The 70050-nt window shown below is 52.0% G+C and overlaps 2 protein-coding genes across 5 annotated transcripts; one reads left to right on the forward strand and one right to left on the reverse strand.

Moving 5' to 3' along the window:
* Positions 1-200: 200 nt before the first annotated feature.
* Positions 201-29838, reverse strand: Pdxkl1 (pyridoxal kinase like 1). 4 transcript variants are annotated; one of them, NM_001402486.1, is made up of 11 exons: positions 29661-29838; positions 21911-21965; positions 19902-20006; positions 17529-17612; positions 15834-15880; positions 13155-13240; positions 11476-11521; positions 9893-10004; positions 8960-9096; positions 6159-6225; positions 201-5933 (listed from the first exon to the last, which is right to left on the reverse strand). In NM_001402486.1, exons 1-11 carry the CDS (start codon positions 29745-29747, stop codon positions 5821-5823), a joined length of 939 nt encoding a protein of 312 aa, NP_001389415.1. In that variant the 5' UTR covers positions 29748-29838; the 3' UTR covers positions 201-5820. The 4 variants fall into 4 exon arrangements, with proteins under 4 accessions (NP_001389415.1, XP_063135302.1, XP_038955102.1 ...); XM_063279232.1 differs by lacking the exon at positions 29661-29838 and adding an exon at positions 29006-29635; XM_039099174.2 differs by lacking the exon at positions 21911-21965 and having other exon boundaries at positions 29661-29810.
* A 17703-nt stretch (positions 29839-47541) lies between these two features.
* On the forward strand, positions 47542-69579 carry Pdxk (pyridoxal kinase). The gene is made up of 11 exons (NM_031769.2): positions 47542-47745; positions 59287-59341; positions 61199-61303; positions 62248-62331; positions 63861-63907; positions 65421-65506; positions 66387-66432; positions 67018-67129; positions 67926-68062; positions 68805-68871; positions 69090-69579. The coding sequence occupies exons 1-11, from the start codon at positions 47659-47661 to the stop codon at positions 69200-69202; spliced, it is 939 nt and encodes a 312-aa protein (NP_113957.2). The 5' UTR covers positions 47542-47658; the 3' UTR covers positions 69203-69579.
* Positions 69580-70050: the final 471 nt, after the last annotated feature.

Raw genomic sequence — 70050 nt, forward strand, 5'->3', positions numbered from 1 at the left:
CACCCCAAGAGAACCATATTAGAAGGCTCAGGGCTGGTCCTAACGTACCAGACAGTCCCCAGAGAATGAGAAGACTGAAAGAGTGAAGGGTGACCTGCGGTCCACCTCAGTTGAGACCAAATACACACTTTCCTTGTCGCCCTTTCAGAGAAGTAGCCACAAGGAGCACGCTGGGGAGAAATTACCACACTTAACAGAACTGCAGTGAAAATATTTATTTGTGGGTAGTCATAGAAGTCAACAGACCAGCACAGAACAGACACAGCTACACAGTGCTCATGTCCACAAACACTGACAGGGGACAGCACACAGGGCTGGGGGAGGGGAGGTTGGTCTGGAGACCACCTGAGTCCAGAGCACACCCCTTCTGCACAGCAGGGATTGTGGGGTCAACTGTGCTTTGCTCTAAAGACCAGGGGCCTCCGGAGAGGTGAGGTCTCTGGGAAGGACTAGCAGGATCGGGCCAGCCCCACAGTGCAGCCCATTTGACAATTGGTCCAGGTTTGAAACATATGGTGAAATTGTGACATAGTGTCAAGAGTGGGCAGCTATGAACTAGAGCATTCGTGATGTCGCCCATGCCACATTTTTCAAGAGCTTTATTCATGAAGAATTCACCATTCACACCATTCACACACCCATCATCCAAAAAGAAAAAAAAAAAAAAGGTCTTGGGTGTTTTGTGGGAATCACTTGGGCCTGAGCTTTGAGGGAACGTTGCTTTTGCCTTCCTGCTCCTTGAGTTATGAGGGGGAAGGACGTGCTAAGCCTCTGCATCCTCTACTGTCTCCTGTCACCCCCAGGACACACCCTCCTGTCAAGCATGAACCACTTCCTCTGTGACAGTGTAGCTCTGAGGCTTCCAGAACACCAGCCCAGTTCACACTAAGGTTGAACGCACCTCCACCTGCCTGCATGTGGGAATGTGCATAGCCCTGCAAGGCAGTGAGGTGCAGACATGGTTTTATCCAACATCTCAGCCTGCCTTTTTGGGCCTCCTGGCTCTATAGGATGGGCAGTGAGGTATGGCCATGGTTATACCCCAAAGCCTTCTGGGAGCCTCCAAACATGGAAGTCTGAGTGGCAAGCTCTCTCCTGTTTCCACACATCTGTAGCTTCAGGGCAGAGGCAGCCCTAGCTGGCTATTCAAGAGATGACCAGGGCAGGGTGGAGTTCCCATGGCCTCAGGGAGACCTTTTCCACCTGGAATGTGTATCTTATTGCACAAAGACCAGAAACTGCTGGGCAGGGGGTCAGGGAAGGAATGAGGAGATGCTGGCACAGGGGAGCTGACACAGGCAGGGAAGGGAATACAAGGGAGATGCAGACTCCGGCTCTGAGGACATTCTCTGCCTGGCTCAATAGTGGGTAATCTTTAAATTGTGTTTATTCCACCGGAAATTAAAAAAGAAAACAACTTAGGGATAACCTTGTATGTGCTTAAAGACAGAGTCTTCCTACATAGCATAGTGTGACTTTAAAGTCACTAGCCTCCTGCCTCAGCCTCTATGGTACCAGACTGTAGGTATGTGCCACCATATCAGGCAAAAAAAAAAAAAAGTCCAAGTACAAAAGTTTTATATACTGTTAAATTTAAATATTAAAATTACTCATTCAATTCTGGTTTTAAGCAACTAAACCCACTAGAGTGCAGGGATGTGAAACTATGACATATAAGACATTAGTCTAAATTAATCATTGTCTTTTCTGCAACAAGAAAAAACCAGACTCAACAAAGAAACACACATCCCAAAATGCACTGATATTCATAAACTGTCATTTCTGGCCATGCTGACCAAGTAATGGCTTCCTGGGATGTCAGGCAGGACTGGGGACACACTGAGCTCCCACTTGCTGTGAGGTGTTACACAATGCCAAATTTGAGTCCTAACATGAAGTTTTACACAGTAAAAACCAGCCAAATCTAGCAGGATGATTCCTGTTGAATCTGCTGGTACCAGCATCTGCCTGGGCCTGACAGTGCTCCAGCTCCACTGCGCCACCTACTGGTCGATGCTGAGAACACAACTGGAAGAGAGGAGAAACCTCTCTTCTCTGCTTCCACAGGACTGGAACCTGCCAGCCATCTACAGCTGTCACAGAAAGTGTGGAAAAGCAACGGGACTGGCATATGCATGTCCAGCTGCACCTCCATTCCAGGACGCCTCTCCAACATGCAGGGGACCGGGGAGTGACATTCAGTCAGACCTGCTAGGCCCAAATTCAAGCCTTTACTAACTCTGCTTTCCCTACAGAATCCACAATTCCATTCTACCCTTACACTGCACCTGACCTCCCAGAACTGCCCCTTGTGGGTGGGGACGCCCTTTCTTAGCATCCACTGGTGGCTCCTGTGGTCAGCACCCTCCCTCACATGGGCAGACCGAATTTCCAAAGGCTCTCAGTGCAGGTAGCTGCGTGGATGCCTGGAAGGGAGGTGCTCCAGTTGGCAGCGATAAAAGGGGGCACTGGGCTGTGGCACCCACTAGAGGGCACATCCACAAAGCCTGGGTCTGTACCTGTCCACTCAAACTCCAGTGCCCTCTGGTCCAGGTGTATACCCTGCCCCAGAAGAAAGGCTCATGGAGGGGCAGTGCCAGCCGTGGTTAGTTCAGCCTGTGGTCACTGGACACCTGAGAACTACGTAAATATGGACTGATACCACAAGTGAGTAATCCCCCAAAGGGCCGCAAAGAAACAGAGATCAAAGACAAAATACATTCACTTCTCTTCTCCTTCACTCTACAGTGTAAGGTCTGAAGCAATGGGAGCTGGGAACGGTGTCCTGGAGCTGCCCTGGAACACAGCGAGGGCCTCAGCAATGCTGTGGCCAACCCCCCTCCTTCCAGGGGCCCTGCATCCTCAACAAGGACATGAGACAGCCTGACCTCTAACAGCCTGTGGGGCACACAGTCCCCTCCTTTCAAATTCCCACTACAGCACAGCAAAGCCCAGACCTCTCCCACTGCAAAATCAATCAAAGTGGGCTCTCGCAAGTTAAAGAAAAGGACAGTGTCATTTTTACAATCACGAATATACTGTGAAAGTAAGAGGCCCAGGAATACCTACCAGGAGCAGGCAGTGATGTAAATAGAATCATATGTGGGAATCCCTGTCCAGCAGGTTGAAGGAGATGTTTTGACACAAAATCAAAGTCCCCCAACAGGGAGCGGGCAACACGTTATTTCATTACTAAGCTCTGGAAAGGGAAAGTCAAAGCCAGTTGTGATTTGGATACGAGGGAGCCAGACCCTGTGCCTGTTTGCTGGCACAGCAATGGACAGTACATTGGAGCCTTACTTCTGCCCAGGGCCTGTGCTCAGGTTCAAAGCATGAGTATCTTCCTTTTGTCACATGCCTTTGCCACTCAAAGCCTGTATCTGTCCTGTTATCTCCAAAGCAGATAGGAAAAGTGAGACTTAACCAAAGTCCAGGGTTTTAGAGGAAATTCTCATAGGGGGTGGGTGCATAGAACTCACCGGGCTATGTTAGCAAGAAAGGGTCCTCCCCACCCACATCGGCTGGGCTACAGCAAAAGGGCTAAGCTTTTCCTGGTGTGGTTGCACATTTAGACCGGTACACATAAAACTGCCACACAGAGTTCCATTGTCCCAGAGGAACAATTGTTCCAATGGAGCAGTTGTTCCACTGTGTCTCACACAGGCTATCCCCAGCCCCATGCCTGCCCTTAACCTGTGTGATGCCTTATTTTTCAAATTGCTCTCCTCTTATTGTCTTGAGACTAGGTCTCTCCTCATCGAAACTCAGATCACCAATACGAATGCACTCGCTGGCAGGTGACTCCTGTTTCCTCCTCCCTACTGCCCCGCACAGCCACACCTGGTGGGGTTTGAACTCAGGTCCTTGTGTTTGGGTAGCAACCACTTTGCCAGCTGAGCCACCTCCAGTCCCATCTCAACATTTGCGAAGAAAAGGGAAGTTTCCTGACATGCTGGCAAGGTGGTGCTCTCTGCTCTCTGTGAGGCAGTGATGGGCTTTTTCTGTTAAGCCTTGAGGCAATGAGGCTGGTCCTCACGTTTAAGATACTGCCTCTGGTTTCCTTTCTCTTGGGGATCAGAGGAGTCACCTTGGAACCAGCCTTGGACACATGGCAGTACTGGGGTACTATTGCTCAAGGTCATTTTTTCAATCACATTTGAATTAAATTGATTAATTGAATAAAATTACATTTAAAATACGTGTGTGTCAGAGAGAGAGAGAGAGAGAGAGAGAGAGAGAGAGAGAGAAATTTATAGAAACCAGTTCCCTGCTACCTTCAAAGTTGTAAGGCTTATTGTATCCACAGGCACCTTCACCTGCTGATCCGTCTCACAGCCTGGGACTAGAAACATGGGGAGCTCACATTATGGAGCTGGTTCAGGTCCACCTGGACCAGCATCTCCTCTACCTGGGGCACTTTAATAGGGGAAGGGGTGTGGCAGCCTGACACTCAGAGGTCCATGAGACCCTATGCTTCTAGGGGAGGGCACAATGTCCTCTCCACCTCCTCCTGCCGCCCAGTTCTCCTTAGGCTGTGGCTTCCCAGAAGATACATGTCTCAAGGGCTGAGGTGCAGGGATGTGGGTGTGGACCGAAAGATCATGAAAGTCATGGATGGAATGCTCAAAGTCACAGCCATGACTAGGGACCCTATACTCCAGGGAATAGAGCCAGGAAATTCACCCTTGAGCACGAGGAAACAGAAAATGTCACAGTCTACGTCTGGGAACCAAGAGCTGCCTCTGCACGCACAATACCCTATGCTCTGAACAGGAGCAGAACCTCCAAGGAGGCAGGGAGCCAGCTGGCTTCACATAAGGCCCTCTTGGCCCTCAGCATAAGCGGGGCACAGAAATGGGAGTGAGGGGGAGGGAGGGAGATCAGATTTTAACTATGCCACCAGGGGCAGGGGCCATCTCTGCCTCTCCTTCCCTGTCTGTGCAAACCCCTGTGCAACAATGCACTGTCCCCAGCAGCATGTGGCAGGGACACTGCCAGCTGACAGTCCTGCAGGGCTGGGTGAGTGCCCACAAGAGCCCAGTGTGGCAAACTTCCCTCAACCTCCAAGCCGCCCGGGGCTCAGCGGCTCAACCCCATGTTGGTCCGTTTCCTAGAGTTTGCTCCCGAGTTCCAGGAGGCCCTGCAGATACCTGGGAAGCTCGCAGATCCCCGGGAATGTTCTGCTACATTAAAAGGTCCCTGTCACAGTCACCACGTGCCTGTGAGCCTACGTAGCCACACATGGGGCCATGAAAGCTTCCCACACAGTCCCACAGCTGCATAAGTGACATTCGGGGACACCCGAAGGGCAGCAGAGACACAGAGAAACTAATGCAGGAACAAGGGAAAGACCAGAATGGCGATGAAGATATTTGGCCTAATTCTCCCGATGCCAACGGTGAAGACCTAACCCAATTTTAGAGTCAGTGCCCACACAGGCAGAGTCTTTGCACAATCAGGGATTGTGTATCCACAAGGGCAATGGCAGTCAGTAGCCTACAGAAGGGTCCAGAGGCAGCAGGCTCCCCTCCTCCACCTACCTTCCACATACCCATGAGTCAACATGAGGCAGTCAGAGGCCCAGAGCCTTTAGGGAAGGGGCCATGGGTCTGAATCACACATTTCGATGACACCTTTGTCATTTTTTAAAAAAATAGCGCGTTGGCACATTTTCAGGACAGAGACGGTCTGAGACCCGACTCTCAGGGAGGAACACAATGTCAAGTTTCATCATGGCTCTAAGGCAGACTTTACAGCTTTTCACAGGGATGGAGACGGACACCTCAGCTCGGTGTGTGTCAGGGTGAGTGTGCACGGCCCTCACAGCACCGTGGCCTGCACGACGATCTCGGGGTCCTCGATGTCCTTCCTGCTCTGCACCATTCTCAGCTCCAGCTGAGCCGGGCTAGGCTTCTGTCCTTCTCCTGCTTCGGCTGCAGAACACAGGGAAGATCAGAGCAGGTGCGGTGGAACCTGAGACACCCTTCCTCTTCCCACAGTTCTGAGGTCCTGCTTCAGGAGGGGCTCCACACTGCCCCCTGCTGCCTCACCTCTAACAGGCAGCAGGAGGCAGAGGCTGGGAGGCAGAGCTTCCCCCTCCCTCTTACCCACCTCCAGACAGAGGCCACCTCCAAGGAAGGCAGAGCACTGACGGGTACCTTTTGCACACCGGATGGTCCTCTGCAGGACATGCTGCATGGCAGACACCGTTTTCTCACAGGCCACCTGTGGAGAGGACAGAGACACAGGTGACCCACCTGCTTAGCATCTCTATATGGAACACATCCTCAAGTACCAGCTCTCTCAGTCACCAGGGAGCTGGCCTCACTGTCCCTCACACCCACATGGACATGGCTGGGCCCCTACTGGGCTGACTGCAGGCAGCCCTCCACAGAGAAGATTCTGCATTAGTCTGTATCTGGAGGGTCCCCCATAGCACATGCTAGAGGCTAGGCCCTCTGCCTGGGGTGCTGTTGGAGGGATGACAGCTTCCCGAGGAGGGGCCTGTTGCAAGGTCTTTCCTTCTTGGATCCCAACAAGATGCACAGCCACAGGTCTCAAAGCAACAAGGCCAGCTCACCACGGACAGATACCTCTAAAACCATGAGTCGAAACAAACCTTTCTTCTTTATAAAGGGTCTCGGGTATTTTGTTACAGCAGTGAAGAGCCAAGCGGATGCCCCATGTTAATTGATCGCCTCCCTGTAGACTGAGAGGCATCCTCGGATGGGGTGTCATTGACCTTGAGACTTGTCAATATTGGGCACACCTGGCCCACAGCAGGTGCTGAACTACAATTCCTGGGATTAATTAGTTTTAAAGACTCTAAAAAGGAAAGAGCTCTGGCCCACCTAGAGTTCAAGGCCAGAGGCCTGGGGGACTCCACCAGAAGCCGTACACGCACCAATTCCTTGACATGGATTGGAAGAACCCTGGCTTGTCTTGGGAGCCCCACAGTGAGGCTCACAGGGTGAGCGGGAGCTGCCAAAACTCTGCTGCTCTGTACAAAGGAATCCCCACTGCTGCCAGTTAGACAGGGTGAGCCTGGTTTGGCCTACATCTGAGGGAGGAAGGAGGTAGAGAGCCAGCACAGGGAAAAAGGAGGGAGCATTCTAGACTTTGAGTTTTCAAGGGACTTGACTTGTCTGCCTCTCCATCATAAAGGCAAGGAGTCAGAGGTGTGGTCAGAGCAGGGTAGGAAGGGTGGTAGGACAGACCAGGGGACCCACTTCCAGGTCCCCACATCTAACTGCCTCCTCTAGGCAACAGGTGATCCTCTCCCCTCCCTCTATGCTAAAGGAAGGCAGGCATCAGCCAGCTATGCAACCATGTCCCCCACAGTGAGGGACACAAGGCTGTGGGTAGCCATTTGCAGGGCTGGGACAGTCTACACTGGGGATAGGGCCTGTTCCAACTTTGCATTCTTTTTCGTTTTGTATTTGCTGGGCCAGGAACGGAACCCAGGCCTTGTGTGTACAAGGCGAGGGCTCTGCTGAGCCATGAGCCCAGCCCTCGAGACTCTGCCTTGAACAGCACTGGAGGATGTGGTGGCTGCGAGCTCTTGTGGAGCAGGGGACAGGTCCTGCAGCTTGGTCAGTGGGTAGCTTTTCTGCTCACAAGCCATGAGATACCAGATGCAAGGGCACAGCCTTAGGAAAACTCCTCTGCCCCTGCTAAGTCACACACTGAACTGCACTCTGCACAAGGAAGCCCCACCATGATCCCCCAGGAAACAGCTCCGTCCCTCCCGAGCTCCAGATGTGGCTGGGCTGCACCCCTAGTACCAATGTGGCTCTATTTACACACAAGGTATGTCCACACAAGGGATGGACATACAGACAACCATAGAAAGACCCATCTCCATGATAGGACTGAGGGGGAAGGGACTAGGCCAGTGTGCAGCCTCACCTCACTGCCTTTCTCCACGAGGTCACTGTTTATTAGGTCTGCAATTGCAAAATAGCAGGAAACTATCTAGACTGGGCTAATGTGTGATTAGAGTGGAATTTTGGTTTCTCAAACGTGCTCACATACACACACAGAGAGACACACACAGAGAGGGGGTGAGGGGAGAGAGAGAGAGAGAGAGAGAGAGAGAGAGAGAGAGAGAGATCATAAGTATATTTTCATTTTAATTCAAGGTATGGGACATGGACTGCTTCAGACTGCCTGCAGTGGGTGACTATGATTTGCCTCGTGCTCTAGTAGAGGCATGGCTTTGCCAGCTGCAGATAGTTTTCTGTGATTATGTGACATTCAGAATTCTGGTAAGTATACAGAGGGTATAAAAATGCTAGAGCCCCAAGAGGCAGGTTTGTGGTTAGTAGTTGATCTCAGGGTTCTTTGTGGTTTTATTGTTTGTTTGTTTGTTTGTTTGTTTTAGTGGTCATGCTCAAAGATAAAACAAGAAAGAAATTAGATTTACCCTCTCTCTCCATCCTCAATCCTTCATTCTCTCCTCTCCAGTGTTAGGGGGTAAAACCAGAGTCTTAAAGGGTACAAAAAAAGAAGAACCCACAAACTAGCAAAGACCAGTTACAGAAGTGGCTCCTGGGTCACCAAGGAGGCACCCAAAAGACTTCCTGAGTCCAGGATTGTTGGTTGACTCCTGTGTAAATTGTAATTTTTATCATTTAATTTTTTTTTTTTTTACAGCCTGAGAGTCGAAACCCAGGTCTCATGTATCCAGAGCTACACCCTGATCTCCCTGGGTTGTAACTTTGAAATCCAAGTCCTGGAGGCTGTTTCAATGTCACCACTTCCCAAACACGGGAGGCATGGTAACAGACTTGACAGAGCGGCTTCTGAGCCCAGGGCCATCTTTACCCTCCCAGAGACCCTTGGCTCAGGCCCATGCCCAGTAACCTGCACCTCTCTCTCACAGTGAGAACCACAGTGCACTCTCTCCCCACCGGGAGTGCAGAGGGAATTGTGGGGAGGAGCAACAAGTACAACTGACCTTGAGGTTGTCTGGGTGTTTGTGTGTCCACGCCAGAAGCATGGCAGCGAAGAGGTCCCCGGTGCCCACGAAGACGGCGTCCAACTTGCGCATCTCCATCCGGATGCGCTGGGTCACTGTGGAGCCGTCAGGCTTCCCTGGGGGAGGACATAAGCAAGGTCACTGGGTCTGGGACTTCTCAGATGGACAAGGGTCAGAACCTGTCAACCCAACGTGTCCCCGCTTCTCTGAAGTGACAGGAAGGTCAGCAATGCCTTTCCTTCAGATGTCACACAGACAGGGTGTGGCATCCTTCGGTAGCTCTGGGACTCATGTGGACCATCACGACCACCCCCCATTGCCCCCACTATCCCAAGGGAGATTGAAACACTGGTCCCTTAGAAGATAAAGCCAGCATGGTGTTACACACTCAGTGTGCCAGGAACCGCCTGGATGCACCGTTTGTGTGCGTCTACGTGCATGTGTGCGGCACACAAGCATTCAGATACACATCCCTACACCCTTCTGCATCCAGAATGCTCACTGGAGCCAATGGGTGTGAACTTGGGGTTCCTGTCAGCCTGTGGCCCAGCTCCGTGCACTGTAACACTGTTTGTCCGACTAATTAAGGTGCTGCATGTATGAACAGTCAGCACAGCACAGCAGATGTGGGAACTTGCCAATCCGGGCACTGCATGGATATCCAGTGAGTGGGGATGGGTGAGTTTGCTCATGTCCCCAGTACCCCACCCAGCCCCAGTTGGCTCCACAAAGGCCCGTCCTGAACCTGCCTTCTGTCTGTCTGACTCTCCTGAGGGGCAAGAGGAACTAGCCCCTGGTTGACCATGCATAATCCTTCTAGTGAGTCCCAAGCATCCTCTGAAACCTGAATGCCATGGGCTCCGTAAACAAATGGGCCCAGGAGCCTGGGGGAGCAGGTGGGACAGGACTTACTCATCCTCTGGCTTCCCAGCGCCATCAGGTAGTCGCTGCCCTTTGGGGAGGGCAGGTCAGAGCTGGTGATGACCACAGTGTCAGGACCCATGCGGTGCAACACATCCATCACCTGTCAGCAGCAAGGGAGAGAGTGTCAGCACAGCCACACACCGTGGCTCTTCCTGTCAGTCAAGCTTCCTAAGGGGACAGGGGGACAGGCCCTGGGAGGCCACTGCCCTCTCTGCAATGACAGATCCAGCAGCGAGGCATGACCAGGACCCTTGATGGGCTTCCAGAGAAACATTGCAGACCCATGGCCAAGCCTGTGCTCAGCCACTTTCAACCAGACCATTGAGAGCGGACAGTGTAGAATATGAGGAAGCTTGGGGCCCCACCCCAACTCCTTAGGACCTGGGAAGGTAATGATATCCACCAATGAGGAGCAAGCTTCTCTCCAAGCTGGATTCTTGGGATTGATTGATTGATTGAGACAGGGTCATACTATATAGTACTGGCTAACCTAACCTGAAATGTTGACCAGGCTGGTCTAGAACTCAAAAAGAGTTCACTGCATCTTTCTATTAAGTGCTGTGAGCCATGACACCTGGCTCAAACTGGTTTAAACCTGACAGATGCCCCAGTCTACATGGCCATCCTCAGAGGGCACCCTTGAGGCTGCTTACCAAGCAGATCAAGATGTGGACTTAGCCACGGTCCCCTCACAGAGGGACGTGACATACATGGACTTATTTATATAAGTACATTATAGCTGTCTTCAGACAAACCCGAAGAGGGCATCGTATCCCATTACAGATGGTTGTGAGCCACCATGTGGTTGCTGGGAATTGAACTCAGGACCTCTGGAAGAGCAGCCAGTGCTCTTAACCACTGAGCCATCTCTCCAGCCCATAAATGAATCTAGAAGATGAACTAGAAGATGGCTCAGAGCCATGGACACAGGTAGCTCCCAGGCCCAATGAGGAGCTGCTACCACATGCTTCTCAGTGGCTGCTTGTTTCTGGGTAGACAGTGTGAACTGAAGATAACCAGAACAGTGTTGGGACATGATGGTGACTGTCCCAGTGCTGCCTGTGGATGAGATCATATCCAGAGTTCACACAGTGCCCAAGCACACAGACACACACTGACTGCTCTGGGCTGATCTGTGAAAAGACACACTGTAAGCTGAGGCCCCAGCTGAGAATCTTAGAAGGATGGCCGCTGTCCTGTCATGGTGACCGCTGTGTCAGGAGGCAGCTGCGGCCATGAGCCAATGCAGCACACTCACAACAGAAGAAGCTGGAGGTGGGAGGAAGGACCTCTCAGGGCCGCAGAGGGAGTGCACCCTGCCCACTCCTGCATTTTGGACTTTCAGGCTCCAGAGCTGTGACAGAACACTTTGCTATGGCAGCCGAGGGTCATAGACAGGGACACATGGTGGACTGAGTACAGAGCTGACAGAGGCATCGGTCAGTGACAAGAGCAGGGAGTTTGTCACACCCGATGTCAGAGCTCAGTGTCCCTCAGGTAATCATCCCTTCCTGAAGATGGGTGGGTGTCTCCTTCCCCGGGCATTAGGACGTGTGTGAAGCTCTCCTTACCGCAAATGCTTCTTCTTGGCTGTGGATTTTTCTGCCACTCAGCAACCTGGAACACAGACAGAAGTGAGCCAGACCATACAATACAGCCATCCTGACCCCTGACCTACATCCTCCGCAGACAGTCATCATGGCATCTACTGGCCGTAAGAACTGGGTGAGGCGGTGACAATCTGGGATAGGTTGGGAAGGTCAAATGTGTTATAAGTAGTGGTTCTCAACCTTCCTAATTGTCACCAACCTTTAGTACGATCCCTTGTGTGATGACCCCTGTCTTAGTCAGGGTTTCTATTCCTGCACAAACATCATGACCAAGAAGCAAGTTGGGGAGGAAAGGGTTTATTCAGCTGACACTCCCAAATGGCTGTTCATCACCAAAGGAAGTCAGGACTGGAACTCAAGCAGGGCAGGAAGCAGGAGCTGATGCAGAGGCCATGGAGGGATGTTGCTTACTGGCTTGCTTCCCCTGGCTTGCTCAGCTTGCTCTCTTATAGAACCCAAGACCACCAGCCCAGGGATGTCACCACCCACAATGGGCTGGGCCCTCCCCTCCCTTGATCCCTAATTGAGGAAATGCCTTACAGCTGGGTCTCATGGAGGCCTATCCTCATGGGAGGCTCCTTTCTCTGTGATGACTCCAGCTTGTGTCGAGTTGACACACAAAACCAGCCAGTACAACCCTCAACCATAAAATTACTTCACGGGGTTGGGGATTTAGCTCAGTGGTAGAGTGCTTGCCTAGCAAGCGCAAGGCCCTGGGTTCGGTCCTCAGTTCCGGGGGGGGAAAAAATTACTTCACTGCCACTTCTGAACTGTAATTTCGATACTGTTATAAACTGCGACATGAATATCTGATATGCGACCCCAAGGCCTCGTGACCCACAGGTTGAGAACCAATAGTTATAAGGGAACTCACATACGTGGTGGGATTCCAAATTGTATTCCTACAGATGACAACTGTGAGAAACAGCCACCAACAACACCCAGAGACCCCCACACGGCATCGATCAGGCAACCAAAGCTCTGGGAACTGTGAGGGTCCCTTCAAGCAACGCTCACAACCCGCCTGTCACAAATGGCTGGCAGCACAGAGCCCTCGAAGAGGTGCCATCCCTCACTTGGGAAGAACTCAGGCCTGGGACCCTCAGCTGCTCAGTCTAACAGCACCCACCCATGGGTGCATACAGGGCTTGCAGGACCCTGCTCACAGGGCAGAGAAGCCTGTATCCTGCCAGTCTGGGTAACTGGCAGTTTTTCTGGAAGCTGGCTCTTTACCTAGGCAGGGTCATGCACTCTGTGCTGTGAGCGCTGAGAGAGATCTGTGCCCTGCAGCTCCACCTGAGCTTCCCAGACACATCAGCCCTCAGCTGGTCATGTCCAACCTCCTCTATCTCTCCTTGGAGCATCTCTCTAGCAGGGAGGTACTGTGGGCCAACAGGGTCATGGACCAAGAGCCAGAGGGATAGAGTGACCGTCATTCCCTAGAGGCAATGGGAACCACAGAAGGTCCAGGTTTACAGGCAGGGGTCACATGATCAGTACAGTGCAGGCCAGGCTTCCTATAGGCCACCCAGGGGCCTGAGGGGGCAGATGGGGGGCTGCCATGGCACGTGTGAGGACAGGCCCTGGGCTCTGCAGGGCTCCCTGGGGCATCTGGTCCTTCTAGCCACATGGTTACTTACTCAGCCTCAAACTGGTTGGGAGTGATGATGTCGGCCATGGGTACCACTTTCTCCCTGTACACGGGAAGCAGGTCCTGGGGAACGTACTGGAGAACACGAGAGACAAAGGAGGAGGCTCACTCACACGGACGGAGCCCAGCGGAGGATCCATCCCAAAGCCCAAAGCCGGAGGGAAGACCTGGCATTGCCACCGTGAGGAATACACAACTGAGGGCTTGCAGATCCGAGTTGGGGGTGACAGGGACAGAGAAGGGTGTCACCAAGCAAGAGAAGGGCCTGGGGCAGGGGGGGAAGGCCTCAGCTCACCAGAACAAAGAAGGGAGGGAAGTAGGGGCTAAGACCCAGCACCGCACAGGATGACTTAGGAAACACCAGGCCCTCAGGCCATGCCAGATGGGATGGGGGTCCACCTGGCTCTGGTGGCCTGAGTCTTGGGGTGTCTCATCTCCATGTATGACATACCTATGAGCCCACCAAGTCCTGGTCATCTCATTGTTGATTTAAGTTATCCATGAAGAAGTCCACAGAACAGTATTTCTCACCCCACACCCCCATATGAGTTCTTACTCCATAGCCCATGCTGGCCTAGAACTCACAGCAATCCCGTTCCCTTCCAAGTCCTGGGCCTACAGGCACGACGCACCAGGCCAGCTCAGAGCTGTCTTTAACTTTTGTTTTTCTTACCACCTCCATGCTGGGAATGGCCCCTGTGCTTGTGCCTGCTGCGCAAGCATGGTCTATACCTCCAAGCTCCTTCATAAAAACTTGGATTCGGGGCTGGAGAGATGGCTCAGTGGTTAAGAGCACCGACTGCTCTTCCTGAGGTCCTGAGTTCAAATCCCAGCAACCACATGGTGGCTCACAACCATCTGTAATGAGATCTGATGCCCTCTTCTGGTGTGTCTGAAGACAGCGACAGTGTACTCATATACAATAAAATAAAATCTTAAAAAAAAAAAAACAAAAAAAAAACTTAGATTCGGGCTGGCCTCAAACTCGCACTCTTCCTGCCTCAGCCCTATGAGTAACTAGAATTACAGATGTCCGCTATCTGGTTCCTGACATCCATGTCCCACACGTCACAGAAAGCATCATACTCCCATGATGCTTTGCAGCACTGGCGTGTGGCCCAGGGTGGCAAGATGCTGTGTTGCTTTCATTTGCTGAGGGATTTCCCTGGAGGTCTAAGGTTCTACCCAGATGGACTCTCACTGTCTGGCACCAACTGGAGAAGAGCGAATGATAAATGGGGCCACCCGCACGGGGCAAGCCCTAGACTCAGGTCCGATCACGGAATCATGAAAGGCTCTCAAAAGGACTGCGTTTGGTGGCTGGCACTCACCTCAGCGACAAGGCATTTACTCGGCTAGCGTGTGAGAAGCAGAAGCCCTGTGGCTCAGATGCTAAGTTTTGTTTGGTTTTGTTCTTGGGGTCTAATCCGGGGCTTCTCACAAAGTAGGAGTATCGTGAATCTAGGTACTCTGGGAAAACGTTATTTAATCAAAACGGGGACACATCACAGTGACACCAAGCCTGAAGGATAGCTCTTTAGGGACCCTACATCACGCAGTCTCGGGTAGAGAAGACAAGTTGGCTTCTGGTGCAGGGAACCTTCCAGGAGATCGGCAGTGAGGAAAACAGATGAAGATGGCCACTGAGCCAAGGGGACACGGAGTCATGCCACTAACAGAGCAGAGCAGAAAGGATATCTGTCCAGGGGCTGGGCAGGGGTATCCTGCATGTTGCCTGTCCTGCTGGGGAAATCAATCAAGTGTTCAGACAGCCATAAGCCAACAAAGGAGGCAATGCCAGGGTAGTCTGCGGGTGAAGACACTGAGTTTGAAGCTTGAGGCTTGAGGCCTCTGCTTCCATCTACAGGGCCGTTTCTATGGAGTCACAGAACTCGGTTTGTTCACTGATTCTGACGCTCCTGATTCCTGGTTTGGAGCAGCTGGTGAGCTCAGAGTGACCATTTTTAAATGGTTAAGGGGAAAGGGACAGAAGAAAAAAAAAAAAAACCGTTGCAGGAGGGGCTGGAGAGATGGCTCAGTGGTTAGAGCACTGACTGCTCTTCCAGAGGTCCTGAGTTCAAATCCCAGCAACCACATGGTGGCTCACAACCATCTGTCATGGGATCTGATGCCCTCTTCTGGTGTGTCTGACGGCTACAAGGTACTCATATAAATAAAATAAGTAAATCTTTTTTTAAAAAAAAAAAAAAAAACTTTGCATGAGAAGGTGACCTGGCTGTGACATCTGTCACCCCATGATCTACCCTGTAGATAGGCTGATATGGCTGACTAGGTGTCATATGCATATACATCCCTCAGAAATTTGAACAGAAGGATGTCTTTCCTGGACAGAGGAGTACGGTCCTGCGGTTAAGGGTAAATGGCTAGCCTTCTCCCCTGCTAGAGTCTGCAATTAAGTTTTCAGGGGAAAACATCTACAATAGGAGAAACTCGTAGGATATTCGCTTCAAGGTCCACACTTGGAGGTTTACTAAACAGCTTGCCCACTGCTGACTGACTGTCCATGGCACATGTGGACAGCTTATGCAGGCATAGACCATACACACCTGCCTGTAGGGTGACCACACTGGTTTACCTGGGAAGGGGACCCTCACTTGGCTCAAAGTAGATGACAGACCACATTAACAGCAGTTTTGCGTCCACTCACCATGGAGCCTTCTCCATTCCTCTTGTCGCCCATCACAGGGTCACACACTGCGGGGGACAGAACATCTGATCAGGAGCTGCTGTGGCTCCCAACGACAGATATATACAGCTTTCTTCATTTTGCTTTTTGAGACAGGGTCTCAGTGCGTAGCCCAGGATAGCCTTAGACCCACAGTCTTCCTGCCTCAGCCTCCCACATAACTGAGAATGCGGGCATGCGCACACCGTGCCCAGCTCCACAACCAACTTTTTCTCCTGACTGACAGGCAGGTTTCCATAGTGACTGGCCTACCTCACATTCGCATCAGCAGTGCAGGGCTTCGAGCTCCCCACATCCTCCCAACACTTGCTGCCTCTATTTTGTTGCTGCTTTTGTGTGTGTTTATTACACTATCCCAGATGGTGCAGCTTATTTGGTGTGTACGTGTGTGTGGCTGCATGTATGTCCATCTGTACAGGCGTGCACGTACACGCAGCCCGTGTGCAGATGCCCAGCAGGTCAGAGAAGAGCATGAGATCACCTGCCACGGGATTTACGGGCAGCTGTGAGCCATCAGCGTAGGTACTTGGAACTGAACTCTGGGCATCTGCAAGAGAAGTGTGTGCTCTGGTCGGATGACACATTCTCATTTTGTCCTGGCTGACTTTGAATTCACTATGTTGCTGGGATGACCCTGAACCTCTGACCCTCTGAGAACTGAGATTACAGGCATAGTCCTCCACATGCAGTGTCTGTGGTCCTGGGGACCGAGCCCGGGGCTTCATGTATGCTGGGCAAACACTTTACCAACCGAGCCCCATCCCTAGTCAATTAAAAAATATTAGTGCACAGGGTTACACAAGAACAATGTCCCCTAGAAACTTGCACTTTCTGCCAAGACAATTAGGTCTTTGGGGGTAATTTCACAGTTAATTCTCCATTGTTCACCCCTCTGTCTCAAGAACACATTACCTCAGGTCACCTGGACTGGCATTGTGCCCTCCCCCTGGCCTGCCTGAGTCTCACAGCATTGTCCCAGGTTCAAGCACAATGCCTTTGGGCCTTGGTCCAACTGCATGGACAGAGCAATGGGCTATTGGCCTTTGGGGGCAGGTCCACTGTGCACATCTGGGAGACTGGTACTCAGGGTCCAGCCTTGGACTATGAGTCTGGTAACACTGTCTCTGCTCCATGTGGCACATAGACCCACTGATGCCTGGTAACCAGAGTAGTGACCCCAGGCTATGCAGACAAACTAGACATGATGTACCCACTTAGTCAGCACCGCCCCCCACATAGTTTACCCTGGCTGGGGTGTCAACCCAACCTATATCCCCTTTAAGATCAGACCTCCCATATCTTGGGTACCCCAGGCCTTCATATATTCATATTCCCCCCTTTTCCCCCTGAGGCAAGGTTTCTCTGTGAAGCCTTGGTTGTCCTAGAAATCACTCTGTAGACCAGGCTAGCCTCGAACTCACAGAGATCGGCCTGCCTCTGTCTCCCAAGTGCTGGGATTAAAGGAGGATGGCACTACCACTGGCTTTAATTCTTCCTTCCTAAGGACCCTAGGGTGACCTAATTCCTCTGCCGGGCCTGTACTCGCTCCTCCTTAGAGGCTATGGCCAAAAGAGAGGAGGTTGAACCATCACTTCCCTGAGGGTAAGAGCAGTCTGGGGCACACTGTGGGGAAGGGCAACATGGCTCAGCTCTCACCGTACATGAGCTTGGAGTTCTGTTGCTTCAGCTCCTTCACGATGTCCACCACCATGGTCAGGAAGGACTTGTCTCTTGTATAACCTCGGGAGGGAAAAAGCCGGGTTTATCCACTCAAAACAGGGCACACTGACTACCAGGCCATCTGCCTTCACAAGCACCAACAAATCAAGCATGTGTCAGTGTGGACACAGGTTAGATGCCGTGGTCTGGGAAAACAGAAATCTCGTAAAGGACAGCAAGACAAGAAGATTCCAGAAGTAGATGAGGAGTTTTGATAGGAGGAGAGATAATTGACAAGGACCTGAATTTTCAAGGCATATCATGCCCCCACTCTAAATAATATTTGTTTTGGGTGTGTTGCTATAAAATTAAAATATGATTTCTTTTATCCCACACTGGATCCAGCAGCGTAGAGCCCCATGACATCTGTTAGATGTCTTCATCTCACTCATTTAAGCCTCTCACCCGCTCCACTCCAACCCATATCACACTGCTGATGGCTACTCTCTGAGCCTGGCAACGATCTCTCTACCCATCTAGTTCCCAAGGCAGGTTGCCACCATGCCAGACATACACATCCCAATTCTGCGGCGGGCCAGTGTCTCCAGCCACCACATACTCTCTTGAACTCAATTAAATTGCCACATATAAGAACACACAACACGATAACCTCTGATCCAATTGATAAGATACAATTGCCCACCTAGACACACAAAGCCCTGTACACATCCATCCCTTAAGAATATTCATCACAACCTGTAGATGTGCAGAGAGGAATCAACATCAGCCTCCATGTTCTCTCTGCGGCTTCTCCCTCTTGCCCCAGTCTCCTCCTCCTCCTCTTTCCCATCCTTCCTTCCCATCCTTCCTTCTCGTCCAATGACAGTCTTCATTCTATCTTGTACCTGCCTTTATCTGCATAACAACACCATCCTACATGGGCGCTTGTACCTGAGTGTATGTCTGTGCACCACGTGTGGGCATGAGCCCTCAGAAGTCAGGAGATGATGTCAGAGCTCCTGGAGCTGGAGTTCAACATGATTTTGAGGTATCCTGTGTGTGCTGTGAACTGACCCTGGGTCCTCTGCAAGAGTGATGAGTACTCTTAACCACTGAGCCATCTCATCAGCTCCTGTGTCTCTAAAACTTTGTTTATGTAGGGGCTGGAGAGATGGCTCAGTGGTTAAGAGCCCTGACTGCTCTTCCAGAGGTCCTGAGTTCAGTTCCCAACAACTACATGGCAGCTCATGACTGTTTATAACTATATTCTCAGGGGATACAATGCCTTCCTTAGGGGTGCATATGTATATGCACACACACACAATATATATATATATATATATATATATATATATATATATATATATATGAATAAACTTTTATTTGATTATTTATTTTTGGATGCAGGGTCTCACCATGAAGCCCTGGCTTGCCTAGAACTCACGATGTAGACTAGGCTAGCCCTCACAGAGCCTCACTTGTCTAAGGGTTGGGACTTTAGGTGTGTACCACCACACCCAACCAAAACATAGTCCTCTTAACCTGACACAGGAAACTAAAGTGCAACAAGTGGAAGAACGATGCTTGCTGAGAAGTTTGAAAATCTAAATGCAATCCCTGGGACACACACAGTTGAAAGAACCAACACCCACATGTTGTATTCTGACCTCCATAACCATGCTGTGGTACTGTGTGTGTGTAGTTGTGTGGACATGGACACCACTGTGGTGGTTTGAATACGCTTGGCCCGGGGAGTGGCACTGTGAGGGGCTGTGGCCTACTTGGAGTAGGTGTGGCCTCGTGGGAGGAAGTGTGTCACTGTGGGTGTGGACCCTCCTCCTAGCCACAAGGAAGCCAGTATTCTGCTAGCAGACTTCAGATGGAGATGCAGAACTCTCAGCTCCTCCTGCACCCTGCCTGCCTGGATGCTGCCAGGCTCCTGCCTTGATGATAATGGACTGAACCTCTGGACCTGTAAGGCAGCCCCAATTAAATGTTGACTTTGGTGTCTGTTTACAGAACTAAAACCCTAAGTAAGACACAACTGCACACATACGTGCTCCTCCACACCCCACCCACCCCCACCCCTGGAATAAATACACAGACTCAATACATAGAAAATGCTACCAGAAACCTGACAGATGAACATGCTCTAGGAAGAAGCACTTCACCATCAATCAATCAACCTGGCAGCACTCCGACTTCCTCCCTCCTCTCTCCCAGGATGCCACTCAGATGTGTTGGTGCCTAAGGCACACTACTACCTTCCAGAAGGAAGGCTGGAACCAGGAAAGAGCCCAGGGAGGTGAATCAGGTCTATCCCTGTCACCGCAGGATGGGGACCCTTCCCTGGGGTCCAGGGACACTCACCAGTGAGCACGTAGTCATACTTGTTGACGTTGTTTGCCTTGAGACCTTCGTACAGCGCATGCAGCTCCTGGGACGTCAGCACCTGGCCCTTCCAGTGGGCATAGCCTGCAGGAAGAAAACGCGATAAGTGTGGATGGGGGAGCCCAGGCTTCCCTGGTGGCCATCTCAGCTGACAACAGCCACCTCCCCTCCTTGAGGAAAGCCAGTGAGCTGGTCTTCTGAGGGCTGGCCTTAGCCCCAGATGGATGCTCTGGGCCCAGTACCTCAGAGGGATCCCAATACCCAAAGCCACCCTGTTCCTATACTGTGAGGGCTGAACACTGGTCTCCCCCTTCCCAAGCCTGGTTTCTATCAACTCAGTCCAGGGCAGGAGAGACTCGGTGTCCCGGACGACGGGACGTGGATAGGAACTCGTGGCCACACAGCTGTTTATTTCTCTATTCATCAGGGCATCTCAGGACAGCCCGCCCAATCCCTACCCCTGAGCCCAGTCTGCCTCCCAGTCTCCTCTATGTGTTTCTCACCACCAAAGCCAACTTGCTGGGTCACTGTCACCTGACATCCCTAGCAGGTAAGGGCCCACCCTGTCCCCTCCCACTCTTTCTGTCTGGCTCTCCCATAAACAAATTAAATCACTACCCAAACAACTCATGGGTCAAATTCTAGCAAGAGACAAGCATGAACAGGTTTGGCCCAGACATAGGACCTGCCCTTCTGCCTGCAGTGGCCAGGACCCCAGGCCTCTGGGACCCTTCTTGAGATGCAGGACACCTGGGCACTCACTATACAGAAATACAGATGCCAGGTGGGGCCAACCACTGAACTCTGAATTTCACCAATGTAGCTTTGTGTCCCTTCAGCATCTCCAGCCTTCCAGGTACACACACAGCCCCTAAGGGACCCAGGTGCTTTCAGTGCCTGTGGAGCACCAGATGGAGCACAGATCACCGTGATCCCCCTCTGCATGGCAGTGATCCCACCCAGAAGGATGGAGATCCCACACAGCACGCTCCTCAGAACTGAACTCAGCCCTACTGTTCACACTCCGAGCCATCTCAATTAAACACACATAACAGTGCCCAAAGCAGCAGTGAGAGTCAAGGGGGGGGGCATGCAGTTCACTGGTGGCCCTGGGCCATCTGGGACTTCAAAGGCATGGGCACTGGTACTGAGCAGCCTCCAACATGGAGGCCCACTGTCAGCTCCTATCTTCCCTCCCCGTTTAAAACCCATCGCACTCAGAAATGTGTAAAAATCCTCTGAGCCTTTACCTCCTGCTGGTGACCAGCTGGGCTGCTCTGGGACACTCTGAGCTCCCAAAGTCCTCTTTGTGTTCAGAACACTCTTAGGACAGGCACTATGAAACACCCGAGTGGCTTTGTTCTCTTGCCAGCACAGAGAACAAGGAGAGCTACAGTCACCATGGACTCCAGAGGCCACAGGTCAGGGCCGTGGGGAGCACACTCTTGCCCCAAACAATTCAAGGGGCTTCCAAGGACAGTTCCCTTTATTAATAAGCAGTGCTGTCTTTGGGTGTCCAGAACAAGACACACACACACACACATACACACACTCTCTCTCTCTCTCTCTCTCTCTCTCTCTCTCTCTCTCTCTCTCTCTCCTCCCCTGGTGATGGTACTGAGCCACATGGGGTCTCCCATGCACAAGGTAGTGCCATAGTGGACACAAGCATGCAGGCCACCAGCAGACCACAGGGGGACACAGGGGCCCTCGCTGGGACCTACCTGTTCAGCTTCCCTACCACAGCAGGTGGCATGAATGCCAGCTTAGCAGAGGGGGGGAAACTGAGGCAGAGAGAGTTTTTTTTCCCCCAACTGGCAGCTCCAGAACAGTGGGCGTGCAAATCAGCAGTGTGAGGGTACGCCCTGTACAGAGTGACCCTTCTGGGATCCATCCCCCTCCCCACCTCAAGGAGTGGCAGTTACTCCCCCAGGGCCAGGTTACAGGCCACCCTCAGGTCCACCATGACGACCATCTTGAAATCCTACCTGCATGGTTTGAAAACTGCACAGAGTTCACGGCATCAACCTCAAATCCCAAAACCTGCAGGACAAGCAGAAGAGTGTGACAGTGCCTGTCTGTGACCCCTAGAACCCAGAGCAGGGGTCCCCTCCACAGCTAGAGTCCCAACTTGAGGAGGGTAACAGAGGAGAGAGACCAGCCAGGTGGCAGGAGGGCCACAGGGTGGGAACAGAAGGCTCTGTCCAAGTCAGCCATATATTTGCACTTCAGGGCCACACATGCTTGACCATGGGTCATTTATTCAGTTACTCAGGGAAATTGCCCAAAAGGCCAGGGTAGAGACACGCCTCCCCCTCGCTTGCATGCACTGAAGGATTCATGGAGCATCCCTGAGGGCTCACTGGTGGTGAGAGCCCCTGCAAGCAGCTGTCTGTCCAGATTAGGGAACAGGGCCATGTTAGTTTCCAAACCACCACCCCTGAGGGTGTAGGACCCAGACCCAGCTGGGCAGGTCAACTCAACCAGCCTCTACCACACCAGCCAGCCAACAAACTCTTCCTCCTTCCCTGACAACCAGAGAAAGAAGGTCTCAGGTCAGGGCTGAGGTCCCCAAGAGCAACCACGTTAGAGCAGCTTGCCTCTCTGAACGGCCTCTCTTAGCTCTTTTGGAGTCCTCCAGATGGGACCAATGAGCCTCCTGAGACACTGGGCAGAGACCGAGGCTCCGTGTGGTGAGGTGTTCATCCCGAGCGCACAGAGCAGCTCGCTAAACCAACCAATTAAAGTTGCGGACCTCAGAGTCTACCTATAGCTATCACTGAGTGTAAAAGCCTTTTATTTTAAAGGAAGGGGCCATGCTGTGGGGGCTCTGCAGTTAGTATAGCGTTCAGATGCTTTCCCACAATTCCAGTGCTGGAGTCCTGGGTTTCAGTGGCCTGTCTATTCTAATTAGTGACCTTTCGTCTAGTTAGAGACTGTGTCTGGGGTTTGCCTCTCAGTTCAGTGTGGCAGCTGAAAGCAGGGCTTCCTGACCTGCCTATGAATGAGACTCGGGTTGGGCAAACTGGACAGCACCATCTGTAGAAAAGCCTCAGGCTGTCTCCTGGGGTAAAGCACCCCACCACTGCCTTAGACTTCCACCCTACCACTGCTGGGACCCTCCAGAGGAGTGCAAGAGGCATCCAGAAAAGTTAAAAGTCGAAAAACAGTACGGGAAGCTTGCCTTTCCTGCTTCCTGCTGTCCAAGGCAGCCAGACCAGGCTCCTCCCCCATCCCTCATAAACGCTCAGATCCCGCCCCCGCCCCGCCCACCGCGCCCCCTCCCCGTTTCCAGCAGTGACGTGTGTTGTGCTGGGGTGGCTCTCGTGGGCAGGTGGCGCACATCGCAGGGGCCCCTTGCTCGCCTCCGTTACTGCATCACCAAGCCTCCAGCAAAGAGGCTCAGACAGCCTGAAGCCTCACAGCCAGACATGGCTCATTTAGCACAATGGCTCAGCTAATCTCTTCCAAGGGAGGCAGAGCTGCTCAACACAGCAGGAGCCCGGTGAGCTCTGGAATATTCCAGTGTGGTTCTTCCACAGGCATCTAGAGACAGGGAGGAGGGGACAGGCCGAGCCTCACAGGTGTTTCTAGCCCCGGACACCCAGTCCCAGGCTGATGTGAGGCTTAAACCTCTTTCACAGACGGGAATCGGCAAGCAGGCTGGGCAAGCATCTTGTGACTGTTGTCACCCTGAGCATTCTAACAGTCAAAGGTCACACATGCCTTCCTGTCTCCCACCACTGGTCTCTGATCAGCCTTCCCATTCAGCCAAACCACACCCGGGACAGGACAGCTTGCATCACACACAGCATCTCCTGTCCTACACCGCTCACACTCCAGCTCCTGCATCCACCCCCAGCCTGGCTCCCAGCACTCGCTGCAAGGATTACAGTGCTAGTCAGGTATAGCCAGGCACCCTGTGTAGCTGCTCAGGTCTGCCTGTGTTGAGCTGCACAGTGAAGCCCTAAGGGCAGGGGGCTGTGCTGAGCTCACTGTGGTATCCTTAAGCCGACCTTGTCAGCATGTGATGCTGTTACTGCTGGAAGGGAACAGGGTGGCTTCTCTGGGAGTTGTCACATCAGAGGCCACCAAAGTTTCATTGCTGGCCCTTTGTCAACACCTCCATTTCCTTTCTCTTGTGGAAACCCCACTCAGTCCTCCTCCAGACCTCTGAGTGGGACTGTCAGGGGCCACCAGCGCCCCCAGAGGAGTGCAAGAGGCACCCAGAAAAGTGAAAGTCAAAACATAACAAGGGAAGCTTGTCTTTCCTGCTTCCTGCTGCCCAGGGCAGCCAGACCAGGCTCCTCCCCCTATCCTTCATGCAACCCTCAGACCCCGCCCCCGGCGTCTACGCCCTTCCTCTCTAGGAGTGATGTGTGCTGTGATGGGGTGGCAGGAACAGAAGTTGTATCAGTGTATATCCAGAGGTGTTATAGCAGCAGGTCCCATGTTACTGAAGCTCAGGGCCCTGTGAACATGTCTTTCCTTTCCAGACACAGCCGCTTTATCCAAATCCAGGGTCTTACACACACGCACGCATGCCCCACAACACACGTCCCCCATACGTGCCCACAACCATACAGGAACACACACACAGGCATGGACCCAGCCGACCGCAGGAGGGGATGAGATCAACAAGTTCATGCCAGTGGGGAGGGATAGCAGAAACCCCTGTGCAGACTCACGGAAGCAAGAACTAAGGCCATTCTCATAGAAATTTCTCATAAACCTTTCTAAAGCATTTCTAGGTTCCACCGGCTTTCTGCAGACCCCAAACAGGGCTGACTCCTTACAGTGCCTTTCAGAGGGTTTTATGGTCTTGCCTTTCTGCCTCAGAGCCTATGTCTGTGATTGGAGTTGAAGTCCCAGATCATTCTTCCGAAGCCGAGTATTTGGTAAGTTAATTTATCGTAAGTACAGCCTTCTGTCCACTTGTACACCGGCATTGCCAGAAGAGGTCACCAGATATCGTTACGGGTGGTTGTGAGCCACCATGTGGTTGCTGGGACTTGAACTCAGGACCTCTGGAAGAGCAGCCGGTGCTCTAACCACTGAGCTGTCATCTCTCCAGCCCCCACGGTAAGTTAACACTTAATGTCCATGCTGCACTGATGGCCCTATGCAAGGTTAGCTACTCCATAGGCTCACCAGTAGATGACACAGGACCGGCAACCACTCCGCCCAACACTGGAAGCCACAGCTTTAGGCAGAGCTCAGGGACCTCAGTCCCTGCTGCTTCCTTCCCTATACAACGGGGCATCTTGACATCACCAAGGTTGCAGCCTTTCACTAGTCCCTAAACTTGGCTCTTTTCAGATTGCTCTGAAGGTAGGGTCCAGCCTTCTCCAAAGGCAGATGGAATAGAAACAGGACCCCCGCCCCTATACAACACGGGCTGGTGACTCATTCTGCCAAGAAAGCTCTGGAGGCACATACATGAGGTTCGGGAAGCCCACAGTACATACTGATGTGTGTGCTCACATGTACACACACACACACACACACACACACACACACACACACACACATACACACACCTTTAGATAGTCACACTTCCCTCTTGCTTCTTGCGGTGGGAAGTGGGTTGGAGGTACAACTTGGCTGTAGAGAAGGGGTTCTCAACCTGTGGGTCGCGACCCCCAAGGGTTTACCCATCGGATATTTTACAGGCCAGGTATTTACATTATAATTCGTAACCACGGCAACATTGCAGTTATGAAGTAGCAACAAAATAAGTTTATGGTTTGGGGTCCCTGCAGCATGAAGAACTGTATTGAAGAGTCGTGGAGTTAGGAAGGTTTGAGTACCACGGCCGTATGGTATTTACTCTGTATGTTTGAGAAAAACCCTAGGGGCCCCAGCACCATTTAAAAAGGGGATTGGGGCCAGGCGTGGTGGCGCAGGCCTTTAATCCCAGCCCGTGGTAGGCAGAGGCAGGTGGATCTCTGTGAGTTTGAAGCCAGTCTGGTCTACAGGACGGGTTCCAAGGTAGTCAGGGCTACACAGAGAAACCCTGTTTCAGACAAACAAAAATTAATGTAATACAAGGAAGCCAAGCATGGTGGTATCTTTAATCCTTTATCCCTTTCAACACTTTAATCCCCACGGAGCACTGGAGGCAGAGGCAAATGATCTTTGAATTTGATGCCAACCAGGCCTACATAATAAGGCCTTGTTTCAATAAATGGAGTATGGGATCTTGGGACATAGCTCTTCAGTGGAAGAGCTACACGGCCTCGGGGTGGTGACACACACCTTTTTGATCCCAGCACTTGGGAGGCAGAGCCAGGCAGGCTTCCGTGAGATCTAGGCCAGCCTGGTCTACAGAGCTAGTTCGGGGGACAGCCAGAGCTACACAGAGAAACCCATCTCTGGGGAAAGAAAAGCAAACAAACAAAACAACAACAAAAACAAACAGACAAAAAGTAAACACACGGGGCTGGGGATTTAGCTCAGTGGTAGAGCGCTTACCTAGGAAGCGCAAGGCCCTGGGTTCGGTCCCCAGCTCCGAAAAAAAAAAAGAACCAAAAAAAAAAAAAAAAAAGTAAACACACACGCACATGGTCCAAGTTCATTCCTCAGAACGACAGGAAACTAGGAAGCAGGATGAGGTGGTGGGAACAGGCAACACGATACACTTGATTTCACCCTCCTTCCCTCCCCTGCCCACCCTACAGGCTAGAACCTAAAGAGCAGGAAGTCCTCTCTTCCCAGGCACTCTCCTGAGGCACAGCTGAGGGAGAAAGAGTTAGGGCAGGAGACCAGGAGCCTGTCCCCACTGTCCCTTTACCCATTTCCTGCTCTGCAAACCATAAACTATTCCATCTGGTAGGTACCTCCTGTGTCTCTGGCCATGTGAAACCCTTGTCCACTATAGGCTGGCCTGGGGCCAGAAGCAGAAGTGAACACAGGGGCAAGGTTCTGCTGCCTCCTTGGAGGGGTTGTTTATCCCCTGCCTGTGGGAGACTGGAAGGGTGAGTCAGGGACACCTTTCAGGGAGCACTGGAGAGGCAGGGCTGAGAGTCTGTGACCCGTGGCAGAAGCTAGAGGGAGCTCCCCAGCCACAAACACAAGTCAGGCCCTGGTGGGGCTGGAGAGATGGCTCAGTGGTTAAAAGCACTGACTGCTCTTCCAGAGGTCCTGAGTTCAATTCCCAGCAACCACATGGTGGCTCACAACCATCTGTAATGGGATCTGACGCCCTCTTCTGGTGTCTGAAGACAGCTAGTGTATTAATATACATAAAATTAAAATAGAGAAGTCTTCATTAACAGCTTGGTGCAGGTCTGCAGGGGAGCCCCAGAAACCTCCCCAGCCATTCCTCTGGTATGAAGGGACAGCCACCTGATGCTGCAACCTGTGGACATCTGGGTCAGTCCCAGGGACGACTCCTCAGCCGAGAGGCCTTCTAGGATTAGCGCTGTGTAATTTCAGCGACAAATTTCAGGGCTCCAGCCCAAGACTACATCCTCTCTTTCTAGCCCTGCTTCCCCATATTCAGGAATATGAATGAGAGCTGCACTCCAGGTTGCACAGTAAGAATCCACACACACCCGATGTCCACCAAGCACAGCTCTGGACCTGGGGATGCTCCTCTTGAAACAGCTGCTCAAAGGCTGGACAGTGCTGGCCCCAGGTCACCACAGACTCTGCCAGCGCCAGCCCCACTGTGCTCACTGAGAGGCTCTCCATGCTGGAGTGTCCCCCTCCTCCATCTCTGCTGCTTCTCCCTACCCAGGGCTGCACAGAAGTGTGGTGAGCAGCAAGGAGTTCACATGGACCACGATGAAGTCCCCAGGTCCTGAAGCACCTCTCAGGACAGAAGCTAAGAGGAGCCCCCTCCCTTGAGCAGTTGGAACCTCATATCTTCAGCCTGAATAAGAAGAACACTGAATCCTTGGTACAGTCTATAGGACAGAGGACCAGGGGACCCAGGGACAGTGCGCTAGGTGAAGGAAAAGCACTAGCAAGTGGAAGAGGCAAACACAGGACATGGGGCCTGAGGGCTCTGAGAGGCCTGCACACCTCTGCCCAAGGTGAGGGGACTTTGTGAAGCTCAGCCTGGCCCCGCCTTCCCTGGATGTCCTGCTTCAGGGACTCTGCCCCTTTGCTCCTTAGTACAGTCTTACCTCAGTGACCTTGCTACCCAACCCTGCCCCCTAAGTTAGTGGTTAAGAACAGAACCACCAGGGGTTGGGGATTTAGCTCAGTGGTAGAGCGCTTGCCTAGGAAGCGCAAAGCCCTGGGTTCGGTCCCCAGCTCCGAAAAAAAGAACCAAAAAAAAAAAAAAAAAAAAAGAACAGAACCACCAGGGGCTGGAGAGATGGCTCAGCGGTTAAGAGCACTGACTACTCTCCCAGAGGTCCTGAGTTCAAATCCCAGCAACCACATGGTGGCTCACAACCATCTGTAATGGGATCCGATGCCCTCTTCTGGTGTGTCTGAAAACAGCTACAGTGTACTTATATATAATAAACCTTAAAAAAAAAAAAAGCCCAGAAGCACCAGACCAGTGCATTCTGAGTAAAACAAGAATGGGTATACTAGACAGTGTGGGTGAAGCATTGCTTATCCACCGATAGGGACTCAAAAACTCAGCGGCTGCCCTTGCCTATGGACTTTGATCTCCTATGCTGTACAGTAACAATCAATTCCTCTATTTTGCCCGGCAAGCATGCCTGATTCAAGACAGCCCTTGATTGTTTTCAGATGCCCTTCTGGTCACCTGTCTTCCTTCCAGGTCCTTCCTGCAGGTCCATGGTAACCAGCTACCCCATCCTAACATCTCCCAGGAGTCAGTATAGTGGCTGGACATGAGCAGAAGGGGAGTGGGGACTTGCCACCTTGTTCAGTGACCCGTCACAAAGGTACATTGCAGGAGGCTACTGCCTGGCTGGCCATGCCAGCCCAATCTTCCTGCTGAACCGGCCAGGCAAGGAAGTGCCACCAGTTAGCCTGACATTACCTCTGGCCCCCATTCCAATGCCCACTGCACCCTGGTTGCCTCCAAGGGCGACCAGTCACAAGCAGGAAGCGCCATCTGACAGAAATGATCAGAGACAGTCCCATTCGTTACACACCTCACAGGAGAAGCTCTGGGAAGATGACAAGGCTACAGTTCTTCTAACAGGTTGCTTCCAAACTCAGCAAACTGTGCGATCTCTTCGGAATAGAAGCAAAGGTGCTGGAGGTGTAGGGCTGGGATTCCAGACCCATCCTAGAGATTATAAGCCACCCCAGGAGTGATCAGACCCGTAGTGTGCCTCAGCCTCCTGGGCACCAACCAGTCTGCGACCTTACTCAGCCTCCCCCTGTCCAGACTCACGGGGTGGGCAGAAACAGAATCTGAATTTCAGCAGGGAGCGAGCAATCACTTGCCAATGTGTCTACCAAGAGGCTGTCCGCGCCCCCGCAGGGAAGGATCCTCCCAGCTCAGCATTTCATCACTTGGGTTGCCCCAGCCCACTGCTAGCCAGGCAGCCGGAAGCAGCAGCCGGGTTGGGGCCATCGGGCCACATGCACTACCCTACTGTAGTAGTAGGCTCTTCAGAGTACTCCACACCCCCAGCCTGCGTGCGCCAGGCTCTGTCCGCAGCACGCCCAGCTCCCGATAGGAACCCCAGGCTGACCTCAGGGGGACCAAGGTCATCGGTCGGGGAGGCCACGCCACGAACCCGCCGCCCTGTACACTAGCAGCCCGCCTGGGTTATATAAGTGGCGGAGCGGAGCATGTACCTGCAGAGGGAACATGGCCACCCGGTTGCCCACGTAGCCACGGACTACATGGCTCTGAATAGAGAGCACCCGGCACTCGCCCTCCATGCCGGGCTGGCCGTGGTTGCTGGGGACACAGTTGGAGTTACGGCTCCGGCTGTCCAGGGCACTGGCTCAGGATCCGCTCGCCGGTTCTTCCGCGCAGGCGTAGTGCCTGGACCTCAGCGAACTAAGAGATTTCAAGTCCGGCTCCGCTAGGGGCGAGCTGGAGGCGGGGCCCCACTCGGGCCACGCCCCTCTGGGAAAAGCGCTTTTCGGTACTGACCCCTACCTGCTCCTCTGTGCTGGTGCAGCACAGGGCGCCCATTCCCTCTGCACACCCGGGGTTAGTACCAAGCCATCTCATCTGGGATACATTCCTCCTTGTGGTTAATTCACTCCATGCTGTTCCAAACCATTAGCCTAGGGCGCTGATCATGGGTGGCACTCCTAAAAGCTGCTGTCTAAGCGCCCCACCTAAATCCTGGGCTATAAGACCCTCAGAGATCCTGTGGAGTCTTCCAGCCTCATGGTCTCCGTGGAATCCCAGATCCGGTGAGCCACGTGCCCGGCTGTCTGAACTCTGAGCCCTGGAGTCGATCTCAATATCCTAGCGATCTCTGGGTCTATGCTCGCCTTCTCAGAGCTACTCATGGGTCCAACAGACTTAATGCTGCTGCTCTGTCTTCCCTCTTTTACGCCCCCCACCCCACACACATCTCGCAATCCTCTCTGTCCTGGGGAAAGTCCACCCCCCTTGTCCCAACTCCAGACCTACACTTTGAGTGCCTGTGGTCACAGACATACCAGCCAGGTTCACAAACTTGTGGCACAGGCCAGCATGTAAAGTTTGCTTTCCCTTGATGAAAGTTGGGGGGGGGGGGCAGAACTGCTCTGAAGAGGAAGGACCCCGTTGCTTAGGGGACAGACCAGAAAGAGGAAGTGGTATTGAGGCTCAGTTGGTGGGATGCATACTAAGCCCCTACCTACCTTTAATCCCAGCTCTAGAAAAAGTGAAAAGAGGAAACACATCATAAGGAATGCTTTTTTTTTTTAAAGATTTATTTATTTATTATATATAAGTACACGCTGTAGCTGTCTTCAGATACACCAGAAGAGGGCATCGGATCTCTTTACAGATGGCTGTGAGCCACCATGTGGTTGCTGGGAATTGAACTCATAACCTCTGGAAGAGCAGTCGGGTGCTCTTAACCGCTGAGCCATCTCTCCAGCCCCAAGGAATGCTTTACTGGAATGAATTCAATGGATGTACACTGCAGGAATAATTAACTGCTTGCTGATAGTAACATTGACTGGATCCTTGGTTTGTGTTAATCGTTTCTTGTACCTGAATCTTGCTTGCCTGGAGCAATGGTGCACATCTATAATCCCGGGATTTGGGAGGTAGAGGCAGGAGGATTAGACGGTCAAGGTCATACTCAGCTACACAGCAAGCCAGAGGACAACCTAGGCTGCAGGAAACATGAGATTTGGAGAATGGGGAGGGCACCAGCTTTTGCGGTACCCCAGTAAAGTCATTTCATGAACATGGGTCAGGAGACACCAAAGATCAGTATCATTTTTAAAATAAGGAGAAGAATGGCTGGAGAGATGGCTCAGCTCTTAAGAGCACTGACTGCTCTTCCAGAGGTCCTGAGTTCAATTCCCAGCAACCACATGGTGGCTCACAACCATCCGTAATGAGATCTGATGCCCTCTTCTGGTGTGTCTGAAGACAGTGATAATGTAGTCACATACATACAGTAAATAGATTAATTAATCTTTGAAAAAAATAAGGAAAAGAGGTCAAAGGTTACAAATCGTAGACAAGCTTTACTGAGCAAAAGAATCCACAGGGCTCAGGGCACCAAGCACTTCCTCAGTCCCCCTTTTTCGTCCGTCCCGTTGGTTCTTAGGGTCTAAGGAATCCTCACAGCAACTGCCCTCATCCCTCCCCACCTCAATCTGCAACTTGTGCCTTTCCTTCTTCCTGGGAAAATTTGAAAAGTAGACTCCTCCATCCTCCTGCACCCTTTTAGTCCAGGCAAATCAAAAGCATATGGAGAACAAAAATCAGTGAGGGCTGAGGAATTGTGACCCAGGCCTGTGGACTTCAGGATGAACCCTAACAGGAGGCTTGGGTTCCCAGAAGCGAAAACTCTATTGTAAAGACTGCTAGACTAAGGGGGACTCTTTGCTCTCAAAGAGATTGGATACCTATTGGATACCAATGTTTAAGGATCTCAGCTGGACCATAGCAGACTCACCTAAGGAGTCTATGGTGTTTTGGACCAGAATAGCTCCCATAGGTGCATGTGTTTGAGTGTTTGGGTCCCAGTTGGTGGAACTGTTTGGGAAGGACTAGGAGGTGTGGCCTTGTTGGAAGAGGTATATATCACTGAGAGTTGAGATTTGAGGTTTCTCAAAAGCCTCCATGAGGGGCTGGAGAGGTGGCTCAGTGGTTAAGAGTACTGGCTGCTCTTCCAGAGGTACTGAGTTTAAGTCCCAGCAACTACGCGGTGGCTCACAACCACTCGTAATGGGATCCAATTCCCTCTTCTGGTGTGTCTGAAGACAGCGACAGTGTAATCACATGCATAAAATAAATAAATCTTAAAAAAAGAAAGCTGGGCTTGAGAGATGGCTCAGCGGTTAAGAGCAGTGGCTGCTCTTCCAAAGGTCCTGAGTTCAAATCCCAGCAACCACATGGGGGCTCACAACCATCTGTGATGGGATCTGATGCCCTCTTCTGGTGTGTCTGAAGACAGCAACCATGTACAGTATATAGTATACATAAGATAAACACGGGGTTGGGGATTTAGCTCAGCGGTAGAGCGCTTGCCTAGCAAGTGCAAGGCCCTGGGTTCGGTCCCCAGCTCCGAAAAAAAGAAAAGGAAAAAAAAAGATAAATAAACAATTCTTTAAAAAGAAAAACATATATGGTTTTCTAGTGTTTTTCTGCCTTCTACCCTTGGACAAGGATGTAAGACTTCATATTACTCCTGCCCGGTTCCTGCCTGCTGCCATTCTCCATGGACCTACCCTCTGAAATTGCTTGCCCCCTTGTTTTCTTGCTTGGCCATGGTGTCTTTTCACAGCAATAGAATAGTCACTGAAACACTAGACATAGCAGCTGGATCACATGATCGGTGATGGTTTAAGAAAACCTTCCCTTTGCAACCACCCCATAAGGTATTTTTCCAAGCACATGTCATTAATGACTAATTGCCGGTCCCTACCTGTCCACTCTTTCAAGGTCTTCTGACTCACCTGAACTAAAGTTCAGGTGTGAAAGGAGCATTCATCTTGGCTTTGTTTGTTGTAATCATTATGTAGACTTACCTGGATTCGAACTCATTTTGCAGGCTAGGCTGACCTGGCATGGAGATCTGTGACCATGCCTGGTGAAGAGACTATTTAGGAAGTTTGCCCTGTGAGGGAGGAGGGGCGTAAGTGGCTGAGCTAGGGAAGGGGAGGGAGGGAGATGCATCTGGATTTGGACACAGCATCCGAGAACCAGGATCAACATCCAGAGGCTATTCCAGACACTGGGAGGTTCCCTGAATCAGCACAAGGACCGTTTTAATTCCTCTTCAATAGAATGAGATGCTCTGGCCTTGTGCTTGACCAGCAGTCCCAGCAAGTGTCCAGCTGGGGTTGCTATCGCAGAACACTGCTTGATGGAGCATGTTAACCTCCAGAAATCCCTTCCCTGCTCCGGAGGCTTGAGTCCGAGATCAAGGTGCTGACAGATCCATTCCTGGTGAGGGCCTAGTATACCCATGACCTTCAAAGTGGCTGGGACTGATGCATTCAAAGAGCTGTGTCATAGTAGACCATGCTAATAAACCCAAGCTCGTCAGGGTAGACACGGCCAAAGGGGACGGCCTACTGAAATGGTTGCTAACTTGGTAGAATCGCCTGCTTCTCCCATGGCATATCTGGAAATCCCCACAGGAAGAAAGAAAAGGGGGAGTAAGCACCACTCCTGGAAAAGCCAAACCTATTTCTAGAATTTTCTTTTTCGTTTTGTTTCTTTCTTTTTTAAAAAAAATTTATTTAATGCACGAGTACACTGTTGCTGTTTCCAGATAGCACCAGGAGAGGGCATCGGGTCCCATTACAGATGGTTGTGAGCCACCATGTGGTTGCTGGGAATTGAACTCAGGACCTCGGGAAGAGCAGTCAGTGCTCTTAACTGCTGAGCCATCTCTCCAGCCCTCTTTTTTTTTTTTTTTTAAAGATTTATTCATTATTATATATAAGTACACTGTAGCTGTTTTCAGATACACCAGAAGAGGGCATCAGATTTCTTTACAGATGGTTGTGAGCCACCATGTGGTTGCTGGGAATTGAACTCAGGACCTCTGGAAGAGCAGTCAGTGCTCTAACCACTGAGCCATCTCTCCAGCCCTCCAGCCCTCTTCTTAATCTTTTTTTTTTTTCTTTTTTTCTTTTTTTTCGGAGCTGGGGACTGAACCCAGGGCCTTGAGCTTGCTAGGCAAGCGCTCTACCACTGAGCTAAGTCCCCAACCCCATTCTTCGTCTTTTAAACATGGATACTCCTCCTACCATTAAAGTTTGTCCCTAAGACATGATCCCATGATGCAGTTCTCCACGCTCCCTCTGAGAAGCCTACACCTTCCCTTGCATATGCACTACTTCCGTAGAGAGAGAGAGAGAGAGAGAGAGAGAGAGAGAGAGAGAGAAGGAAAATTTTCGAGACTCTAGCTATCTTGCAATCTATTCTGTAGACCAGGCTGGCCCTGATCTCACAGAGATCCACCTGTTTCTGCCCTCCCAGGTGCTAGAATTAAAGGTCTGGACTACTACTATGCCTAACCAGAGAGAGACTAGCTTAATATTAGTATTAAATCTGTGTTATAACCTTTTCTTAATAAACCTGACTGGTTTTTTGTTTTGTTTTGGTCTGTTTGGTTTGGTTTGTTGGGATTCAAGAACTCAACAGCTTACCAAGGGCAGACATTAAAAACCATTAACCAGGGACTGGAGAGATGGCTCAGTGGTTAAGGGCACTGACAGCTCTTCCAGAGGTCCTGAGTTCAAATCCCAGCAACCACATGGTGGCTCACAACCATCTGTAATGAGATCTGATGCCCTCTTCTGGTGTGTCTGAAGATAGCTACAGTGTACTTACATATAATAAATGAATAAATCTTTAAAAAAAAAGCATTAACCATGCCCAAAGCAACTCTGTTTTAAATGGACTCATCTTCAAATTCTTTCCTTCAGGGAAGCTCAGGATACAGCGTCTCCTGAGTGGAGTCTTTAAAAATGAACTCTGGCTGCACAGAGGTGTCATGAGCTGCTTCTTCTGGTAGCCAAAAGGGGAAAAAAAAGTCTCTTCCTCTTTTTTCTTATACAGTTGTTAATCTCACCGCATGACTTCTACTCTCGCAATCAGTTCTGACTTGATCTTCTTTCTCCCAAAGGGTCAACTCCCCACAGCACCACATGTGGAGTTGGGTAAGGCTTCCCTGCCCTGCTAACCTACCAAACCAGCCACGTCACCTTTAGAGAAGCGCCCTGTGGACTGACTGACCTGGGAAAACACAATTCTACTTTCTGATCAAGATCATGTTCTTCCCAGGGGATACCTGGCACATAGCTGACTATCACAGGCTAAACTCTGTCCCATCATACCTCCTGCCTTTGGAAATTCACCTTTTTAGGTCCTAACCCCCAGGACTGCAGCGCACAACCTCAGAGTGAGGTCTTTGGGGTGACCCTAATCCAGTATGCCTGGCGTCAATACCAGCAGGGATGGACTCACAGCTTTATCTTGTAGCCCACAGCAGTCTGAAGGACTCTCTTCCCTTCTCAGAGCTATCCACGCATGAAACTAAGTCTTTGGGTTTCCATGCAGAAAGGAAGTTCTGGATGAGCCGATGTGAAGGAGAGTTGTGATTTATTAAAAAGAGGTTTCAGGGGCTGGGGATTTGGCTCAGTGGTAGAGCGCTTACCTAGGAAGCGCAAGGCCCTGGGTTCGGTCCCCAGCTCCGAAAAAAAGAACCAAAAAAAAAAAAAAAAAAAAAAAAAAAAAGAGGTTTCAGCCTGGCGGAGGTAGGTCTTTAATCCCAGCATTTGGGAGGTAGAGGCAGGCGGATCTCTGAGTTCAAGGCCAGCCTGGATTATAGAGTGAGTTCCAGGACAGCCAGGGTGACACAGAGAAACCCTATCGAGAGAGAGAGAGAGAGAGAGAGAGAGAGAGAGAGAGAGAGAGAGAGAGATTGAGAGATTATCTATGTGTTGGCAACCTTCACAGCGAACGCCACTGGTGCTGGGATTCTTGCTCCTCAGACTCCAAGATGAGGGGTTCCTTTTCCCATCCCATGTCCCTAAAAATCGTCCTAGTCTTTCCTGCCTCACTTATTCAAAGGGTAAGTTTGGTGGTGTGCACACCTGTAACCACAGCGCTAAGGAGACTGAGGTAAGAGCAATCTTGAGTTTAAGGCTAGCCTGGGCTACACAATGAGTAAAGTTATCTTGAGCCACATGGGGGAGCCCCTGTCTCAAATGAAAAGGTGAGGAGAATCAAGGATAGGGAGCTGGTATGGTAGTGTATACCTTTAATCCCAGCACTCAGGAGGCAGAGGCAGGGGGATCTCTATGAGTTTGAGGCTAGCCTGGTCTACAGAGTGAGACCTTCTCTCTCTCTTTCTCTCTCTCTCTCTCTCTCTCTCTCTGTCTCTCAATGGCCTCTAAGTCAAGAGACAGAGGCTGCAGCAGCTTCTTTAGGAAGAAACCAATCTGACCAACATGTTATTTTAGACCCCTGTGAAAGAGAACATTCCAATACATTAAGCCACTCCGTGTGGGACATCGCTATTCCCTGGCCAGCTGGCATACCGGAGTGTGATCGAGGATGTCATGCTGCTAGTGACGTGTGTGTGTGTGTGTGTGTGTGTGTGTGTGTGTGTGTGTGAATTATGAGTCCAACTGGTAAGGGTCAAGCTGATTCAGGATGTTGGCGTTGATCCCTATAGACTCGGCCAGCACCTGCCAACAGGTTGTCAGAGCCTGTTTCAAATGTTCTGTGTCCTGAGCAGACTCTGCTGGGATGCTGAAGCCCACTGGACCCAGCGTGATGGTGGGCAGCTGCAGCCAGGAAGATGGAGCTAAGCAGAACGCTGTCAGCTGACACTCGAGCCTTGACCTCTCAGCTCCAGAAACAACGAGGTAGTAATTCCTGAGAAGTCCCTCAGTTGTGTACTCCGCTCTGAAAAAATTAAGAACCACTCAGAATGGCCTCTCAGCCAGGGCCTGGGGTCCACGCCTATAATCCCAGCCCTCAGGAGCTGAAGCAGGAGGATTGTAAATTCAAGGCCAGTGTGGAGAATAAACAATAAACAAAACCCACTCCTTTTGCTTTCTGTGTCTCTGCTAGTATTCTCCTTTCTCCTCTTTCTCCTCCCAACCCTCCTTTTGTTTTTTTGTTTTTGTTTTGTTTTTTTGTTTGTTTGTTTTTTTGAGACAGAGTCTCGGAAACCATGAGTTCAAAAGATACATAATTTCTCAACTATGCGAAATATAAGGATGCAATGTGAACTATATGAGGGGCTTTGAATCTAGAAAAAAACAAAAGCAACTACCCTGTAAGACAACTTACCAGAAAGATACTAAATGAGGAAGATAAAGAGAATTAGGGAGCGGTGGTGGTCGAAGAAGATCCCACACATGTACGCTCTTTTTTGTTTGTGCTTACAAAGAGCAGGCAGATCCCTGAGTTCAAGGTCTGCCTGGGATAGAGGGAATTTTAGGTCCAGACTCAGGCATGGTAGAAATGTTAGTTTCGGGGTTGGGGATTTAGCTCAGTGGTAGAGCACTTGCCTAGCAAGTGCAAGGCTCTGGGTTCAGTCCTCAGCTCCAGGAAAAAGAAAAAAAAATGTTAATTTCAGGGCTAATTTATCATCAGTGTTCAAAAAGGCAGACAGATCTCTGAATTTGTTTTGCAATATTTTTAAAAAAAAATGTGTGCTTGCTCTCTCCTAAGAATTAAGGGTTTGGGGCTGGAGAGACGGCTCAGCGGTTAAGGGCACCGACTGCTCTTCCAAAGGTCCTGAGTTCAAATTCCAGCAACCACATGGTGGCTCACAACCATCTGTAATGAGATCTGATGCCCTCTTCTGGTGTGTCTGAAGACAGCTACAGTGTACTCATATACAGTAAATAAATAAATATTTTTTTAAAAAAAGAATTAAGGGTCTGGAGTCATGGGAGGCTGATTCATGGGATAATCAAAAGGGAACCTGGAGGAAATGATTTGGTCGATATGTAATATAAGAGACTGGGCTTGGGTTGGGGATTTAGCTCAGCGGTAGAGCGCTTGCCTAGGAAGCGCAAGGCCCTGGGTTCGGTCCCCAGCTCCGAAAAAAAGAACCAAAAAAAAAAAAAAAAAAGAGAGACTGGGCTTATGATCGGTAAGAGATGAGCTATCCAGAGAATGTTTTTGTAGAACAGCAAGAGAAAACTGCTTGGAGAACTGTCTTGAGCACAGTGGGGAGGTGGGAGAGAGAGAGGGAGAGGGAGAGGGAGGGGGAAGGGAGGAGGAGGGGGAGCGGGGAGAGGGAGCTGTCTGGAGATCTCCAGAGAAAACAGAGCAGAGGGAGAGCAATCTGGAAAGCTGAAGTAACAGGTCACCAGCTTGGACCCACGATTTGACTTCAGGTCCTTTGTTTCACAACTCTCAAACGCCCCTTCCCTCAGAACTCCTCTCCAGACTGACGCTGGTCCTTGGCACCAGGACCAAGGACCCTCCCTATGGAGTGGACTTTGTTTCTTTTGGCTGGGAAGTGGTTGTTTTGAACTCACAATCCTCTGGTCGCCTCTTCGTGACGGTGAGCATTTTATAGTGCACACCTACCTTCTGGAGCTTTGGACCAGCCCCTTCTAGATGCTTGCCTTGGCTTCCAATTGGGGATTGATGATTCCAGTCACAAACACACCTGTCCTACAGCCTGCCTTGCATCTTTTGGTGGATGGTGGGCCCTAGTGACAGCTGTTGAGGCTCAAGGCTCCATTGAGACAGCTCCCAGCCATCCATAGACCTCTGTCCTCTGAGATCTCCATTTGCTAGCCTCCTCACTCAAAGATACAGCCATGAGCTGAGCCCCTGCTCCTGACCACATGGCCAGATGTGACACCTTCTCTTTAGTGTCACTCTCCTTAAGAAAAGAAAGGGCATTGGTGGTGCTCCTTGTAATCCAAGCACTAGAGAAGCAGAGACAGAAGGATTGCTATGAGTTCCAAGGCAGCCAAGGCATGAACCTGTCCATGGTGGTACACGTCTGTGACCTTTACAAAACAGAGGCAGAAAGACCACTGTGACTTCGAGACCATCTTGGTCCAATGGCAAAATCCTGTGTCAAAAAATTAAAAGCAGGGCAGGAGTTGTAAATTCAACCCCTGTAACCACCACATGCAAACAAACGTTTGGCCGGGCATTGTGGGGCAAGACTGTAGTCCTGGTACTTATGAGAAAGAGGCAAAGGCAGGAGAACATATCAAGCTGGAGACTAGCCAGTCTGCCTGTCCAGGCAGGGCTGTACAGAGAAACACTGTCTTAAATAAACAAACAAAAATGTTATGAAATCATATCCCTGAAACGCCAGGACCTTGCATATCAGATTAAAGCAAAATACCCACAAAGTGGGAGCCGAGTTAGAGGAATTCCAGGGCTGTAGGAATGGCCGCCCTCCAGGTTCATTCCAGCCCCCAGCAGAGCACGAAAGGTGCTACAGGGGCCTGCAAAGGCTAAAGGAGGCCCAGACTCTCCTGCTGGAGGGGCCAGCCCTTCACTGGGGCTGGAGGGGTCTGAGGGTGAGCCCCAGCAGTTGGGGTGGCCTGACACTGTCTCTGTGCCAAACTCACCTGGCTCTTGAACTTGGAAACCCACCAGGGGTCACAGGCACCTCCTAACCCTCAGAGACACAGGTGGAAGGTCCCAGGGAGGGGACAGCTCAACCCCATCGATAATGCTGGTCCTGTACAGCACCTGAAGCTCCCTCCCTTCTCTCTCTCTACCTCCTCTGTTCAGCATGTCCTGCCTTTCTCTGATGCTTGAGTTGGACCTCCCAAAACATCTCTCTCATGAGCTCTGTTCCCCAGGCTGCTGGGCACAGGACCCTGGCAGGATGGAGGTAAGAACATCTTCTGGGCAGGACATCCCCACGGACAGGGATCAGAATGGGACAGGGCAAAAGCTCTGAATGTCACTTATATGGCTGTGCCCTGGATGGATGCCAGGGGTGGAATTGAGGGAGTTCTTAGTCCAGGAGGCCTTGCAATTCAGAGCTGAAACTAGGACTGCTGTGGAGGTCAGAGGACAATTTGTGGGGTTGATGCTCTCCTTCCACCAAGTGGGTCCTGGGGATTGAACTCGGGTCATCAGGCTTGGCTGCAAGCACCTTTACCCACTGAGTCATCCTCCTGGCCTTATTTTGTGAGTCAGAATCTCCCTATGTAGCCAATGCTGATCTCCAATTAATGATTCTCGTGCCTCAGCTGCGTGAGTGCTGGGATTATAGGTGTGTGTGTTTGCATGACCAGATAATTCTTTTTTTTTTTTTTTCCGGAGTTGAGGATTGAACCCAGGGCCTTGCGCTTGCTAGCTACCACTGAGCTAAATCCCCAACCCCTGACCAGATAATTCTTAAATTCTTCTCTTTCCTCTTCTTCTTTTTCTTCCTCCTCTTCCTCTTCCTCCTCCTCCTCCTCCTCCTCCTCCTGCAGACAGGGTCTCACTGTGTATGCCTAGCAAGCTTAGAACTCACTTGGTAGACCAGGCTGGCCTTGAACCCACAAAGGTCTGTCTGCTTTTGCCTCCTATGTACCAGGATTAAAGATGTGACTGGCAAATATACGGTCTACTGGGGTGACGAGGACACTGCGGCAGTCACCTATGTGCCTGTTTCAGCATTGAGAGCCTGGTGGGAAGTTGGACACAGCTGACTGGCTGGTGGGTGACTGGGGAGCTGACAGAGCAATAGCACTTAGAGAGCTCAGGGTGGAGAGTGGTGAGGCTGAGGAGGGCATGGGGCTGACACAAAGAATTGGAACGTGGCCAATCACGTCTCCAGAAAGCCACCACACAAGCACACCTGGATCCTGCCCCATCTCAGGCCTCCTCGCTTTACAGCTTGTTCCTCAGCAGATCTCCCCACGTAGTAATTTAAGACAAAGTCATCTTGTGTGACTGCCTTAGGGAGCAAGTTGCATTCTGGAAAGTCAGAGGAGTGACACTGCCTTCCCAAAGTTGTCACGGCCACTGTGCTGCGGTGCAATCACTACTGCCCACCCTCTGGAAGGTGCAGCTTAAGGGGGACTGCCATCTGCTCACTTCCGGTTGATTACCTCTTCAGCTTTTGTTCCTGAGACCCAACGCTGAGGAACAGCGGCAGGATTTGAAGATTGACGGACAGACCCTGAAGCATTAGTCACCAGGCGATGAGTAACTCCAGGAAGAACTGAAGCAATTTTTAGCCTGGGTTCAGAAAGGCAGCGAGTCCTAAGAACAAAAGGCTTGTTCTGAGCCTGGGAGGAACGCCAGCGCTGTGTCCATCAAAACTCGGGTGGTCCAGCACCCGCTCAGTCCTCCCTCCTGCCCCGTCCTCCCTCCTGCAGAAGTCAGGGACTCAGAATGATTTGCTTCCTCAGTGAAACCTGTCACTGTGCAGAAGTGGGTACAGCTGACTGCTGGGGCAGTCCCCTCACCCCAGCCTCTATACCCAGAGAATGAGGCCAGCTTTCCTACCTCAGCCTGGCTCCCGGATCTTGGCCTCCCTTCCTACAGCTGCCTGCACTCCTATCTGCTGTCCATGGGCTAGTGGCTTCCCTGTGGCCCAGAAAGACTGACTTGTGGAGATTCTCTGGAGGGATCACTATGGAAACAGCCCCATGTTGAGAGTTATCCACCACATGCAGGGGTTCAGGACATCTAGAAGGCCACCCTGCCTAACAGCAGAGGAAGTCAAAGGCTGTCTCCTCCCAGGTCGATTTTTCCTCTTCTCTCCTTCCTCTCTTTGGTCCATCCCTCCCTTTATCCTTTCTCCCCGTCTCCCTCCTCTTCCCTCTTCTCTTTCTTTTATGAGACAGGTTTCACTCTGTAGTCCAGACTAGCCTGGAATTCATGGCAATCCTCCTGCCTCAGATCTTGAGTGCTGAGATTACAGGTATAGGTCACATGCCCAACACCCAAACACCCAGGTGACCCATGGCATTGTCAGGATAGAAATATGACGTGATGGTGTGGTGGATATGTGAGGTTTGAATTGAACTTCTTCTGGGACCTCTTGAATGAGACTCAGGAACATGGTGATTGATGCAAAAGCAGGAAAAGTTTAATCATTCCAGCATGTCGGGTTGTCCCACTTCAAGGGGAGAGGACCCTGAACAGACTCTAACAGGGAATTATATACTTTACAAACAATTGGGACAGCATTCAAACAATTGGGTAGAATTTGCACAATGGTAACTAGGCAGGGTACTATGCGAATTTGGTGGAGCGAAACAACTTTTAGATCAACTCAGGGTACCTACCATTCAGGACCTTCCCAAGGGGGAGGGAGGGGTCGGTTGGAAGCCACAGGTAACTTTGTGTGACCGTTTGGCTTGCAGCTGTTCCAGGAACTAAACCAGCTTTTCTTCCTCGAAGGGAGGGGTCCTTAGATTCAGAGTTTGTGGTGGGAATTTTCCCACTGGCCCCAGATTGCCCCCAACTCTGTCTCTTACACATACTTCAGTAGTAACTTTCCTTTGTCACCTCCTCCATCAACCAAAGCAGCCATTCCCCTGCCTTCCTGGAGCCTCAAATCCAGCTGTTCCTCCAGCAGGGGCCCAGTCCCATCTCTTCCTCAACCCTATCTTTCCTCAGAGGCCACCACAGAATCCGTCCTGGGCTCTGGCAGTGTCTGAAGTGTCAGGCTCCTCCATGCTCCCACAAGTCCAGCCTTCCTGTCTGGGCTGTACCTGGCCAGCCCTCTGCCCCCTGCTACCATGGGGGTTTATGCCTGTTACCTCTCTCTGCACCTCACCTCACCGCAGGATTCCCTCTGTCCCTACCCAGCTTGTCCTTGGCTAAGATCCTTTCACCTTTGTGTAGAGAGCAGCCTTGGCCTTTATCACAGCTGTGAGTGCACCGGTTCCCCATGGCACATACCTGGCGTGCAAGTCCACGTGGGCTTCTGGGACTGTGGCAGCATTGCTGCGTGTCACCTCCACTTTTTATATGGGTTACTCGTTGAGATGCTAACCGTTTGGTATTTCAGAATAAACTTCAATTGTCATAGTTTGCCAGTTTCCTTTTCTGCCTTCCCCTCCCCCACTGTACCTCAAGTTAGTCTTACAGTGATGCCCAGGTTAGCCTTGAGTTCCTAGGTTCAAGCATCCTCCTGCCTCAGCTTCCTGAGGGTGGGAGATACAGGTCTATGTCTCTGCACCCATTTTTTTGTTTGTTTGTTATAAAATGTGCCCACTACGCCAGTGAGTCATGCCTGTCATCCCAGGACTTGGGAAGTTGAGACAGGAGGGTTGCCCCACGTTCAAGGCTAGCCTGGGCTACATAGTGATTGCCAGGGTAATCAGAGCTTCACAGAGTAATCCTGTCAATAACAGGGAAAAAAAGTGCTGGTGCACACCTTTAAACCCAGCCCTGGGGAGGCAAAGGCACAGGTAGGCTGACCTCTGAGTTTGGGGCCAGCCTGGTCTACATTGTGAGTTCTGGGACAGCCAGGGCTACATGGTCAGAGTCTAAAATCCTAAGTGAGTGGGCAAGTAAAGTATCTACCAGGAAAATGGAAAAATGGAGGGACCAGCAGGGACAGTGGCTGGAGACTGTAACTCCTATGACACTGCTGGTGTGCCTCTGCCCCCAGACCCTCAATGTCTCTCCTGTGTCTCTTGGTACTTGGCAAGGGCCAGATGTGTTTGCTCCAGGATAGCCCAATGAGGCCCTCTGTACTCACTTTCTACAAGACAGGCTGTGACTGTCACATGTCCTCATACCTGCTGGCCAAAGCCTGGTGGCTGCTGGTGTTCTCCTGCCTGAGAGATGTCCTGCTGAGTCCCAAGGAGTCTCTAGTGAATACAGGAAGCCAGGGCATAGCTTCTGGCAACTTTGGAGGGCTCAAAGAACACAAATCCAGTTACTTGGAAGTCCAGTTTGCCCAGGAAAAAATTTCTGAAGCTTTGAGGCTTCTCCTTTTTGCTTGCTTGCTTGTTTTCCACATAGTTCTTCCGGAGGTAGCCTGGGCTAGCCTGGACTTGAGCTCTTGCAGTCTTGGCCTCCCTACTGCTGGGACCACAGGCTCAGTTGCCTTGTGCTTTTGATCTAAACTTCGGCTCGGCTCACGTTTCATTTACAGAGACACAGTATGTAATCGGAAATGGATAACATAACAAATTTCCCTTCATGGCTCTGTCTGCTTGCTGTGCAAACCCCCAATCATGGATGCCACCTCAGACTGTCCTGACCTCTCAGGTCCTAGGTGACAGTTTGTCCTTGGTAAGCTGCAGGACATCCGTGGGAATGGTGCTTTGTTGGGAGGTGCTATTGGGAGGCCAAATCTTTTAAGTTCAGACTTCATTTTAGGGCCCTTGACATGAGTCTGAACTCAGGTAAACTAACAGGCTGGGACCTAGCATTAGTTTCCAAGTTGCCCCACCAACAAACCCGAGGCTAGCTCCAGTCTCTAAGCTAATCCCCAACAAGACCAGCGTTTCCAGGTTGCACCCTCAATAAGACCAGTGTCTCCAGGTTGCTTCCCCAACAAACCAGCCCACCCCCAGCCTAACGACCACCAATGCAGAGGGGAGCAGAAGTTAAGTTTATGATTGACTTCCAGCACCAGCCAATTATGTTAAAGGTCACAGTAGCTTTCCAGCTAGATGCTTGCACACGTACTCCCTGCTAGCTGCTTACTACAGAGCCTTGTCCCATAGACATTCGGGGCTCCCCCACCACCAAGACCATTCCTCGTGATGGCGGTGCATTGTGGGGGCTGAGCTAGCTTGAGTAAAGACCCTGCTGTGAGTGGATCTCTTACCTAGAGCCGAAATAAAGGGCTTTTCTAGGCTAGCTTCCTGGGAGAGCCGGTGGCTAAAACTGAAGGAGTCCTGGTAACCGGCCCATCAGCAAAGGCACTTACCACAGAAAGGTCACAGCCTGCCCTGGAGCTGGACCACCTTAGGGCAGCCAGAGTCCACCAAGAGGGCTATAATGTCTGTTAGACACATGGAAAAAAGCCCTGTGTAGGTTTCATAGTCAGTGACTGTTGTCGCCAAAGGTTGGAGGCCAAGGCGGGGATCTGAGTTTTGAAATCAGTTTAGGTTCTGTGGGGAAATTCTGCCACAAATCAACTCCACCCTAGCAGGGAATGAGCTAAGGCAAAGAAAGCAGGGACGACTTCCTGGCTGAAGAGAACCACTCTGGGGCTGAGGGGGAAAATACTAGTTGGTCTGTGGTCTCCTGGAATCACACTGTAGTCTGGACCCACCCCGGTCCCTGTCACCCTAGAGAAGGTCCAACACAGAGTGGTAAGAAGCCTGAGGCTGCTCCATGCTCAGAGCAGAGAGCAGAGGAAAGGAAGTAAGGGGCTCCCCGGGCCTCGTGCCAGGGAGCTCTGTCCACATTCAGTTCCTAAATCCAAGTCCTCAGATGACCCACCGAGGAGGCAAGCCTATGCAGGAGAACTGAGGCTCAGCTCTGGGCTCCACGCACTGCTTGTCTGAAGGTGGCCTGCAGAATCTGAGGTGCATATAGATGTCCCACAGTTCCCTAGGCTAGGGGACACATGGACCCATGAGCTCTGAGCCACCTTTAATTTGATTAACAGCGATAGCGGCCTCCATTCGAGAGCTGTCCTTTAGAGTTTCTTGCTAACCCTCCCTCGGCCCAGTAGGCCAAGCCAAAACCACAACTGAATCAAGAAGACGCCAAAGGTTAAGAATATCTCGTAATCCGGGGCATGTAGTTGACTCAACAGGTGAGAGCACTTGGCACAAAACCAGGATCCGTGGACTCTTGGAACTTACACGGTGGAAGGAGAGAACCAATTCCTGGGAGTTGTTTTCTGAATGCACATAGCCCACCCCCGCTCCACACACACATTAATTAAATAATAAAAATGTAAATTAAAAACTTTTGGGGGGCTAGGCATGGTGGCACACCCCATTAGTCCCAGTACTCAGGGAGGGCAGAGTGGTAGATCTCTCGTGGGTCTGTGAATAACCAGGAATACAGAGCAAGCTCCAGACCAGCCAGGGCTACCGTAGTGGAGTCCTCGCCTAAACAAACAAAAGAACAGAATTTGTAATCGAATTCCCGAGGGATTAGAAACAGGTGGATCCCTGGGGAATCAGAGACAGGAGGCCTAGAGAGACTTAAGAGATAATTTCCAGGTCCTACTAGGATATCTAAATAAATGAAGAATGAATTTACCTACCAGAGATCAAGGCAGAGTCAGGTGTGGTAGCAAACACCTTTAATCCCAGCACTCAGGTTAGGTGGATCTCTGAGTTCAAGGCCACATAGTGAGTCCTGGGGTCAGGGAGAGAGACATCAGGAGACCCTGTCTCAAAAAGAGCTAAAGAAAAACTAGCACGCCCGAAGGATCTGCTGAAGGATGCTGAGGCGGGAGGATCACGAGATTGAGGCCAGCCTGGGCTACACATTTGCTCTCCTTGGGAGCAGGGATGGGGGATGGGAGAGGGGGAAAGGGGATAACATTTGAAATATAAATACATAAAATATCCAATAAAAACTATTAAAAAAGGAAAAAAATGCTCAATGTTAATGGCTCCCCTCTAAGTAGTAGCACCAGAGGTCTATACACATACACACCCACACGAGTAAACACACAAATCCCGGGATTATAGGCGAGCACCATTGCTCCAGGCAAGCAAGAATCAGGTACAAGCAATGTTTAGCGCAAACCAAGGATCCAGTCAATGTGACTATCAGCAAGCAGTTAATTATTCCTGCAATCTACAATGTTCCATTTGATTCATTCCAATCAAACATTCCTTACAATATGTTTCCTCATTTCACCTTTTCGAGAGCTGAGATTAAAGCTAGGGCCGTGGTATGCACCCCACCGACTGAACTTCAGTACCACTTCCTCTTTCTGATCTGTCCCCTAAGTGGGTCCTTCCTTTCTCTTCAGAACAGATCTGGTCCCCAGTACTCTCACCAAGATACTGCAAACTTTAGATGCCACTAATCTGTGAACCTGGTATGTCCGTGACCACAGGAGTGCCAAAGTGTAGATCTGGTGATGGGACAGGAAGAGAGTTGCGCTTTCCCTAGGACTGAGCGGACTTGGTAGGAAGTGAAGAAAGGAAGATCAGTGCAGACGCTTCCAATCTGAGCAGACTTGAGCCTAGACACGATCGCTGGTATGTTGAGAAGCGACACGTGTCTCTCTATTCAGGGGCAGCCTGAGATCAGATGCCTGTGCGCGCTACTGGGTCCGGGATTCCGCGCAGGCCGCGTGGCTGGAGGGGTCCTACTGATCTCTGAGTGTCTTCAGGCCCTGAAGCTCAGTGGGAACTCTTTGGACAGCAGCTCCCGGGTGTGCCACCCCTGGGTAGATCAGCGCCGCGGATCAAGGAGTGGGAGAACGGGTTGTAAGGAAAGAACCGTGCTGGGGAGTGTGAACGGGAGGAAGGTCTGCAAAGGGGCTGTGCGCCCACGTGCTGCAGCGCAGAGATCCTGGGCTGGATTCCCCGGGTCCCTTTTCCCGGAGGGGCGGAGCCTGCGCGCGGCACCGCCTTCAGCCCGCCCCTCGCCGCGCGGGACTCGCGGGTTAGCAGCCCGCCGGTTGAGGTCAGAGGAGGCGGGCAGAAGGTCCAAACCCAGCGCCTGCGCGTGCTTAAAGCACCGGGAGCAGAGAGCAATCCGGCAGTCTGAGCAGCCCCAGCCCTTGACACGACCTGGACTACGCGCCACTACGGTCTTCCCGGCATGGAGGGCGAATGCCGGGTGCTCTCCATCCAGAGCCATGTTGTCCGCGGCTACGTGGGCAACAGAGCGGCCATGTTCCCTCTGCAGGTACGCGCTTCACTGCTTATGTAACCCGTCCAGGCTGCTCTCTTGCGGGTCTGCGGGTTCTCTGCTTGGCCTTTTCCGATTAATGACCTTGGCCCTCTGCCGCCAGCCTTGGGTTCCGATCGCGCCCTGGGCGCGCTGCGGACAGATCCTAGTGCACGCAGGCCGGGGGCGTGGAGTGCCCTGTATTGCTTACAGTGGGGTGATGCAGGTGGCACGAAACCCCCTGCCCGGCTGTGGCGCACACGGTAGTCTCTGAGGGTCTCTGTTGCTTCCGGCTGCCTGGGCAGCAGTGGGCGGGGGCTTCCCGAAGCGTTGAAATGCTGAGCTGGGAGGATCCTTCCAGGGGGAGCGCGGACAGCCTCTTTCTTGGTAGACACATTGGCTAGTGATTGCTCACTCTCTGCTGAAATCCAGGTTCTGCCTCTGCTTATCCTGTGTGCTTGAACCAAGGAGGAGGCTGGGCCACGCTTGGGTCCGCTGATAACTCTTGGGGTGGTCTGTCATCCACTTAAAGATAGGGCTGGAACCTCCTTGCACCTCCCGCACGCTTTTTCTATTCCTAAGAGACAGCACAGTTTGCTGAGTTTGGCTTTGGAAGCAACTTGTTAGAAGGGCTGGAGCCTTGCGGTTTTCCCAGAGCCTCTCCTGTGAGGTGTGTAACGAATGAGGCTGTCTCTGATCATTTCTGTTAGATGGTGCTTCCTGCTTGTGACTGGTCGCCCTTGGAGGCAACCAGGGTGCAGTGGGCATTGGAATGGGGGCCAGAGGTAATGTCAAGCTGACTGGTGGCACTTCTTGCCTGCCTAGTTCAGCGGAAAGATTGGGCTGGCATGGCCAGCCAGGTGGTGGCCTCCTGCTGCCATGTACCTTTGTGGCGGGTCACTGAACAAGGTGGCAAGTCCCCACTCCCCTTCTGCTCATGTCCAGCCACTATACTGACTCCTGGAAGATGTTAGGATGGGGCAGCTGGTTACTGTGGACCTGCAGGAAGGACCCAGAAGGAAGACAGGTGGCCAGAGGGCATCTAGGGACAATCAAGGGCTGTCCTGATGAATCAGGCATGCTTGCGGGGCAAAATAGAGGAATTGATTGTTACTGAACAGCATAGGAGATCAAAGTCCATAGGCAAGGGCAGTTCCTCAGTGTTTGAGCCCTTGCTGGTTGATAAGCCATGCTTCACCCACGTTGCCTTGTATACCCATTCTTGTTCTACCCAGAATGCACCGGTTTGATGCTTCTGTTCTTAACCATTGTTCTCACCTTGGGCAGAGGTGTGCAGGCCTCTGAGGCCCCGTGTCCTGTGTTTGCCTCTCCCACTTGCTAGTGCTTTTCCTTCACCTAGCATACTGTCTCTGGGTCCCCTGGTCCTCTGTCCTCTAGACTGTACCTAGGGCTCAGTGTCCTTATTCAGGATGGGGTTCTAACTGCTCAAGGGAGGAGACCCCCCCTCTTTTCCTCATTCCCCCTTCTCCTTCCCTTTTATTGGCTCTTTGTGAATATCACACATCATGCACCCCAATCCCACCCATCTCTCCCTCCCTCTGTACCCAACCTCAATCCTTCCACTCCGCAACAGTGGAACAAAAAAGGGGGGGGGGAATCTTGTTGTGGAAGCTGCAGTGTGTCCCACAGTATATATCCTTATGTCCACAGTTCTTTGCTTGCAAATGCAATGAGTCAGTCTGGTACAGGGCCTCTGGTGTCTGCTATACCATCAGTACTGGAATCTCACTGGGGCAGCTCCCCTCAGGTTTCCTATTGTGGCCCTGTGTCATGGGGATCCTGCGGTTTTTGGATCTGTAGGACCAGCTCCTTCACATACTCCAGCAGTTCACCAATGGGGTAGATGCTGGGGCAGGGCCAATTCAAAGTCTGGGATCTGGGCCTGACAGGAATCTAAGCTGGTCAGCCCACTATACCCACAGCACTGAGGTGAGCTATCTTGCCCTGCCTTGGCTGGCCCATCCATTAGAGCAGCCAGCACGGAGCAGGGCTCTCCTGCCTTCAGGGATGGCTCTATTGTGCTACCCAGGAGAGCGGTGCAGGGCTAGCTCTCCTAGAGTGGAGAAGGTGAGGGTGTGGCTAACTCTTCTGCACTTGGGATGGCTCACCTCCAACCCCAGCAATCAGAGCCATCTCAGCCCTGCTGCCCGGCCCACTGTCCTGAGTGTCATAGCCTGTGAGTGACAGGGAATAGGCCTGCCATGGATGGCAAGGGATGAGGGATGGGAGGAGGCTACCTGCCTTAGGTAGGGTTTCATTGATGTTGAAGGGCCATGACCAAGGCAACCCTTAGAAAACATTTCATTGGGGCTGGCTTACAGGTTCAGAGGGTCAGTCCATTATCATCAAGGTGGGGCATGGCAGCATCCAGGCAGACAGACTTGGTACTGAAGAAGGAGCTGAGAGTTCTACATCTTGATTCAAAGGCAGCAGAAGGAGACTGTTCCTCAGGCAGCCAGGAGGAGGCTCTCCTGCTCTGGGTGGAGCTTGAACACTAGGAGACCTCAAAGCCCACATACTCAATGTCACATTTGTTCCAACAAGGCCACATTTATTCCAAAAGTGCCACACCTCCTGTGCCACTTCCTGTGGGCCAATCATTGAAACATGAGTCTCTGGGGGCCAAATGTGTTCACACCACCTCAGTATCTCTCCCTCATGCACTCCACTGTCCAGCAGATAAGACTCAGGACCAGGTCTCCCGTGCTCGTGCCCTCAGGGTCAACTCCTGCAAGCCCCACATCTAGGGTCAGCTCTGCTGTGCAACCTATGAGAGGTGCAGCAGGGGAGGGGGCTCTTCTGTTTCTTGGGGTGCTTAAGGGTCTGCGGACGACACCTGTGCAGCCCTGGGTAGGGAGAAGCAGCAGAGATGGAGGAGGGAGACACTCCAGCATGGAGAGCCTCTCAGTGAGCATAATGGGGCTGGCGCTGGCAGAATCTGTGGTGACCTGGGGCCAGCACTGTCCAGCCTTTGAGCAGCTGTTTCAAGAGCAGCACCCCCAGGTCCAGAGCTGTGCTTGCTGGACACCGGATGTGTGTGGATTCTTTTTTTTTTTTTCTTTTCTTTTCTTTTTTTTTGGAGCTGGGGACCGAACCCAGGGCCTTGCACTTGCTAGGCAAGCGCTCTACCACTGAGCTAAATCCCCAACCCATGTGTGTGGATTCTTACTATGCAACCTGGAGTGCAGCTCTCACTCATATTCCTGAATATGGGGAAGCAGGGCTAGAAAGAGAGGATGTAGTCTTGGGCTGGAACCCTGAAATTTGTCCCAGTGCTAATCCTAGAAGGCCTCTCGGCTGAGGAGTCGTCCCTGGGACTGACCCAGATGTCCACAAGTTGCAGCATCAGGTGACTGTCCCTTCATACCAGAGGAATGGCTGGGGAGGTTTCTGGGGCTCCCCTGCAGACCTGCACCAAGCTGTTAATGAAGACTTCTCTTTTTTAATTTTAATGTATATGAGTACACTGTAGCTATCTTCGGACACACCAGAAGAGGGCATCAGGTCCCATCAGGTCCCATTACAGATGGTTGTGAGCCACCATGAGTCACCATGTAGCTGCTGGGAATTGAACTCAGGACCTCTGGAAGAGCAGTCAGTGCTCTTAACCGCTGAGCCATCTCTCCAGCCCCACCAGGGCTTCTAAAGTCCCTGGTGCTGGACCTGACTTGTGCCTGTGACTGGGGAGCCCTTTCTAGCTTCTGCCCTGGGTCACAGACTCTCACACCTGGACCATCACCCCTGGCTCCCCAGAGCTCCCAGTGTCCCTGGTTCAACCCTTCCAGTCTCCCACAGGCAGGGGATAAACAACCCCTCCAAGGAGGCAGCAGAACCTTGCCCCTGTGTTCATTTCTGCTTCTGGCCCCAGGCCAGACTATAGTGGGCAAGGGTTTCACATGGCCAGAGACACAGGAGGTGTCCACCAGGTGGATAATTCAAGGTTTGCAGGGCAGGAAGAGGGTAAAGAAAGGGACAGTGGGGACAGGCTCCTGGTCTCCTGCCTAACCCTTTCTCCCTCAGCTGTGCCTCAGGAGAGTGCCTGGGAAGAGGGGGCTTCCTGCCTGCAGGGTGGGCAGGGAAGGGAAGGGAAAGGAAGGGTTTATTAAGTGTATCTTGTTGCCTCCTCCCATCTACTAGGCACAACCTAGTCTTGCTTCCTAGTTTTCTGTGGTTCTAAGGACTGAGCCCAGGGCCTTGGGAGTGTTAACAAGCTCGTGCCTGCACTGAGCTCTGCTTAGTCCTCTCTTCCCTCCCTTTTAAAACAATGTCTCATGAAGGTCTGGCTGACCTGAAAATCACAGATCATCTGCCTCTAGCCTGGGGATTCACAATGTGTGTCACCATGCCCGGCTTCCCAATATCCTTGTTAAATGCCCCTGGGGGTTGAGCCTGGGGCCTTTCTCATACATGAATAAATACCCCAGCTATACCTCCAGCCCACTTCCTCCTGCAAAAGGCCAGAGGGAAGCTCCAATGGCTTCAGTGTCTCAAGGGTGTGTATGTGTATATATGTGAGCACACACAGGACTGCACACATATGTGCTGTGGGCTTCCTGAGTCAGTGTCTGCCGTCTTCCTGGCACGATGATTTGACACATTCTCTTTTTTTTTTTGGTTCTTTTTTTTTTTTTTTTTTTTCCTTCAGAGCTGGGGATCGAACCCAGGGCCTTTCGCTTCCTAGGCAAGTGCTCTACCACTGAGCTAAAACCCCAACCCCACGTTCTCTTTTTTTTAAGACTTATTTTATTTTGTGTGAGCTTTGCATGCATGTATATCTCTGCTCCTCACATGCTTGCTTGGTGCCTGAGGAAGTGGCGAGGCTCAGTGTGGGTGCCGGGAATCCAGCCTTGGTCCTTTGCAAGAATAACAAGTGCTCTTAACCACTGAGTCCACTCTTCAGCCCCCCACCCTCACCCCCCCCACCTCTCTCTTTTCCCCCAGCTCATGTTTTTTTATGTGTGTGTGGGGGGTCATGTCTCTATTCCATGTTCTTTCAGAGAAGACTGCACCCTGCCTTCAGAGCAATCTGAAAACGGTCAAGTTTAGGGTCTTAGAGAAAGGCTGCATATTTGATGTCAAGATGTCCCTTTGTAAAGGAGGGAGAAGCGGGGTCCTCAAGCTCTGCAGGTAGCTGTGGTCTTCTGAGTTTTGTGGCTGTGACAGAGGAGTCAGCTGGAGATGCCTCTCCTGCCCTGTCTTCTTACCCTCAATTCCCTCCTGGAAAAGCAGTCCCTCGGGAAGCTTAACCGAGGACAGCGCTGAGGCAGACAAGGCATGGCCTACACAGAGGCCGGTTGCTATGAGTGGTTGTGAGGTCCCATGGGTGGGAGCCTACTACTTACTCTAAGCCATGAAGGGAAGCTCATCCTGGGGGCAGTGTGCACGCACGCCCTTTGTAGAGTGTCCCTACCCTTTGTAGAGTGTCCCTAGACCAGAGCAGGGGCGGTTTTGAGGCAGTGGCCTCCAGGGGTGAGCTAAGGCCATATTGAGCAACTCCTCTGGGGTCAGGAATGCGGTTTTGGCAGCCCCCAGCCACCCCCAGCTGAGCCGGATTTGAGAACTGGCCAGCTGGCAGACAAGGAAGTGGTAGGACATCTCTTGACCTGCTTGCTTCTCAGTGACCATCCAGAACATATATTTGGGTTACCGAGTCTCAGAATGACCTGGGAGCATCGCATGCTGACAAGGTCAGTCTGAGGATACCACAATGAGCTCAGCACAGTCCCCCGCCCTTAGGGCTTCACTGCAGCCCAACACAGGCAGACCTGAGCAGTTACACAGGGTCCCTGGCTATGCCTGACTAGCACTGTAATTCTGTCAGCAAGTGCTGGGAGCCAGGCTGGGGGTGGGTGTAGGACCTGGAGTGTAAGCCAGGTAGGAGGGGAGATGCTGTGTGTGTGATGCAAGCTGTCCTGTGGCAGTTCACCACGGAGAGCAGAGAGGGTGGTTTGGCTGAATCAGAAGGCTGATCAGAGACCAGTGGTGGGAGACAGGAAGGCATGTGTGACCTTTGACTGTTAGAATGCTCAGGGTGATAACAGTCACAAGATGCTTGCCCAGCCTGCTTGCCGATTCCCGTCTGTGAAAGAGGTTTAAGCCTCACATCAGCCTGGGACTGGATGTCCGGGGCTGGAAACACCTGTGAGGCTCGGCCTGCCCCCTCCTCCCTGTCTCTAGATGCCTGTGGAAGAACCACACTGGAATATTCCAGAGCTCACCGGGCTCCTGCTGTGTTGAGCAGCTCTGCCTCCCTTGGAAGAGATTAGCTGAGTCGTTGCTCTAAATGAGCCACATCTGGCTGTGAGGCTTCAGGCTGTCTGAGCCTCTTTGCTGGAGGCTTGGTGATGCAGTAGTGGAGGCGAGCAAGGGGCCCCTGGGATGTGCGCAACCTGCCCACGACAGCCACCCCAGCACAACACACGTCACTGCTCGAAACGGGGAGAGGGGAAGAGGGGGCGGGGCAGGCAGGCCGGGGCGGGGTCTGAGGGTTACAAGAGGGATAGGGGGAGGAGCCTGGTCTGGCGGCCTTGGGCAGCAGGAAGCAGGAAAGACAAGCTTCCCTTGTGTTTTGATTTTTCACTTTCTTGGGTACCTCTTGCACTCCTCTGGGGGCATTGGTGGCTACGATAGTGGGAGGGAGGAAGTATAACAGGCTCTGGTGGGGTGCTTTACCCCAGGGGACAGCCTGAAGCTTCTCCACAGAACGATGCTGTCCAGTTTGCTCAGCCCCCAACCTCATCCATCAGCAGGTCTGGAAGCCCTGCCTCCTGCTGGACATCCTGAGAGGCAGACCCCGAGGGGCAGACCCCGAGGAGCAGCACCTCGGGCAGCTGTGGTAACCAGAGCTGCTGTCTCTCAGTGCCATTGTTTCTCCAGCATTAGTCCTCGTTGGCTTACAAGGTCAACCAGACCTTCTACATCTGCTAGAGCTGGGTCTTCTGAGTTTTGTAATAGTAGGCGCTTTTTCTAGTATGCATCTCTGCTGAGACATTCATGCCTTCTGTAGTGGATGTGAATTTGGTGTTGGAGGCTCGCTGGGTGAATGAGGTCAGAGTCCATGGAGATGTGGAGGAAGCCAGACCCTCCAGAATCCCTTCAGGTTTTGATACATTGCTACGGAGGCAGAGGCAGGCGGATCTCTGAGTTTGGGGCCAGCCTGGGCTACATTGGAAGTACTCAAGCAAAATGGACTACTTTGCAGGGAAGTGAGCTCTCAAGTCACAGGGGATGGATCTGAGCTGACAGGAAGAGTCCTCACCTGGTAGCAAGGCCCCTGTCTGTCCTTGCCTTCTCAGCTGAGGAAAGCCAGCTTTGCATATGCACTCTGGGAGACGGATTCTGGAAATGTTGCAACAAATGCATGAAATACTGACCCACCACTTTTGACAGTCATTTATTTGAAACGGAAATGCTGCCATAGTGGCTGGGAGCCATCATTCCGGAGCAGAAAATAGTCAGTTCTCTTTCAGATTCCTGTGCCCGCTCCGAAGGATTAATTATCAGCACAGGCAGAAGGAGCGGGGAAAGATAGCTTGGCAGGTATTTCGGGACCCATGCCATCAACGCTCCCAGCCTGGCCCATCACAGTGGATTAGAGTTTTAAGGGATTTGAGACGCTGACAGCTATATCGGTGCACAGAAGTCTGGAATAGGCAAACGAGTCTTGCGAAGTGCCATTTTTACATTTCTGGGTTAAAACCACCGCTAATTTCTGCCGAGCTGCTCTGGTGAATACTGGCTTTAGTCTCAGATGGGTTTCTGGATGCAAACTGTAAGCCCTTGAGCTCGGTGACTTAGCACAAGGCAAACGCCACCACCCCGAGAGTGGCATGTTGCCAGCGCCCAGAACCCCGCCCCTTACCACTCCAGGGCAGTCATTCTCCTGGTGCCTCCCAAGGTTTGTCTCTTATATCTGTTGCTCTGTCTCCTGGTCTCTCATTCTTCGTGCCCTGTTTTGCTGTCCCTTGGGCTTGTCTTGCCTTGTCCGGGAAGTTCTGCAGGTGAGCCAGGCCACTTCGTATCAGAAGGGTCAGGGGTTGTTGTTATTTTGTTTTCCTTTCGCACATTGGTGCTTGTATGTCCATGTTAGAGTGTCCGATCTAGGAGTTGTGGACAGCTGTGAGCTACCCGTCAGGTGCATGCTGGGTCCTCTCTGGAAGAGCAGTCAGTGCCCTTTAAACACTGTAGTTTTTTGGTTTTTGTAATTTATTTACTTAACGTATTTTAAATACAGAGATGCTCTGTCTATAGGTATAGGTGGTAATGAGCCACTATGTGGATGCTGGGAATTGAACTCAGGAAGAAGGGAAGCCAGTGTTCTTAACCACTGAGCCATCCCACCAACCCCAGGTCCGGGGTGTTTTTTTTTTTGTTTTTTTTTTTGTTTTTTTTTGTTTTTTTTTTTTATCTTTATTAACTTGGGTATTTCTTATTTACATTTCGATTGTTATTCTCCTTCCCGGTTTCCAGGCCAACATCCCCCTAGCCCCTCCCCCTCCCCCTCTCCTACTATATGGCTTCCCCTCCCCCCATTACCACCCTCCCCCCAACAATCACGTTCACTGGGAGTTCAGTCTTAGCAGGACCCAGGGCTTCCCCTTCCACTGGTGCTCTTACTAGGATATTCATTGCTTCCTATGAGGTCAGAGTCCAGGGTCAGTCCATGTATAGTCTTTAGGTAGTGGCTTAGTCCCTGGAAGCTCTGGTTGCTTGGCATTGTTGTTCATATGGGGTCTCGAGCCCCTTCAAGCTCTTCCAGTCCTTTCTCTGATTCCTTCAACAGGGGTCCTGTTCTCAGTTCAGTGGCAAGTCCGGGTTTTTTTGGTTTTTTTTTTTAGATTTATTTATTATATACGAGTATACTGTAGCTGTCTTCATACATACCAGAAGAGGGCATCGGATCCCATAATAGATGGTTGTGAGCCACCATGTGGTTGCTGGGAATTGAACTCAGGACCTCTGGAAGAGCAGTCAGTGCTCTTAACCACTGAGCCATCTCTCTAGCCCAGGTCCGGGGTTTTAAAGGTGTGCTATGAAGGGTCCTGTTTTCTGCCACTCCATGGTCACTGCCATCTCTTCCCTCTGCTGTCACGGGTCAGATTCACGGGGCTTCTTTGTTCGTGGGTCCTGGAGTTCTGGTGGGGGAAGTCCTCACTCAGCTCTCTGTTTACTCTGAAGTTCTGGCAAAGGTCTTAGGAGGCTTTCATATGCTTGACCTCTGTCGCTCTGGACTCTGATGGGTCCTGTCTCTCTGTTTACCAGCAGAGTCATGGCTACTGGGCCAGTTCCTCCTCATCCTGGGCCCTTGGCTTCCACACCCTGGCCGGCCCTCTTCTTGGCCCTTCTATTGGTGGCATCTACATTATGGGGTGTGTTTCCTTAGGGTCTTGTTCAGTGACCCCGGCACTGGTATAGAGTGGATTTGGGGTGAGGCTTGTCTTGGGGGATGGGAACCGGGACTAAGGGGAACCCTGGTTACCTGATGAATGGGGAATGGTATATGTGTGTGGTGAGTGGGGGGTGGAGGGAGAAAGGGAGATACTAAATGTGAGGAGGCAGCGAAGTAGAAGAGGCAGCAGGAGAAACAGGCTCTCTGGCTCTGCACGACACAGGGCATGCCTGGAAAGGTGGCTTCTGGTTTGTCTGGGCCCTCTAGACAGAACTTCGCCCCTTTCGGTTCAATTTGTGTGGAGGAGGGGGTCCCTATTTGAGCAGGCATCTGTGTGCATGGGGAGAGCCCCAGAGGTCAGCACTGAGTGTAACTCTCCATCTCTTTACCCTTAAAAGGGATTGGTTGACTCATTGGTGTCTGAGAATGTAACATAGCCAGGTGTCTGTGCATGTACACTCACTTGATTGCATGATCAAAGAATCCAGAAGAGTCTCCCGGAGTCTCCCCTTCTCTCCCTCCCCACCTGTTCCTGTGAGGCAGGGTCTCCCTGAACCTGGAGAAAATGCTTTCTTAGCTAAATTGGAAGCCAGCAAGCCCAGCGACCCTGGCTGAATCCCCCAAGGAGCTGGAGTTGGTGACAAGTGTGTACAGATGGCCTGGCTTCTTACACTAAGTGCTGGCATCTAAACTCGGGTCCCCGTGATTACCCAGCTTGCAAGCACCCCTAACTGCTGAACCCTCTCCCTAGTCCCCTCCTTGTTTTTTTTTTTTTTGTTTTTTTTTTTGTTTGTTTGTTTGTTTTTTTGCTTTTTTTTTTTCAGAGCTGGGGACCGAACCCAGAGCCTTGCGTTTGCTAGGGAAGCACTCTACCACTGAGCTAAATCCCCAACCCCCCCTCCTTGTTTTTTGAGACAAGGCCTCTGACTGGCCTGAAATTCACCAATTGGGCTAGGCTGGTTGGCCACAGAGCCCCAGGCATCCTTCCCAGCACTGGAATTGTGGGCCAACGCTGCCACACTAGGCTTGTTAGTTTTGCTCTTGTTTTCCAAGACAGGGTATCTCTGTGTAGCTCTGGCTATCCTGGAAGTCTCTTGGTGGACCAGGCTGGCTTTGAACTCAGATCTGTCCTTGCCTCTGCCTCCCAAAGGTTGGGACCGAGGGTGTGAGGCACCACGGAAGCACAAACTATGACTTCTTTTTTTCTTTTCTTTTTTTCGGAGCTGGGGACCGAACCCAGGGCCTTGCGCTTGCTAGTCAAAAGCGCTCTACCACTGAGCTAGATCCCCAACCCCCAAACTAGGACTTCTTAATGTGTATCGCAGAGATTGAAGTCAGGTCCTCCTGCTCACATGGAGAGCACTTTATTGACTGTATAAATGCAACAGCATGGCCTCTTCCTTTAAAATAAAAGGCCTTTGCACTCAGCGATAGCTTTAGGTAGACTCTGAGGTCCACAACTTGGTTGGTTTAGTGAGCTGCTCTATGTTCTGAGGATGAAACTCCCCACATGGAGCCTCAGTCTCTGCCCAGTGTCTCAGGAGGCTCATTGGTCCCATCTGGAGCTAAGAGAGGTCATTCAGAGCAGCAAGCTGCTCTAATGAGGTTGCTCTTGGGGAGCTCAGCCCTGACCTGAGACATTCTTTCTCTGGTTGACAGGGAAGGAGGAAGAGTTTGCTGGCTGGCTGGTGTGGTAGAGGCTGGTTGAGTTGACCTGCCCAGCTGGGTCTGGGTCCTACACCCTCAGGGGTGGTGGTTTGGAAACTGACATGGCCCTGTTCCCTAATCTGGACAGACAGCTGCTTGCAGGGGCTCTCTTTGACCACCAGTGAGCCCTCAGGGATGCTCCATGAATCCTTCAATGCATGCAAGCAAGGGGGAGGCGTGTCTCTACCCTGGCCTTTTGGGCAATTTCCCTGAGTAACTGAATAAATGACCCATGGTCAAGCATGTGTGGCCCTGAAGTGCAAACATCTGGCTGACTTGGGCAGAGCCTTCTGTTCCCACCCTGTGGCCCTCCTGCCACCTGGCTGGTCTCTCTCCTCTGTTACCCTCCTCAAGTTGGGACTCTAGCTGTGGAGGGGACCCCAGCTCTGGGTTCTAGGGGTCACAGACGGGCACTGTCACACACTCTTCTGCTTGTCCTGCAGGTTTTGGGATTTGAGGTTGATGCCGTGAACTCTGTGCAGTTTTCAAACCACACAGGTAGGATTTCAAGATGGTCGTCCTGGGGAGGGTGGCCTGTAACCTGGCCCTGGGGGAGTAGCTGCCACTCCTTGAGGTGGGGAGGGGGATGGATCCCAGAAGGGTCACTCTGTACAGGGTGTACCGTCACACCGTGCTGATTTGCACACCCACTGTTCTGGAGCTGCCAGGTAGGAAAACCTCTCTCTACCTCAGCTTCCCCCCCTCTGCTAAGCTGGCATTCATACCACCTCCCCTGTGGTAGGGGAGCTGAACAGGTAGGTCCCAGCGAGGGCCCCTGTGTCCCCCTGTGGTCTGCTGGTGGCCTGCTTGCTTGTGTCCACTATGGCACTACCTTGTGCATGGGAGAGCCCCATGTGGCTCAGTACCAGCAACAGGGGAGGAGCGTGCGTGCGTGCGTGCGTGCGTGCGTGCGTGCGTGTCTTGTTCTGGACACCCAAAGACAGCACTGCTTATTGCTAAAGGGAACTGTCCTTGGAAGCCCCTTGAATTGTTTGAGGCAAGAGTGTGCTCCCCACAGCCCTGACCTGTGGCCTCTGGAGTCCATGGTGACTGTAGCTCTCCTTGTTCTCTGTGCTGGCAAGAGAACAAAGCCACTTGGGTGTTTCATAGTGCCTGTCCTGACAGTGTTCTGGACACAAAGAGGACTTTGGGAGCTCAGAGTGTCCCAGAGCAGCCCAGCTGGTCACCAGCAGGAGGTAAAGGCTCAGAGGATTTTTACACATTTCTGAGTGCAATGGGTTTTAAACAGGGAGGGAAGATAGGAGCTGACAGTGGGCCTCCATGTTGGAGGCTGCTCAGTACCAGTGCCCATGCCTTTGAAGTCCCAGATGACCCAGGGCCACCAGTGAACTGCATGGCCCCCCTTGACTCTCACTGCTGCTTTGGGCACTGTTATGTGTGTTTAATTGAGATGGCTCGGAGTGTGAACAGTAGGGCTGAGTTCAGTTCTGAGGAGCGTGCTGTGTGGGATCTCCATCCTTCTGGGTGGGATCACTGCCATGCTGTGGGGGATCACGGTGATCTGTGCTCCATCTGGTGCTCCACAGGCACTGAAAACACCTGAGTCCCTTAGGGGCTGTGTGTATACCTGGAAGGCTGGAGATGCTGAAGGGACACAAAGCTACATTGGTGAAATTCAGAGTTCAGTGGTTGGCCCCACCTGGCATCTGTATTTCTGTATAGTGAGTGCCCAGGTGTCCTGCATCTCAAGAAGGGTCCCAGAGGCCTGGGGTCCTGGCCACTGCAGGCAGAAGGGCATATGTCTGGGCCAAACCTGTTCATGCTTGTCTCTTGCTAGGATTTGACCCATGAGTTGTTTGGGTAGTGATTTAATTTGTTTATGGGAGAGCCAGACAGAAAGAGTGGGAGGGGACAGGGTGGGCCCTTACCTGCTAGGGGTGTCAGGTGACAGTGACCCAGCAAGTTGGCTTTGGTGGTGAGAAACACATAGAGGAGACTGGGAGGCAGACTGGGCTCAGGGGTAGGGATTGGGCGGGCTGTCCTGAGATGCCCTGATGAATAGAGAAACAAACAGCTGTGTGGCCACGAGTTCCTATCCACGTCCCATCTTCCGGGACACCGAGTCTCTCCTGCCCTGGACTGAGTTGATAGAAACCAGGCTTGGGAAGGGGGAGACCAGTGTTCATCCCCCACAGTATAGGAACAGGGTGGCTTTGGGTATTGGGATCCCTCTGAGGTACTGGGCCCAGAGCATCCATCTGGGGCTAAGGCCAGCCCTCAGAAGACCAGCTCACTGGCTTTCCTCAAGGAGGGGAGGTGGCTGTTGTCAGCTGAGATGGCCACCAGGGAAGCCTGGGCTCCCCCATCCACACTTATCGCGTTTTCTTCCTGCAGGCTATGCCCACTGGAAGGGCCAGGTGCTGACGTCCCAGGAGCTGCATGCGCTGTACGAAGGTCTCAAGGCAAACAGTGTCAACAAGTATGACTACGTGCTCACTGGTGAGTGTCCCCGGACCCCAGGGAAGGGTCCCCATCCTGTGGTGACAGGGATAGACCTGATTCACCTCCCTGGGCTCTTTCCTGGTTCCAGCCTTCCTTCTGGAAGGTAGTGGTGTACCTTAGGCACCAACACATCTGAGTGGCATCCTGGGAGAGAGGAGGGAGGGTGTTGGAATGCTGCAGTGACAGGGATAGGTCCAGATTCCTGCTAGGTTTCTTGTTGTATTTACTACTAATCTTTTAGTTTGTGCGTGTGTGTGTGTGTGTGTGTGTGTGTGTGTGTGTGTGTGTGTGTGTGTTTGTGCGCGCGCGTGCGTGTGATGGGTAGGGATGCAAGTGTGTGTCCATGTTTACACAACTGAACACAGTACCACAGCAAGGGTTATAGGCGGTTGGGATCTGTCATGTTAGCTGCTGAGAATTAAAAGATTTATTTATTATTATAATTATATGAGCACACTGTCGCTGTTCTTGGACACACCAGAAGAGGGCATCAGATCCCATTACAGATAGTTGTGAGCCGCCATGTGGTTGCTGGGACTTGAACTCAGGACCTCCGGAAGAGCAGTCGGGGCTCTAACCACTGAGCCATCTCTCCAGCCCCTTAATTGTATATTTTATGAATTTACATTCCCATCTCTAGAGAGGTGGCTCCCTCTCCAGGAGTTCTGACGGTGTCTCCTGACTTCTGAGGACTCATGCGCACCCATGCATACATACCAAGCAATTATTATTTTTTTTTTTGGAAAGATATGTCTTGAAAAAGTTCAGTCACCTGTCACTTACCTGGAGTCCATGTGTGCACACCTTTTCCTTAGCCACAGGGTCTAGCCTGTCCCTATACAGAGGCATGACTTGATTTCATGGTGCTTGTAACAGCAGATGGTGGAGGGGGGTCAGTGTGTCCTGTTTTAAGAACTTTAACCTGGATTTTTCCTCCCAAGGTTACACGAGAGACAAGTCCTTCCTGGGCATGGTGGTGGATATCGTGCAGGAGCTGAAGCAACAGAACTCTCGACTCGTGTACGGTTAGTATCCTGTCATGCTCCTTCTATTAGGGAGGAGAACACTCCTGTCCTCTGGCCACCTCCCTTACTGCCTAGCCTTACTTACTTGACACAGAGACCTCGAAGGAGAGGCCTGTGGCTAACTCATCAGGAGGATTGGGAAGGTTTTCAGGGTGACCCTAGGGTTTCACATGGGGGGCATGAGGAGAGGTTAATTATGGATGAAGGCCTCAAGTGCCCAAGATGGGAGAGGTTTGCTCTTAAAGAGGTTAAGGTAGTGTTAATACCTCAGGCAGGGCAAAAGGTGTCGGGGGCGGGAGGGGGGTGGTGACTAGGTGGGTACATCATGTCTTGTTTGTCTGCATAGCCTTCGGGGGGGGGGGCGCACTGGCCTGCCTGCCAGGCTTCTCTGGGTCTGTGTGCCACATGGTGCAGACACAGCGTTACCAGACTCATAGTCCAAGGCTAGACCCTGAGTACCAGTCTCCCAGATGTGCACAGTGGACCTGCCCCTGAGGGCCAATAGCCCATTGCTCTGTCCATGCAGTTGGACCAAGGCCCAAAGGCAATGTGCTGGAACCTGGGACAATGCTGTGAGACTCAGCCAGGTCAGGGGGAGGGCACGATGCCAGTCCAGGTGACCTGAGGTAATGTGTTCTTGAGACAAAGGAGTGAACAATGGAGAATTGATGGGACCCCAAGGACCTAATTGTCTTGGCAGAAAGTGCAAGTTTCTAGGGGACACATTGTTCTTGTGTAACCCTGTGCACTAATATTTTTTTAATTGACTAGGGATGGGGCTCGGTTGGTAAAGTGTTTGCCCAGCATACATGAAGCCCCGGGCTCGATCCCCAGGACCACAGACACTGCATGTGGAGGACTATGCCTGTAATATCAGTTCTCAGAGGGTCAGAGGTTCAGGGTCATCCCAGCAACATAGTGAATTCAAAGTCAGCCAGGACAAAATGAGAATGTGTCATCCGACCAGAGCACACACTTCTCTTGCAGATGCCCAGAGTTCAGTTCCAAGTACCTACGCTGGTGGCTCACAGCTGCCCGTAAATCCCGTGGCAGGTGATCTCATGCTCTTCTCTGACCTGCTGGGCATCTGCACACGGGCTGCATGTATATCCATGTCCGTATAGATGGACATACATGCAGTCACACACTCGTACATACCAAATAAGCTGCACCATCCGGGATAGTGTATAAACACACACAAAAGCAGCAACAAAATAGAGGCAGCAAGTGTTGGGAGGATGTGGGGAGCTCGAAGCCCTGCACTGCTGATGTGAATGAATGTGAGGTAGGCCAGTCACTATGGAAAACTGCCTGTCAGTCAGGAGAAAAAGTTGGTTGTGGAGCTGGGCACGGTGTGCGCATGCCCTCATTCTCAGTTATGTGGGAGGCTGAGGCAGGCAGACTGTGGGTCTAAGGCTATCCTGGGCTACGCACTGAGACCCTGTCTCAAAAAGCAAAATGAAGAAAGCTGTGTATGTCTGCCATTGGGAGCCACAGCAGCTGCTGACCAGATGTTCTGTCCTCCACAGTGTGCGACCCTGTGATGGGCGACAAGTGGAACGGAGAAGGCTCCATGGTGAGTGGACGCAAAACCGCTGTTAATGTGGTCTGTCATCTGCTTTGAGCCAAGTGAGGGTCCCCTTCCAGGTAAACCAGTGTGGTCACCCTACAGGCAGGTGTGTACGGTCTGTGCCTGCATAGGCTGTCCACATGTCCCATGGCAGTCATAGATGGCCTGTGGGCAAGCTGTTTAGTAAACCTTCCGGTGTGGACACCAAAGGGAATATCCTACGAGTTTCTCCTGTTGTAGATGTTTCTCCCTGAACACTTAATTGCAGACTCTAGCAGGGGAGACAGCTAGCCATTTACCTTTTTTTTTTTTTTTTTTTTTTTGGTTCTTTTTTTTCGGAGCTGGGGACCGAACCCAGGGCCTTGCGCTTCCTAGGCAAGCGCTCTACCACTGAGCTAAATCCCCAGCCCCCTAGCCATTTACCCTTAACTGCAGGACTATATTCCTCTCTCCAGAGGAGACATGTTGGGGTTCAAGCCCATAGCCTCTCACATACTCTGGCACTGAGATGGGCTAGTACTCAAACACATTATGTAAGAACTCTTGATTCCATGGTCAGTCCCGAGTCTAGGGGTTGCCCTGTGGTATCATTAGCTCTTTACCAGTTTGGGCCAGCCAGTGGGTGTCCATCTGGGTAGGACTTTGGACCTCCATGTTAACTGGAAGGCCAGAGATTGGAACCCTGGACCTCACACAAATGCTGTTAAGAATCATGGCAGCAGACAGTTATTTCTGTGTCGTGTGGGACTTGGATGTCAGGAACCAGACAGCGGACATCTGTAATTCTAGTTACCTGGGAGCCGAGGCAGGAAGAGTGAAGCTTGAGGCCAGCCCGAATCCTAATTTTTATAAAGGAGCTTGGAGGTATAGACCATGCTTGCCCAGCAGGCACAGGCCCTGGGTCCATTCCCAGCATGGAGTTAATAAGAAACAGTTAAAGACAGCTCTGAGCTGACCTTGGTGAGTCACGCCTGTAATCCCAGGACGTGGAAGGGAACAGGATTGCTGTGAGTTCTAGGCCAGCCTGACTATGGGGTAAGAAATCATATGGGGTGGGGAAGAGAAATACTGTTCTGTGGAATTCTTCATGGATAACTTAAATCAACCATGAGAGGACCAGGACTTGGTGGGCTCATAGGTATGTCATACGTGGAGATGAGACACCCCAAGACTCAGGCCACCAGAGCCAGGTGGACCCCAGTCTCATCTGGCATGGCCTGAGGGCCTGGTGTCGCCTAAGTCATCCTGTGTGGTCCTGTGTCTTAGCCCCCTATCTCCTTCCCTCCCTTCTTTGTTCTGGTGAGCTGAGGCCTTCCCCCCCTGCCCCAGGCCCTTCTCTTGCTTGGTGACACCCTTCTCTGTCCCTGTCACCCCCAACTCGGATCTGCAAGCCCTCAGTTGTGTATTCCTCACGGTGGCAATGCCAGGTCTTCCCTCCGGCTTTGGGCTTTGGGATGGATCCTCCGCTGGGCTCCGTCCGTGTGAGTGAGCCTCCTCCTTTGTCTCCCGTGTTCTCCAGTACGTTCCCCAGGACCTGCTTCCCGTGTACAGGGAGAAAGTGGTACCCATGGCCGACATCATCACTCCCAACCAGTTTGAGGCTGAGTAAGTAACCATGTGGCCAGAAGGACCAGATGCCCCAGGGAGCCCTGCAGAGCCCAGGGCCTGTCCTCACACGTGCCATGGCAGCCCCCCATCTGCCCCCTCAGGCCCCTGGATGGCCCTCAGGAAGCCTGGCCTGCACTGTACTGATCATGTGACCCTTGCCTGTAAACCTGGACCTTCTGTGGTTCCCATTGCCTCTAGGGAATGACGGTCACTCTATCCCTCTGGCTCTTGGTCCATGATCTTGTGGCCCACAGTACCTCCCTGCTGGAGAGACGCTCCAAGGAGAGAGAGAGGAGGTTGGACATGACCAGCTGAGGGCTGATGTGTCTGGGAAGCTCAGGTGGAGCTGCAGGGCACAGATCTCTCTCAGTGCTCAGAGCACAGAGCACATGGCCCTGCCTAGCTAAAGAGCCAGCTTCCAGAAAAACTGCCAGTTACCCAGACTGGCTGGGTACAGGCCTCTCTGCTCTGTGAGCAGGGTCCTGCGAGCCCTGTATGCACCCATGGGTGGGTGCTGTTAGACTGAGCAGCTGAGGGTCCCAGGCCTGAGTTCTTCCCAAGCGAGGGAGGGCTCTGTGCTGCCAGTCATTTGTGGCAGGCAGGTTGTGAGCATTGCTTGACGGGACCCTCACAGTTCCGAGAACATGGGTTACCTGACTGAGCTGTGGTGGAAGTCAAGGTGTTATAGGTATTGATTTTGACTACTGTCCTCTTTAGGGATCACCACAGTTTGGAACCTCACCATGTAATGGATTTCTAAATCACACACTTCCCACGCTAAGCCAGTAGATGCTATGATGGCTCTCTGTGGAGGATGTAGGTCAGGGGTCAGGATGGCTGTATTGTAGGGTCTGGCTCACTTCTGTCTGTGTTCCAGGTTGCTGAGTGGCAGAAAAATCCACAGCCAAGAAGAAGCATTTGCGGTAAGGAGAGCTTCACACACGTCCTAATGCCCGGGGAAGGAGACACCCACCCATCTTCAGGAAGGGATGATTACCTGAGGGACACTGAGCTCTGACATCGGGTGTGACAAACTCCCTGCCCTTGTCACTGACCGATGCCTCTGTCAGCTCTGTACTCAGTCCACCATGTGGCCCTCTCTGTGACCTGTGGCTGCCTGGTCACGTCAGCCAGTAATATACAATATGACACAATGAATCAAAAAACCCGACAAGCCAGCGAGGACAGAAGCTTGCTCCTCATTGGTGGATATCATTACCTTCCCAGGTCCTAAGGAGTTGGGGTGGGGACCCGCGCTTCCTCATACTCTACACTGTCCGTTCCCAATGGTCTGGTTGAAAGTGGCTGAGCACAGGCTTGGCCATGGGTCTGCAATGTTTCTCTGGAAGCCCATCAAGGGTCCTGGTCATGCCTCGCTGCTGGATCTGTCATTGCAGAGAGGGCAGTGGCCTCCCAGGGCCTGTCCCCCTGTCCCCTTAGGAAGCTTGACTGACAGGAAAAGCCACGGTGTGTGGCTGTGCTGACACTCTCTCCCTTGCTGCTGACAGGTGATGGATGTGTTGCACCGCATGGGTCCTGACACTGTGGTCATCACCAGCTCTGACCTGCCCTCCCCAAAGGGCAGCGACTACCTGATGGCGCTGGGAAGCCAGAGGATGAGTAAGTCCTGTCCCACCTGCTCCCCCAGTCTCCTGGGCCCATTTGTTTACGGAGCCCATGGCATTCAGGTTTCAGAGGATGCTTGGGACTCACTAGGAAGATTATGCACGGTCAACCAGGGGCTAGTTCCTCTTGCCCCTGAGGAGAGTCAGACAGACAGAAGGCAGGTTCAGGACGGGCCTCTGTGGAGCCAGCTGGGGCTGGGTGGGGTACTGGGGACATGAGCAAACTCACCCATCCCCACTCACTGGATATCCATGCAGTGCCCGAATTGGCAAGTTCCCACGCCTGCTGTGCTGTGCTGACTGTTCATACATGCAGCACCTTAATTAGTCGGACAAACAGTGTTACAGTGCAGGGAGCTGGGCCACAGGCTGACAGGAACCCCAAGTTCACACCCATTGTCTCCAGTGAGCATTCTGGATGCAGAAGGGTGTAGGGATGTGTATCTGAATGCTTGTGTGTCGCACACATGCACATAGACGCACACAAACGGTGCATCCAGGCGGTTCCTGGCACACTGAGTGTGTAACACCGTGCTGGCTTTATCTTCTAAGGGACCAGTGTTTCAGTCTCCCTTGGGATAGTGGGGGCAATGGGGGGTGGTCATGATGGTCCACATGAGTCCCAGAGCTACTGAAGGATGCCACACCCTGTCTGTGTGATATCTGAAGGAAAGGCATTGTTGACCTTCCTGTCACTTCAGAGAAGCGGGGACACGTTGGGTTGACAGGTTCTGACCCTTGTCCATCTGAGAAGTCCCAGACCCAGTGACCTTGCTTATGTCCTCCCCCAGGGAAGCCTGATGGCTCCACAGTGACCCAGCGCATCCGGATGGAGATGCGCAAGGTGGATGCCGTCTTCGTGGGCACCGGGGACCTCTTCGCTGCCATGCTTCTGGCGTGGACACACAAACACCCCGACAACCTCAAGGTCAGTTGTACTTGTTGCTCCTCCCCACAATTCCCTCTGGGGAGAGAGTGCACTGTGGTTCTCACTGTGAGAGAGAGGTGCAGGTTACTGGGCATGGGCCTTAGCCAAGGGTCTTTGGGAAGGTAAAGTTGGTCCTGGGCTCAGAAGCCGCTCTTGTCAAGTCTGTAGCGATGCCTCCCGTGTTTGGGAAGTGGTGACACTGAAACAGCCTCTGGGGCTTGGATTTAAAGTTGCAACCCAGGGAGATCATGGAGTAGCTCTGGATACACGAGACCTGGGTTTTGACCCTCAGACTGTAAAAAAATTAAAGGGTAAAAATTAAAACTCACACAACAGTCAACCAAAAATCCTGGGCTCATGAAGGCTTTTGGGTGCCTCCTTGGTGACCCAGGAGCCACTTCTGTAGCTGGTCTTTGCTAGTTTGTGGGTTCTCTTGTGTGCACCCTTTATCTCCATAGTTTTACCTCCTAACACTGAGAGAACAAATGATTGGATTGAAGGTAGAGATTGAGATCTCTCAATCTAATTTCTTTCTCATTTCTTCTTTGAGCACGACCACTAAAAATCAGGCATCTCTGTGGAGGGCCGTCCTGCAGTCAGCCCAGTGGGGGCCCAGCCGCAGTGTGGGTGTGAGGGACAGTGAGGCCAGCTCCCTGGTGACTGAGGGAGCTGGTACTTGAGGATGTGTTCAATATAGAGATGCTAAGCAGGTGGGTCACCTGTGTCTCTGTCCTCTCCACAGGTGGCCTGTGAGAAAACGGTGTCTGCCATGCAGCATGTCCTGCAGAGGACCATCCGGTGTGCAAAAGGTACCTGTCAGTGCTCTGCCTTCCATTGTGGCCCCTGGAGGTGGGCAAGAGGGAGGGGGAAGCTCTGCCTCCCAGCCTCTGTCTCCTGCTGCCTGTTAGAGGGGAGGCAGCAGGGGGCAGTGTGGAGCCCCTCCTGAAGCAGGACCTCAGAACTGTGGGAGGAGGAAGGGTGTCTCAGGTTCCACCGCACCTGCTCTGATCTTCCCTGTGTTCTGCAGCCGAAGCAGGAGAAGGACAGAAGCCCAGCCCGGCTCAGCTGGAGCTGAGAATGGTGCAGAGCAGGAAGGACATCGAGGACCCCGAGATCGTAGTGCAGGCCACGGTGCTGTGAGGGCCGTGCACACTCACCCTGACACACACCGAGCTGAGGTGTCCGTCTCCATCCCTGTGAAAAGCTGTAAAGTCTGCCTTAGAGCCATGATGAAACTTGACATTGTGTTCCTCCCTGAGAGTCGGGTCTCAGACCGTCTCTGTCCTGAAAATGTGCCAACGCGCTATTTTTTTAAAAAATGACAAAGGCGTCATCGAAATGTGTGATTCAGACCCATGGCCCCTTCCCTAAAGGCTCTGGGCCTCTGACTGCCTCATGTTGACTCATGGGTATGTGGAAGGTAGGTGGAGGAGGGGAGCCTGCTGCCTCTGGACCCTTCTGTAGGCTACTGACTGCCATTGCCCTTGTGGATACACAATCCATGATTGTGCAAAGACTCTGCCTGTGTGGGCACTGACTCTAAAATTGGGTTAGGTCTTCACCGTTGGCATCGGGAGAATTAGGCCAAATATCTTCATCGCCATTCTGGTCTTTCCCTTGTTCCTGCATTAGTTTCTCTGTGTCTCTGCTGCCCTTCGGGTGTCCCCGAATGTCACTTATGCAGCTGTGAGACTGTGTGGGAAGCTTTCATGGCCCCATGTGTGGCTACGTAGGCTCACAGGCACGTGGTGACTGTGACAGGGACCTTTTAAGGTAGCAGAACATTCCCGGGGATCTGTGAGCTTCCCAGGTTATCTGCAGGGCCTCCTGGAACTCAGGAGCAAACTCTAGGAAACGGACCAACATAGGGCTGAGCTGCTGAGCGCCGGGCAGCTTGGAGGTTGAGGGAAGTTTGCCACACTGGGCTCTTGTGGGCACTCACCCAGCCCTGCAGGACTGTCAGCTGGCAGTGTCCCTGCCACATGCTG

This window comes from Rattus norvegicus, chromosome 20 (assembly GCF_036323735.1).
Source record: "Rattus norvegicus strain BN/NHsdMcwi chromosome 20, GRCr8, whole genome shotgun sequence".
NCBI lineage: Eukaryota > Metazoa > Chordata > Mammalia > Rodentia > Muridae > Rattus > Rattus norvegicus.

Bases quoted from the DNA above. Each gene is read 5' to 3' on its own strand.
- Pdxkl1 (NM_001402486.1), bottom strand. From the start codon at position 29,747: ATGGAGGGCGAGTGCCGGGTGCTCTCTATTCAGAGCCATGTAGTCCGT. The intron at 10,005-11,475 runs GTAAGGAGAGCT...TGCTGCTGACAG, and splicing joins GCCAAGAAGAAGCATTTGCG to GTGATGGATGTGTTGCACCG. The intron at 6,226-8,959 runs GTCAGTTGTACT...TCCTCTCCACAG, and splicing joins AACACCCAGACAACCTCAAG to GTGGCCTGTGAGAAAACGGT.
- Pdxk (NM_031769.2), top strand. From the start codon at position 47,659: ATGGAGGGCGAATGCCGGGTGCTCTCCATCCAGAGCCATGTTGTCCGC. The intron at 62,332-63,860 runs GTTAGTATCCTG...TGTCCTCCACAG, and splicing joins GAACTCTCGACTCGTGTACG to TGTGCGACCCTGTGATGGGC. The intron at 63,908-65,420 runs GTGAGTGGACGC...CGTGTTCTCCAG, and splicing joins GGAACGGAGAAGGCTCCATG to TACGTTCCCCAGGACCTGCT.